The sequence below is a fragment of the Crinia signifera genome, chromosome 1, assembly GCF_055691185.1.
Source record: "Crinia signifera chromosome 1, ASM5569118v1, whole genome shotgun sequence".
In the NCBI taxonomy this organism is placed as follows: Eukaryota; Metazoa; Chordata; class Amphibia; order Anura; family Myobatrachidae; genus Crinia; species Crinia signifera.
In genome coordinates, this window is record NC_139217.1 from 407091643 (window position 1) to 407163731 (window position 72089).

Here is a 72089-nt window from a genome sequence, read left to right on the forward strand (position 1 = left end):
AGTCGGGGTGGGGGCGCCCCGGTGCCGGGGGGGGGGGGTTGGTACCTGTGTAAAAAAAACTTCTGGCCCCGGCTTCCCTGCTGAGTGCTGGTGCGTGCAGGGGTGTCCGTGCCGCCGGGGGAGCCTGCGGCGCTGTTATTGTGTATAAGCTTGTCGCACCCGGCGGGGTCCCTACAGTGAATAGAAAATAACTAGCGCTTCCCGCGCGCATAGCGCTAGTTATTTTCTATTCACTGTAGGGACCCCGCCGGGTGCGACAAGCTTATACACAATAACAGCGCCGCAGGCTCCCCCGGCGGCACGGACACCCATGCACGCACCAGCACTCAGCAGGGACGCCGGGGACGGAAGTTTTTTTTACACAGGTACCACAGTGCTGGGGGTGAGGGGCGAACTGCCGCCCTCCAGGTGCCGGCGCCCTAGGCAAATGCCTAGAGCAGCCTAGTGGTGGCGCCGGCCCTGGTGACCATAGACTTACTCAAGGAGCCTATGTTTGTGAATGCCAATGTTTATGAATGGGTAGTTTCACTTGATATTGGTTAGATTGTGATGAGGTTACATGATGCATAGAATTTATAGCTACAGGCAGGGGAAACATTGAAGGGAAGGGTAGAGCTGAGGTTTTATATGGAAGAGATGTGGAGGTACAGATGTAGCCGCATTATTGTTTCTGGATCACCACTGCTTGTTCCCATTTGGCACACCATACTGTAGTTGCACCTGCATCACGGAATCACCACCCTGTGATATCGACACTCAATGCATTCCTATGAGCCACGGGAGTGAATTAGACACTGGCCTATGGTGATTGGTGCAGCAATAATGAGCGTGGATACAGAGGAGGAAATTTACTAAGATGTGTATTTACTAAGATGTGCATCCACAGAGAGCCGTGCAGCGCTCTCTAACAGTAACTAGTAAGGTTGATGGTAAAGTCGCAATCAGAAACAAAAATATGGTACAGTGTATATACTGTACATTGCAATACAGTTTTTGTAGAATATAGTTTTTGTAGAATATAGTTTTAGTAGAAATGGGGACTTACTGTGATAAGCAAAGTAAAAAACACAAACCATACTGCACTGCCTGTGGGGCAGATGTAACATGTGCAAAGAGAGTTAGATACAAATCTAAATTACAATGCAATAATAAAGCTGTCCAACATTTGGAGACTACAAGCAGAAGTTTCCAAAAGCAATAAAAAGGTTGTTGAGCTATTGTAATGTATTTAAAATATTGTACAACCACAGTTGTGTAATGCAAAATTCAAAACCTCTTAACACATGTGTAATGCTTTATTAAAAATAAAATATATAAATAAAGAAGTCAGCAAATGCCCCGCTACCACATGCAGCAATTTAGCTGCACAGTAAAATAAGCTATTGCTCTTATTAAAGATCCTACTGAGGACAAGCAAAAATGTAATTAAAGTTTTCAAATATACTGTAACTGAACTTTACAATTTCTTTTTTTTTTTTAAATATCAGCTTTATTGAAAAATTTTCATATTATTAACACACAACTATGACAAACATACTTTGAGCTGTGAAGGACATATTTGCAATAATATAAAAATACATACACATACAAGTACCCACATTAACAAACAAACACATAGACACCTGCAACCTTCCCTCATAATCATCGTATGACTATCACGTGTTATTCTCTCGCCTTCAGGGGAGATATTCCAAGCACATTCCATATCTAAACCGTCAGTTCAAGGTTATACGGTCCAGTCACTCAAACAACATTCTATAATTTTTTAACCTTTTCATATTATAGTTCCTCAGTGTATACCTAATATTCACGCTTTTACCTTAATTAAGTGAACCTAAAACATTAAACATTGTCAATTGTGCTTTTTACATAAGTGACTAAAAAACAATGACACACTGTTTTGTTTTTTGTTTTTTTGTGATAACACACTATCATTGGATACATAAAGTTTACCTAGTGTGGGCTATTTGAGATGTGCTGTGTTGTGCCAAACAAGTGCTCTCAACAAAATTCCATATTTATATAGTTTAGAAAAATTAAGAATTGTGAAATAAAAATATAAACGTGGCAACAATATCTTAGTGTTCATACGTAACGGTATTCCTTTATAATACACTGAAATATACCAGCACCCCCAAATTTTATAGAATTTATCGGTACTTGTTTCCTAGCACGGCCACCATCGGGGGTAATCGTGTACCTTAACTTAAGGTACACGATTACCCCCGATGGACCCGATTTCCTTTGAAATCAGGTCCATTTTGCCGGCAAAGGCAAAATCGGGTCCATCGCGACACGACCGACGCAATGCACCCTATTTTCCCATAGGGTTCAATGTTAAAATATTTTTAACATTGTAATCGCGTTCATCGCGTCGGTCTTGTGCCATTATAATGGCACAAGATGCGATGGACGCGATTAAGCACATTTTACATAGCTAACAATGGGAAATGGGCCAATATGGCCCATTTCTCATTGTATATGCCCCCCCCCCCATTGTGAACGTCACCCCATGATTGACGCCAACCCGAAGCGTGGCGAGCGTAGCGAGCCCGCGAGGGGCGGCGGTACGCGTCCTCTGACCTTTTCATACCCCTACTATCCACAACGGCGTGGAGTTGAGAATATAAAGTGTGGCGAGCGCAGCGAGCCACCGAGCCCGAAGCGTGGCGAGTGGCCGCGTATACCTGTGAAGTTATACGCGTCCCCTCGCGGGGCACGCTGCGCTCGCCACGCTTCGGGCTCGGTAGCTCGCTGCGCTCGCCACACTTTATATTCTCAACTCCACGCCGATGTGGATAGTAGGGGTATGAAAAGGTTGGAGGAGGCGTACCGCCGCCCCTCGCGGGCTCGCTACGCTCGCCACGCTTCGGGTTGGCGTCAATCGTGGGGTGCCGTTGAGGGGGTTAAAATTGGGGTCTGGGGAGACTTTTACATTGAATCCAATGTAAAATAGGGTCCCAGGGACCCTTTTCACAATTCAATCAATGTAAAAATCGGGACCATTGCGTCGGTCGCATCGCATGCGATATGGTCGCATGCGATGCGATCGATGCGACCGACCCGATCAACATCTGTGTGGCCGTTCTAGGAAACAAGTACTAATTTATCAATTGAATTCCTGGAGAAGTAAATATATCGCTTGTGTTCAAAAGTATAATTAACCATATTGATCCACTCGGTTATTACCGGAGCCTTTTTCGCCATCCAGGATCTAGCGATAATAACCTTGGCAATCGAGCCTAAATTAGTAGCGGTTTGCCTTAGCTTGGTTGATATTAATTCGTATGACCATACCTCTAAAATAAGTGCCAATGGCCTAATCACCCGGTGGGGAATTCCAAGACTCTCCAAAATGCCCCCAATTCCCTGCCAAAACTTCTGCACCTCCTTGCACTGCCAAATCAGATGCCAGAAGTTACAACCCACTGCATTGCATTTTGGGCTGTTCTCCTTGCTATTTCCTGAAAATTTACTAATCCTCTCGGGTGTAACATACGTTCTATGTACTATATTGAACTGTATCTGTTGAATCCTTAAGGAATTAGTAGAGACCCTTATATTTGAGAGCGCCTGTACCCATTCATCCATTGTGAGTTCAGGGACATCACTGATCCATTTGGATACAAGATCTTCTAACTCATCTCTCTGCCTCAAATCAGTCAGATATTTATAACATTTTGATGATCGTTTGTTATTACCTAATTTTTTGATGAACGATTTTATTGGCGCCTCTTTGATATTAATAGGTATGATCTTAGAATATTGATTAAATGTGCTACGTAGCTGTAGATAACGATAAAACATATTCTTGGGAAGAATATGCGAAAATGATTTCAAGATATTGTTCTCGTATAATTGCCCAATTACTTTCACTCCATATAGATGCCATGCCTCCCCCCCTTGCTGTTTAGCCAGTTTGTTAAAGGAGCACATGGAGGAGAAAAAAGTATCAGGGTCTAATCCCTCATATTCTGACTCTCTGCCTACCCACTTCCAAATTTTTATGGCCTGGTTAAGGAGTGGAGGGTATTTTTTACAGCTTGTCATTGGTAAGATTGCCTGTAATGGAGTGTGCCCTGGCACAACCAGGTCTACCAACTTAGCCAGTTCAGACGAATAACCACTAGCTTTTATCCAATCTTGTAGATGTGCTAGCTGGGCTGCAAAATAATATACCTTGAAATCCGACAAGGCAACTCCCCCCTGCTCTCTTGTTCTAGTCAGGATGGACATCCTAATTCTAGGGGCTTTGTTTCTCCAAATAAATTATAGGATTACACTATTAAGAGTCCTAAATACTTCATCCCTGATGTAAATGGGGGAATGCTGAAAGGCATAAATAAGTTTTGGTAATAATACCATTTTTACCAGGTTCATCCGACCCATTAATGTTAAAGGTAATTTCGTCCACCCTTACATTTCGTTTTAATTTCTTTAATCAGAGGAAGAACATTATGTAGAACGTAATCAGTTGGCTCACTGGTGATGATAATTTCGAGATATTTGAATTGATCTACTATAGGGATATTTATCTTGCTATTTGTCCCTACAGGCACTGCCCATTCTCTACCATCCTTGTTGTTTATCATCAGATGGGATTTATCCCTGTTAATTATTAACCCAAGAATTCAAATTCTTGAAGTGTTGCCATAACCTTTGGTAGATCCTTCGTATGGTCCACCATACCCACTATTAAGTCGTTTGCGCATAGGGACAACAGGTTGTCAATCTCCTCTCTCCCACTGGAGGCCCCTTCTTGAAGTTGTTGCCGCAGTTTGCAGGCTAATGGCTCAATGGCCACAGCGAATAGGAGAGGGGAGAGTGGACTACCTTGGCACATTCCACAAGAAAGGGGAAAAGGGTTGGATACAAATCCATTAATGGAGACTCTGGCACCTGGGTTTTGATATATAAGAAACACCCATTCCATAAAACGAGGTCGGAAGCCCCTACGTATACCTCAAATAGAGCCATTTGACCGAGTTGCATTGCTACCTCCGCATGCTTATTATTTCCAGTTTGAAGGTAAGTAAATACTCTACGCAAATTTATTGCGGTAGACTTACCCCTCATAATACCGGTCTGATCCGGGTGCATCATTTCCCCAATTACCTTGTTTAACCTGTTGGTAAGGATCATCGCGAATATCTTGGTGTCTACCGATAATAAGGATATTGGTCGGTAAGACTCCACTGACGATGGATCCTTACCACTCTTAGGGATTACGCAATGATTGCCTCAGTCATAGTTTGCGATAACGTTCCCTCTGAACCATCTCTTGAAAGAAATATAGCATCCGCTGTGCCAGAGTTCTATACATTTTTTATAGAGCCATCTATCCCTAAGGCCTTACCCAATGCTAGTGATTTTATTGCATATTCAATCTCTTCAAGTACAAAGGGTTGATCCCAGGGCCGGTGGTGTCCGGCGCCCTCCTGCAAACTGTACATTTTGCACCCTTTCACATTGCCATTGCAACAAGCTGCAGACCGATTGTGGGAACGTATGCAACATGCGATCCTATGGAGGATCTCGGGTGCGTGTACATGTATGCATACACCATCTCAGTGCTGTGTCTGCAAAATGTTGCAGGTACTAAAGGTACCCATACACGCTGCGATAATCGCATACCTTATGGGCTAGATCACATCACAAGGCAAGAATGCAATGTCTGTGCGATGTGATCCGAAACAGTACAAAAAGTATGTGCAGCACATTTTGTACTCTGCGATGCGATGCCCGCGGGAGCGCACATCACATCGCATGCTGCTATTGCAGTGTGTATGGCCACCTTTAGGCACATAACTAAGCCCATTATTTAAAAAGTGTCTAAATATAAAAAATCTACAATTATAAAAAAAATTTTTTATAAACACGTATAATAAAAGACTCACTGTTCTTTTGCTGTTTAACTCTTGTGCAGTCCCTCCTCTTCTATCTGCGTGCTATTATACCCCTCTCGTGACTGAGGGGGAAAGAAGGGGAGAGAAGGAGCAGATGGAAGAAGAGGGGAGGAGATAGAGGGGCCGGAGTGTTGAGGACTGGCAGTGGCACTGGCACAGCACATTGAGAAGAGGGAAGGAAGAGGAGGCGGCGCTGCTGCCTGTTCGTCATTTGATTGACAGCTGACAGGCGCAAGGAGCAATGGGTAGGGGGCGGATCCAGACATGGCATGTCATCCAGGCATTCACAGACAGCTCTACATGCCTCAGCACAAGTGTCCGCGAGGAAGAGGGGGCAGGTCGCAGGAGGAGGACAGTGTGTGCGCGGTGCAGGGAGCTGCTCAGCTTCTCCATACTGCCGCCCGCTGTCAGACAGGCACTGTGGGCGGCATGCAGGCTGTGTGCACTTGCAGTGCAGGGAGCAAATCTTTATACTGCCGCCCGCCCAAGGGCGGCATGCAGGAGGCAGTGACCGTGAAGGCTGAGGCAGCTTTAGCAGAGCAGGGAGGGAGACAGCGCCTTTTCAGCATGGCGCCTCCCTGCTTTGCAGGAGCTGCTGAGTGGGTAGCGCCGGCCCTGGTTGATCCAACAACTCCGTGGACTCTGGAGACAAAACTGGCAAACCAATGGTATTCAAATAGTTAATAATTTCACTACCCCCCAACTCTAGTTTAGACTTATATATCTCCATAAAATGATTCACGAATACCTCTACTATTTTTGGGGTAGCTGTCAGTGTTTCCCCCCGAGGATAAACATATCTTAGAAACGACATTAGGGTGATTATCCACTTTTGCTAAATAGGCCATAAGTTTACCAGCTTTATCTGAGTTGAGATACATTTTATGTGAATCTATTAATAACTTACATTTAGCCATTTCTTGTAAATGTATCACCCAGGCTAGCTGGGCCACTAACCATTCCTGCTTAGACTGTTCTAGCTGATATATATACTTCTGCTCTAATGTAAACATTTTGTCTTCTAACGTCATTGCTATTTCCCGACAGCTACCCCTCTCAAACGCTATTTTCTTGATCATTATACCCCTAAGAAAGGCCTTAAAGGAATCCCAGACAATACAAGGCCTAGTAGAATCAATATTAGACCCGAAAAAAACATCAATCTCAACTTCAACATCGTCTAAATTTCTGATCTGAGATAACCATGCTGGGTGAAATCTCCAGAATTGAAATCCATGACAGGGTTCAAGATCAAGTTGAATCAACACCGGGGAATGATCAGAAATACCACGTGCTTTATATTCAATTGATATAATGTTGTTAAACAAACCCTTAGTAATGAAGATCATATCTATTCTAGAAAAATTATTATTAATCACTTTATCAATACATTTCTTACACAATTTATTTGTGCTATGCCTCCCCACTACAGACTGCTCTCTCAACAATGTTAAGATGATTATTTTATGCATAAGTGACTCCCTACCTTCCCCAATGAGATGCCAACCTTATCTTAGTGACTGCTGAATCCATCAAAGGGATGGAATCCTAGTCTGAGTGATACTTACCTTACCCAATAGAAAATGGTTGTATAAGAGGTTTGGATGGTGTCTGGGGAATTAGGTAGAATAGGAGGGGAGGAACAACATAAAGCCCACAACCATGAAACCATCTGTGCTACAGTTTGCCTTCATACCAAGGGCATTGTTGGCACTGTGGGGCATTGCTGGCACTGTGGGGTATACTTGTTGCTGGCACTGTGGGGCATTGCTGGCACTGTGGGGCATACTTGTTACTGGCACTGTGGGGCAATGCTGGCACTGTGGGGCAATGCTGGCACTGTGGGGCATACTTGTTGCTGGCACTGTGGGGCATTGCTGGCACTGTGGGGCATACTTGTTGCTGGCACTGTGGGGCATTGCTGGCACTGTGGGGCATACTTGTTACTGGCACTGTGGGGCATTGCTGGCACTGTGGGGCATACTTGTTACTGGCACTGTGGGGCAATGCTGGCACTGTGGGGCATACTTGTTGCTGGCACTGTGGGGCATTGCAGGCACTGTGGGGCATACTTGTTGCTGGCACTGTGGGGCATACTTGTTGCTGGCACTGTGGGGCATACTTGTTGCTGGCACTGTGGGGCATACTTGTTACTGGCACTGTGGGGCATACTTGTTGCTGGCACTATGGGGGTATACTTGTTGCTGGCACTGTAGGGGCATTGTTGGCACTGTGGGTGCATACCCAGTACCATGGGGGTCATACCTGCCACTGGTGGCATTCCCGTTTCTGGCACTGTGCGGGCATACCTGGCACCATTGGAGCATATGTGTATCTGGCACTTTTGGGGGCATATGTGTATCTGGCACTATTGGAAGGCTAATGTGATCCATTGGAATGTCTGTTGCTTCAGTAATAGAGATTTGACAGTGTTCTGTTATTTTATATGCTGTCCGCAGAATGGGCTGAGCTTATATTGTGGCCAAGTGGTTGCACTTTTTTTTTTCTCGTCATTGCCAGTATGACTTGCCCCTGTTAAGCCACACCCCTTTTTAGGCCACGCCCCCTTAAATTTCACGAGGGGGTACTCATAAATGAAAAGCCTAATCAAGGGGTACGGGAGACAAAAAAGGTTGGGAACCGCTGGCATAGGTTGATAGACTCTCAATAACACAGCAGTAGAAATTTACAAGTATTGGCCTGGATAACCCCGCTGCCCTAAGTCTCCGCAGAAAAAAAGGCATTGCTGAGCCTTTCTGACCGCTATGGTGGTGTGCGCAGACCATGTCAGTAAACGTGATACCTAGAAATTTTGTATCACTAACCCTCTCAACCTCTTCCCCATTCAAAGACAGCGGTCTAATGGTGGATTTCCTAGATCTTCTAAAATCTATAACCACCTCTTTTGTTTTTTTATTATTCAAGAGCAAGTTATTAGCCTCTCCACATTTTATCAGTTGCTGCACCTCCGCTCTATAACCGTCCTCATCCCCTTCACTAATCAATCCCACTACCGTAGTATCATCCGTGAATTTATCAATGAGGTTGGAATTTCATTCCGAAAAACAATCCAAGTTATTCAATGAATATTAAAAGGGACTCAAAACACATCCCTGGGGACACCTACCTTTAAGAAAAGCTCAGATGAGAGAGTTGAACCCATCCTGACTGACTGCGGGCGATCAGTCAAGAAGTCCAACAGTCAGTCACATAGGAGCATTGTAACCAATCTCCCTAAGCTTTGCAATCAACACCGCAACAACGACGGTGTTAAAAGCAGAGCTATAGTCTACAAATAACAGTCTAACATAAGAGTCTCTCTTCTCCAGATGACAGAAAGTTTTATGGAGAACAGAAAGGGCCGCATCTTCAGTGGATCTATTTGACCTATATGCAAATTGATAAGGGTCGAACCCCACCGGGATAACACCCTTAAGATGATCTAAAACCACTCTCTCAAAACACTTCATAATAAGTGAAGTAAAGGCGATTGGACAGTAGTCATTTAACCCGAATACTACTGCGGATTTGGGAATAGGAACAATTGTAAAAACTTTAAAACATTGTGGAACAACACAATAAAATAATGATAGGTTAAAAATCGTTGTAAAAATTCCTGCTAATTGATCAGCACAGGTACGTAAAACCCTACCTGGAATACCGTCTGGACCGGAGGCCTTCCTGACATTAATTTGCCGAATGCAGTCGGACTGTGGACTCAGATAATTCCAGTGGGGAATCTGACTGCTCACAAAATTTTACTGCAGGAATCATAATTCCCTCCTCAAACCTAGCAGAGAATGTATTAAACTCATCTACAGAAGGCCCGCCAATCTTATATAGACCAAAACTTGAACCACTGTGGTTTGTTGATATTTGATCCCATGCCACATTGATCTTGCATCACCAGATTCCTTAAAATGACCTTTGCCATGACATCATCATCTTGCAAGTCTGTGCACTAGGTGGCTTGGGGATTGGGCGCACATTGGTAGTCACTAGTCCAGTGGTAGCCAACCCTAGCCCTCGAGAGCTACCAACAGTTCACATTTTCCAGACAACCTAGCTGCTGCACAGCTGCAATCATTAATCACTGACACATTTTAAAAGATCCACAGATGGAGCTAATTAGCTCACTTGTGATTCTGTGAGGAGACCTGCAAAACATGCACTGTTGGTAGCTCTCGAGGACTAGGGTTGGCTACCCCAGCACTAGTCTATACTCACTGGTACTCCTCCCCCCTTTCTACCCAAAATCCTAGAGTGGGGCAATAAAAAAAATGGATAAAGCAACCAGAAAATAAGTTAGGAGGCAAGAGATTACCTGCTGGTCCTTGGGGCCTCCTCAAGCCCCATAGCAGTTGCATCTCCTACACCCTCTATAGTTACATAGTTAGTCTATAGAGAAACGAAAAAAGATTTGCTAATAAGACAGCAGATATAAGCTCGTTATATATTACTAGTAAGCCAACTCGAAGCAAATGTTTCCAAAGCTAGTAGATATGTTTTCACTTGCTGCCAACAGATGGCAGGGTAAGCCCACTCGAAGCAAATGCTTCCAAATCTAGTAGATGTAAATGTAGTTTCACTTGCTGCCAACATATGGCAGTGTTTCAGAGATACATGGACACTAGACTGCCTACTTTTGAAAAAGCAGGGAGAAAAGTAAAGGCCAGGGGGCGGGCCTTGCATTGCCAGGGGGCAGACTAAATGGTGAGGCAGACTGGACCTGAGTGCAATGCTCTGCAGATAGCATACGTGGTAAGGAGGACTGGGCTACAAACTGAGCGAATGTAAGACTGAATATTATGCAAATGAATGGTTCAGCACAGGGACCACTGGCTGCAAAAGATGAATGTTTCTATCAAGAGGTTTTACACATCAGACGGTCATGCCAAACTCTGCAGACGCACAGGGCACCCATGGGCATGGCATACAAGGGAACATGCTCAGTGTGCGAGCTGATGTGCTAAATACTAAGGTAGGCGATAGAGGGAAGCTGGGAGTGGGTGAGGTAACAGTAGCACTTTGCCTTCCCCACCACCAGGGGCGGATCCAGGATAAAATGACAGGGGGGGCACCATGATAAAAGAGGGTTTAGGTGGGGGAGGGCCAGTGTTAGTGGTGCCAGTGTACATGCTAAGAGAGCGGCAGAGAGAGGGTGGCAATGGGATTAAAAATAGGCCCTGGCATTCAAAGTATGCAGACCCACCATGGCAACAAAAGTGTAGGATGTAGTTGTGCGCGCGCCGAAGGCGCGCTCTGGAAAAGGGGGTGTGGACACTCAACAGGGGGCATGTCCTTGAGTGTAGTGTACAACACCATATACAACTTCTACACATTATGCAACAAAATACTAGACCCCATTATACTTGCCCCTTACACATGATGCCAAATGGAATGAGCCAAAATTCACATAATGCCACACGGATTGAGCCAAAATTCACATAATAACACACGGATTGAGCCAAAATTCACATAATAACACACGGATTGAGACAAAATTCACATAATGCCACATGGTTTGAGACAAAATTCACATAATGCCACACGAATTGAGCCAGAATTCACATAATGCCACACAGATTAAGACAAAATTCACAATACGCTTCATAAACAGGGACATTGTCCACCAAAGGCGCGCATTAAACATTTACACCAGACATGTCCAACGTTGGCCCTCCAGATGTTGTGAAACTACACATCCCAGCATGCTTTGCAATAGTTTTAGCATTCTCTAATAGCAAAACTGTGGCAAAGCATGCTGGGATATGTAGTTTCACAACATCTGGAGGGCCAATGTTGGACATGCCTGATTTACACCATAATGTCCATTGCACGTTAAGTTACACGGCATGATGTCCATTATGTATTATGCCAAACACCATAATGCCTATTAAAAATGATGCTACATACAGTAAGTGCTGCTTATCTACATGCTCATTGCCATGGGTTCCATGCTCATTGCCAGAGGTTCCATGCTTGTTGCCATGTGGGATTACATGCTCATTGCCAACGGGGAATACATGCTCGTGGTAAATGGGGGACAGCCGCCGCCAGGCAGAAGTGATAGCCACTGACAGTGGCAGAGCCTGGCTGTATTCCGAGCACTGCAGGTCCCAGCTATTTGAAATAATACCCATTTCACACCAGAAAATGCATTCCCAGGTTGGCCCCTTTTACACCAGCCTAGTCCCTGCATTTTCTGGTGTGAGGGGGAGAGAAAACCACCCCTCCCCCCCTTTAACCATTTATCTCATTTAACCGGCTATATCTTCGGAACTAACTGACCCATTTACATGAGACAAGTATCATATTGAAGAACTTTTGAGTGGGCTTTGAATGATTTTGGTCCAGTGAAACTGGAACGTTTGGTTTCAGAGTAATCTGCCCTCAAAGAACATGAACAGCCATGAAATTACATTTCAAAAAGAAAAAAATCGATTTACACGCTATATCTCTGGAACCGATTGACCGATATGGACCATCCTGGTATCATATTGAAGGCCCAGCGATTTGGAATTGAATGACATCAACCACAAGCTCCTATGATGCCAGGGGGGAACTGGCAGCCGTCGGAACTGGATGGGGGTCCCATATTATCCTATGGGGAAAAATGTTACAGCTTTGCCAGGCGATATCTCTGGTTCCCGGGGGGCTAGAGACACGGGGCTGGGCTCGTTGGAAAGCTCTGGTCCTCATCTACAAATTGAATGACAGGGGGGGCACGTGCCAGGGTGCCCCCCCCTGAATCCGCCACTGCCCACCACAGCTGTCAGGCCCCATAGGTGCAATAATACAGAAGAGCTGGCGGACCCACAGAGCATTAGGGCTTACTCCCCTCTGCCTCAGCCATTACTTGTCACCAGTCACTCCATGTCTCTGACACCGGACATGTCCCAAGGTTCCTGGGAGAGTCAGAAACCCTGATCTTAAACCTTTTGCCCAGAGTGGGGACTTGTGGGGGACTTGTGGGAGGTTGGAAGTAGGCCTTTTACTCCTTTTGAGGATGTGTCTGGCTTCTGCATGTTCATGGCATTTTCACTCAAGAAGTTTTAAATTCCTGAGCATTATTTCCAATGCTTCTTACATTTACTGTGTGTTGGGAATGGGCACTATACTGTAGATTGAATTTCATCAGGACTGGTAACTCTCTGAGTTACTACATAATAAAAACTCAATTTAAACTCAATTTAAACTAAATTTAAGGTCCTTTCTTGGTGGTACTCCTGCCCCCGGGCTTTGGCTAAATTACTTCACACTGTTTCTAATAGATGTTGGAGATATAATTGGGAAATAGGCTCCCCACTAAATATGTGGTACTGTTACACTGCCCTAAGAAAGTTGTTTATAGTACATATGAATAATCTATTTCCTTAATGTTAAGTATAACATTAATATGTTGTCAGCAGTTTGGCAATACTAGCTTAGCTGGGTTTTTTACTCTACTGAATTCATAACCATGATGTAGATACAATTAAATGTACATACAGTATTATACATACACTGCTGGATAGAACTGAAACTTTGAGAAATAACTCATTCTTAGTAGGCTTTTTTATGCAGTTAGAGCATTCCAAAACAGTGGCGGCTCTTACCTCATTGGAGGAGAGGGGCTGCCGTGATGCTAGGGCCCGCCCTCTCCGGTGCGGCTGCTGCTGGTCCCTGACGCCGCCACCTGAGTGTTCCGATCAGCGTCACGGGAACGGCACATGTGCAGTAGCCTCTTTGGTATTGCACATGCCCTGGCCCCTGCCTCTATGGGGCTGCTTCAGGAGCAGACCCATATAAGTGTATTGACAGTCCCGGGTCCAGCGCATGCACAGTACCGTTCGGGTGCATGGAGAGGCACCCCGGAGGGAGGGAACACCTCCCAATGGGACTGCCTTGGTGACTGGCAGGTCAGTTTCCAATAAAAAGTCACTGCCAGTCACAGTGAAGCCAGAGCAGTCTCACAGACTGCATCTGGATTTGCACAGTGGCAGAATTTACCGGGGGGGAGCTGCAGCCCATAGGTAAAAACCTCCACTGGTCTTAACATATGTAGCACTTTGGGTCTGATTCAGAGATGGATTCGAAAGGTTCTACTGCAATGTTCTGTACATAGTAGCTGTGAAAAAATGTGCAAAAGTGCTGGCAGATTCTGTGATATGGTGCTGCATCCAAAGACACAGCATCGGATCAACATAGTAGAATTCTTCTAAAATAGACTAAAGACTCTCCTGTTCTCTCAAGCATTTCACTAATATCGACTGTGAAGCTTGTTTTGCTTAATAGTGAAGGGGGATTTCTGGAGGGAGCAAGAGCGGGAGACTGGGGGAGCGCTAGAATAACCCAGTAATGACCCTGGACATTAATTTAAGCATTGATATTTTTATACACTGGATATTGTATGGAACACAGTATTAATATTTAACACTATATATGTCTATACTATATTATAGGCTGTACCAAACTTTTATATTATATAAATAAGTTGTCAGAAAAAAGGTTAAACATACCATAATAAATCAATCAAACATAAGAGAACCAGTACCACATTTTCTAAGCTCTCATTCTCCCACCTCATGGTAAGGCACCTGTCCCTTCTTCCTTGTAGCTACTCTCTGGTCAAGTGCAATGATTGAGGACTCTGATCCATACACTCAGCAGACTTAGTAGAAGATGCTACCACTGGGCATTTGCAGAATCTATGCTCTGTCCCTTACACTGCATGATGTTGCGGCAGCACTAGTAATCATATTCTATACCATTGTTATTGTCATAGTTTGAACCATTGCCAAGAGGATGGGGGTTTCTGAGCAACCAGAACGTCCCCTTGAGTTTGTCTATGTGTAAACTTAAATGTAAAGTAGGGTCGTATTGGGAGAAAAGTGCTATATAAATATAATTATTATTATTATCATCATCATTATTATAACATTGTGAGTATCGGGCACAGCTTTGACCATCTAATAATCCTCTGCTTACTTAGAATGTTCACTAAAACTGTTTTACTGGGGTCAGTGAAGCTGCGTCCGATGACTGACCCCAGTCTGATGACGCAGCCAGTGGCTTCAGAATGCCCCCAAAACAGAGACGGCACTCCTCTTCTAAATGCCTGCAGCATGACAATCATGCTGCGACATTCTGGGCAGTGCGGCCATAGTGGTAATAACATGGCAGCACTGCAGTGTTGGGGCATGAGTAGTCTTGAAAACATCAGTCAATGTTGTTAACTAATTTGGTACAGGTTAAAAGGCAGCATGCAAACTGGGTCCTCCTTATTTTATAAGAGAAACCCAGATCAAAACTGGGGAGTCCCAATAAAAGAAAAATCCTACTGTATAACAAGTAGAAGACCATGAGCGTTTTCTAAATGTGCCAAAACTATAATTAAGATACAGTATTATATTGAAGGCTGTACATAAAGACAACTATGGAATGTCAGTGGCAACAACAGGAACATGTATAAAAGTGTATGGTTTAAATGACCATAGTACTCTTAGCTCTACTTTCATTTAATAAACTACACGTTATTTTCGATTAACTGTGACAATTGTGCCTCTGTGCTAAATCTACTACCAGCATGTTCAAAGGAAACCAATTTTCTTTCCAATTAAAACAGACAAGTATTTTCAAAATCAAAGTTACAATTTAAGTCTGCATTTGATCACAACAGAATGCTCATCATTTACCGTCTTACCAAACCCTTCATTTAAGAATCTTTTCTAACAAACTCAGCAGCTACTTATCGGCTTCCGCTTGTATTTAAAAAATAAGGTACCAGATTTTTACTTGAGACAATACTGTTCTGTATCAAATAAAACAATGTACACTGTAGATCTTTTCATATAGATATAACATAGAAAAATAAAAATATAGGACAATCCACAAAAAAAATTGAGAACATTTCTTGTAGCAAAAAAATAAAATTTTGGTTCATTAATTGACTTGGGGTCAATGTCACTGTGGCCCTTATTCTGATTGAGTCGGATTGCTTCGAATGTGGCCGGCCGATGGATGGTGTTTGCGCATGTGCGGAGACGTATTTGTGCATGTGCGAACGCCTCACACGTACGAACACGGCGTGAGTTCCGTCCAGAAAATGATTGTACGGAACCATCTGAGCAGGGGGTGGAGAGGGGTGTGAAGGGCTGTTTGGGCTCATTACCATATACGTACGCCCTGTGTTTCATGGGCGTTCCCATGAAAACGCTGGGCGTATGTATGGTAATGTGGCCATGACGCACGTGTGGGGGGCAGATAGCTGACATAGCCGGATGTCAGCTGGCCTCCCATATCCCTGCTTTCATTCGGAAAAATGTCCGAGTGGTCTGGAGCACTCGGTGCTGCCTCACCACTCGGTCCATCATTCGATGGTCGGCAACCATTGGAGGATGGGGGAGGTTCCCACAGATGGAGGAGGTGTTCACATGAAACATCCACTCTCGGTCCGTTCGGTAGGCGTCTTACTGCATTCGTACGGTGTGAGTGATTCGTACGGTAGGTGGGGCTAAGAACACTCGGTTCCTGTCCGAAATACGCATCAGTCCAATTCAATTAGAATAAGGGCCTGTGCCCTGAAAAGCTTAAGCACTTGCAGAGATGCGCACGACTAGAAAGGGTACATTAATTTATAGGAAGGGGTATGGTCTTGCAGTCCACCTTTTTAGAGTGACCCCCAGGTGCGGTCAGCACCCCCACACCAAAATAGTTATGCCACTGCTTCTATGGCAAAGGTCTTATTTATTTATTACCATTTACTTATATAGCGCACACATATTCCGCAGTTCTTTACAGAGAATATGTGAACATTCACATCAGTCCCTTCCCCAGTAGAGCTTACAATCTATATTCCCTACCACATGTACACGCACACACACACACACACACATTCTAGGGTTAATTTGTTGGGAGCTAATTAACCTACAAGTATATTTTTGGATTGTGGGAGGAAACCGGAGTACCCGAACCCATAACATGTATTAGGGACCCCCAGTGACACAGAGATGCCTTGTTGTACAGCCTGGGGGCTTAGCCCTATATCTGCAGATATATGCAACCAAGATCTCTGTATTAGCTGATTATTATGTAGTGTTATTTCTCACTCAACAGTGATAAGGGAGAAGTGATAAAGTGCTTTGTACTTTAACACCGGACAATCAGATGCTAACTGTCACTTTTTAAACCGTGTAATGTAACAGTAAGGAGCTAATTGGCCAGTGATAAAGTACTAGCCACTTTATCACGTCTCCTCCCTTATCACTGATTCATACATTTACCCCTCAGTGTGCAATTGGTATGGCAAAATGTTCTTACCTAACCAGAATTACCCCTCCCTTTAAGCACCTGAGTGACATCACAATCTCTCTCTTCCCACCTTCCCTGCCATCTCATCTTTACCTAACTGCCCCTCCTTCCCTATATCTTACTCTCTCTGATTCAATGACATCTCTCTCTCTCTCTCTCTCTCTTCCCTCTGACTTCTAAGATAATGGGTTGAATGCATCAAGCATTTGATTTAAGAGCTGTCCCTTTGATGATCGGACTTCTAGGTTTATGACCTTGGCCCTTATTCTGGTCGGTGCGATATATCCGCGTGCGTTCGGCCCGCCGATGTTTTGTGTCTGCGCATGTGCAGAGGCGTCTCTGCGCATGTGCGAGCGGGGCGTACGGCCAAATCCTGCATGATATGTGAACACTCCGAACAGGGGATGGAGAGGGGCGTGAAGGGCTATTTAGGCTCATTACCATATGCATACGCCTTGCGTTTCATGGGCGTTCCCATGCAAACGCTGGGCGTACGTATGGTAATGCGGCCGTGACGCACGTGTAGGGGGCGGACATATGACATGGCCGGATGTCAGCTGCCCGCCCAGATCCCGGCTTTTGCACGGAAAAATGTCCATGTGGTCTGAGGTTGCGGGAGCTGGTGGAGCACTCGGTCCTGCATTCTATGGTCTGCGACCATCGAATGATGGGGGAGGTTCCCTTAGAGGGAGGAGGCGTATTCCGTGAAAAATACACATGCGGTCCGTTCGGCCAGCTTCTTACCGCGTACGGACGGAGTTGGCGATCCGTATGGAAGGCGGAGTTTCGCACGCACGGTCCTGGCCGCATAATCGGATCCGGCCGCACCGATCAGAATAAGGCCCCTAGTGTCCTATCTATGCATGTGTCATTTGACACACACACCGCGGATGGTAGGTGTGGTAGAAGCCTATAGGCTTTTATAGGACATCACCATCTAAAGATTGGGTTGCCTATCACATCTAAGCCCATCTCATTTCAGGGCTTGGTGCATATGTGGCACATGTCTAGACCTCCAGAAAATGGCATTTTGGAGGATTGGCCACATATTAAAGTAGAGTAGTGGCACAGGATTGATGCACACATAGGCCTAGATACATATGGAGGATGCCAGCAGTCTGAATACTGATGTTGTCATCTCAATGGGGGAAACCTGACAGTGCTTAGGAAAGTACAGATAGCGCCGGCCTTATTATTGCCGCCTGGACGCCATGGCGGAGGTTCTGGCGCATCGATATTTTTATGGCGCTGGCGTCCGCCAAGCGACATGGTTGCTCGCCATGTAATACAATCTGCCACCACTGGGTGGCTAATGCTCCATCAAGATACAGTCGGAGTGATTCCTCCATTCGCCGTATTACTATACTGTATGAGAAGCTCGTGCGCGATTAGACGCTCATGCACGATGAGGTGCTCGTGGGAAATGATAAAGTACAGTACAGTACAGTAAAGTAAATTAAAATGAGACACTAGTGAACGTACAATACAGTACAAGTGAGCAAATGGAGGAGGCGCTGAAGTCAAAGTGCCTCCTGCCTTTCCAGAGTTGGACAGTATCGACTTGCGCTAAAATAAAGTACAGTACTACAGTACATGACAGCACTAATCTATGAAAGGACAAACTCAGACAATCCATGAAAGAACTACAGGTATCAGACGCTGGCGGGCCGTCCTCGGGGTTCTCGCCAGGGGGGCGTCTCAGAGGCTGCAGGGGTACTGGTTTTGCCATCACATCCTGCCACGGGTTACATGACCGTACAGTAGTCTAGTGGTTAGCTGCGCGGCAAACCAAGCAGGAGGCCCGAGTTCGATTACGGAGGGGAGGGGGTTGTAAGATAATTTTGATGTTTATTTATTTATTCATTCATTCATTCATTTATTTATTTATTTATTTATAAATGCACAGTAATCAATAAAGCTAGCGTAGACCACTAAATGTGTACTGAAGGATTCACAAGCCGAGTCCTGACAGACCAGACTTCATGGAGGTTCAGGCGCATCTGCGGCCGAATCTAGATAGTACACTCGGGAGATTTAGCCGCTAATGCGACTGAACCTCCGCGAGGACCAAGAGTTACAGTATGAGTTGAAGCGTCCAGTGCGAGGTTTGCCGGGGGTGACTGGTTTAAGAAAGCCCTATTTCACACGCTGCAATACTGTATTGTCTCTTGCAAGGAGTAATGAAGTCAAGCGCCTCCTCCCCTCCCCCCAGGGGTGGAGGGGGTCGGCTAATACAGGTCATTACACTTCAACATCTCCTGCAGAGCAAAGAATCCACGAAGGGGCGGGCCGTGCCGTCCTCGGGGTTCTCGCCAGGGGGGCGTCTCAGAGGCTGCAGGGGTACTGGTTTTGCCATCACATCCTGCCACGGGTTACATGACCGTACAGTAGTCTAGTGGTTAGCTGCGCGGCAATCCAAGCAGGAGGCCCGAGTTCGATTACGGAGGGGAGGGGGTTGTAAGATAATTTTGATGTTTATTTATTTATTCATTCATTCATTCATTTATTTATTTATTTATTTATAAATGCACAGTAATCAATAAAGCTAGCGTAGACCACTAAATGTGTACTGAAGGATTCACAAGCCGAGTCCTGACAGACCAGACTTCACGGAGGTTCAGGCGCATCTGCGGCCGAATCTAGATAGTACACTCGGGAGATTTAGCCGCTAATGCGACTGAACCTCCGCGAGGACCAAGAGTTACAGTATGAGTTGAAGCGTCCAGTGCGAGGTTTGCCGGGGGTGACTGGTTTAAGAAAGCCCTATTTCACACGCTGCAATACTGTATTGTCTCTTGCAAGGAGTAATGAAGTCAAGCGCCTCCTCCCCTCCCCCCAGGGGTGGAGGGGGTCGGCTAATACAGGTCATTACACTTCAACATCTCCTGCAGAGCAAAGAATCCACGAAGGGGCGGGCCGTGCCGTCCTCGGGGTTCTCGCCAGGGGGGCGTCTCAGAGGCTGCAGGGGTACTGGTTTTGCCATCACATCCTGCCACGGGTTACATGACCGTACAGTAGTCTAGTGGTTAGCTGCGCGGCAATCCAAGCAGGAGGCCCGAGTTCGATTACGGAGGGGAGGGGGTTGTAAGATAATTTTGATGTTTATTTATTTATTCATTCATTCATTCATTTATTTATTTATTTATTTATAAATGCACAGTAATCAATAAAGCTAGCGTAGACCACTAAATGTGTACTGAAGGATTCACAAGCCGAGTCCTGACAGACCAGACTTCACGGAGGTTCAGGCGCATCTGCGGCCGAATCTAGATAGTACACTCGGGAGATTTAGCCGCTAATGCGACTGAACCTCCGCGAGGACCAAGAGTTACAGTATGAGTTGAAGCGTCCAGTGCGAGGTTTGCCGGGGGTGACTGGTTTAAGAAAGCCCTATTTCACACGCTGCAATACTGTATTGTCTCTTGCAAGGAGTAATGAAGTCAAGCGCCTCCTCCCCTCCCCCCAGGGGTGGAGGGGGTCGGCTAATACAGGTCATTACACTTCAACATCTCCTGCAGAGCAAAGAATCCACGAAGGGGCGGGCCGTGCCGTCCTCGGGGTTCTCGCCAGGGGGGCGTCTCAGAGGCTGCAGGGGTACTGGTTTTGCCATCACATCCTGCCACGGGTTACATGACCGTACAGTAGTCTAGTGGTTAGCTGCGCGGCAATCCAAGCAGGAGGCCCGAGTTCGATTACGGAGGGGAGGGGGTTGTAAGATAATTTTGATGTTTATTTATTTATTCATTCATTCATTCATTTATTTATTTATTTATTTATAAATGCACAGTAATCAATAAAGCTAGCGTAGACCACTAAATGTGTACTGAAGGATTCACAAGCCGAGTCCTGACAGACCAGACTTCACGGAGGTTCAGGCGCATCTGCGGCCGAATCTAGATAGTACACTCGGGAGATTTAGCCGCTAATGCGACTGAACCTCCGCGAGGACCAAGAGTTACAGTATGAGTTGAAGCGTCCAGTGCGAGGTTTGCCGGGGGTGACTGGTTTAAGAAAGCCCTATTTCACACGCTGCAATACTGTATTGTCTCTTGCAAGGAGTAATGAAGTCAAGCGCCTCCTCCCCTCCCCCCAGGGGTGGAGGGGGTCGGCTAATACAGGTCATTACACTTCAACATCTCCTGCAGAGCAAAGAATCCACGAAGGGGCGGGCCGTGCCAGACGTGCTTCCAGAGCTGGCGGGCCATCCTCAGGGTTTTTTCTATTGGAATACAGTGTGTACAGTATTTTGTAGAATGATATTTAATAAAACTATACAGTACAGTATGTCCTAGCGATTTAGTATCTCCAAACTCTTTTAAATAAAGTTTTGGGCGCATGATGAAAGTCATGTGTCTAGGACCCCCGCGCCGAAATTTTGCGTCACCTGTGCTTTATTGTACTGTATGCTGTGCACCACTGCATTGTACAGTACAATGGCGGAGCGCAGAGAGGGCCCGTACAGCACCCGGGAGCTGAGGCACCTTGTGCGCTGGAGAGACAGGACTCTCTCCAGCAACAAGGAGAAAATGAAGGCCTACAGAAAGACCCGCAGGGCTATCCTTAGGGACACTGGCCGTCAGCGGTCTATCGGCTCCTTAGAGCGGCGCTGGAGTGACCTGGTCAGGAGGGATCCTGAGAGACTTCAGGCCATCAGGCGCTGTAAGCACAGTACTGTACCGAGGGGGGTACAGGGAGGGGGGGTTGGCGGCTCTAGAGAGCACTGTCGATATGGTCTGTGTGGGCCCTGGGCAGCAGACCATATCAACGGCGCACTTTCACAGTACGGGATGCGGTCATAATGTCGAATGACATAATGTCGAATGTCAAAATGTCGACACCACAATGTCAAATGTGTAAAAATGCCCTAAGCATCGCGAGCGAAGCGAGCGATGCGAGGGTCCGATTCACTATGTCAACAGTGTCCATGTCGACACTGTTGACATTTCGGGCCAAAAAAACCCCAAAAGAGCAATTCGACATAACCCCAGTCGACATTATGGCAGTCGACATTTTTGAAATGTCGACATTAACCCATGTCGACATTTTTACACATTTGACATTGTGGTGTCGACATTTTGACATTCGACATTATGTCATTCGACATTTCAATCCACACCCTACAGTACATGTACTGTACAGTACACCATAAACAATTGGGGCTGTGTGTGAATAGGGATCAACAATGCGGTGTACTGTAGGAAGGAAGAGGAGGAGGAGGTGGAGCAGCAGGAGGACCAGGAGCCAGGCAGTGAGTACAGTGGTCCGGTGGAGGGGGTGCTTTGTGGGATGCGGAGGTGGGGGTTGGCTGTTGAAGTGGTTGGAAGTGCAGGTGGTTCTGGAGGAACTGAAGATGCCGTTCAGCGAAGGCATTCACTTTGGGGTGCACTGCATTGAGTGTCACGCAGCCTTTGGGCCTTTGCTGGTTGTACAGTACATATGTACACATCCCAGCATGCCACTTTTTGTATACAGTACAGTATGATGGATTGTTAAAACTGTGGCATGGCATGCTGGGTGGGATGTGTACAGTACTTCCACAACAATTGGAGGGCCATGACTTTGACACAACCGTTCTATGGAGTTCTAAAAGTAGAAGGGAATTTACTGTACAGTACAGTACGTTTACAATGTTTTTTTTTTTTTTTTTTAATGCAGCATTACTAGGCCACACCCGGGAAGAAGAGGCGGTTCCCCTCGACACCGAGGAGGAAGAGGAGGAGGAGGTGGAGCAGCAGGAGGACCAGGAGCCAGGCAGTGAGTACAGTGGTCCGGTGGAGGGGGTGCTTTGTGGGATGCGGAGGTGGGGGTTGGCTGTTGAAGTGGTTGGAAGTGCAGGTGGTTCTGGAGGAACTGAAGATGCCGTTCAGCGAAGGCATTCACTTTGGGGTGCACTGCATTGAGTGTCACGCAGCCTTTGGGCCTTTGCTGGTTGTACAGTACATATGTACACATCCCAGCATGCCACTTTTTGTATACAGTACAGTATGATGGATTGTTAAAACTGTGGCATGGCATGCTGGGTGGGATGTGTACAGTACTTCCACAACAATTGGAGGGCCATGACTTTGACACAACCGTTCTATGGAGTTCTAAAAGTAGAAGGGAATTTACTGTACAGTACAGTACGTTTACAATGTTTTTTTTTTTTTTTTTTTTAATGCAGCATTACTAGGCCACACCCGGGAAGAAGAGGCGGTTCCCCTCGACACCGAGGAGGAAGAGGAGGAGGAGGTGGAGCAGCAGGAGGACCAGGAGCCAGGCAGTGAGTACAGTGGTCCGGTGGAGGGGGTGCTTTGTGGGATGCGGAGGTGGGGGTTGGCTGTTGAAGTGGTTGGAAGTGCAGGTGGTTCTGGAGGAACTGAAGATGCCGTTCAGCGAAGGCATTCACTTTGGGGTGCACTGCATTGAGTGTCACGCAGCCTTTGGGCCTTTGCTGGTTGTACAGTACATATGTACACATCCCAGCATGCCACTTTTTGTATACAGTACAGTATGATGGATTGTTAAAACTGTGGCATGGCATGCTGGGTGGGATGTGTACAGTACTTCCACAACAATTGGAGGGCCATGACTTTGACACAACCGTTCTATGGAGTTCTAAAAGTAGAAGGGAATTTACTTTACAGTACAGTACGTTTACAATGTTTTTATTTTTTTTTATTTTTAATGCAGCATCACTAGGCCACACCCGGGAAGAAGAGGCGGTTCTCCTCGACACCGAGGAATAAGAGGAGGAGGAGGTGGAGCAGCAGGAGGACCAGGAGCCAGGCAGTGAGTACAGTGGTCCGGTGGAGGGGGTGCTTTGTGGGATGCGGAGGTGGGGGTTGGCTGTTGAAGTGGTTGGAAGTGCAGGTGGTTCTGGAGGAACTGAAGATGCCGTTCAGCGAAGGCATTCACTTTGGGGTGCACTGCATTGAGTGTCACGCAGCCTTTGGGCCTTTGCTGGTTGTACAGTACATATGTACACATCCCAGCATGCCACTTTTTGTATACAGTACAGTATGATGGATTGTTAAAACTGTGGCATGGCATGCTGGGTGGGATGTGTACAGTACTTCCACAACAATTGGAGGGCCATGACTTTGACACAACCGTTCTATGGAGTTCTAAAAGTAGAAGGGAATTTACTGTACAGTACAGTACGTTTACAATGTTTTTTTTTTTTTTTTTAATGCAGCATCACTAGGCCACACCCGGGAAGAAGAGGCGGTTCTCCTCGACACCGAGGAGGAAGAGGAGGAGGAGGTGGAGCAGCAGGAGGACCAGGAGCCAGGCAGTGAGTACAGTGGTCCGGTGGAGGGGGTGCTTTGTGGGATGCGGAGGTGGGGGTTGGCTGTTGAAGTGGTTGGAAGTGCAGGTGGTTCTGGAGGAACTGACAATGCCTTTGGTGTAGGACTTCACTTTGGGGGGGCTCTGCGCTGGGTGTCACACAGACTTTGGGCCTTGCCTGTTTGTACAGTACACTACTGTAGGTGGGTGGTGCCCGCTTGGAGATGGTGTGTAGACATTTCAATCTACACCATTAGGACCTTCTTCTATGGAGTTGTACTGTACAGTACATGTTCAGTACAGTACCTGTAAGTAGGCAAATGATGTTTTTTTTCCTGTACTACTGTATTTTCCTTTCTCCACTCAGACATCATTGAGGTGGAGGCCATGGAGCTGGAGGAAGATGAGGAGGAGGACGATGAAAGTGGTAAGAATTACTGTAGTACTGCACTGTAACCAGAGGTGTAAAAGTGATGGGCAACTGGTTTCCAATGGTAGAGGGAACTGAGTTCCGCCTCTGACACAGTCCTGAACAGTAATTCCAATAGAAAAGCCTGTCCCACCCACCAGCTTCTTCTTTTGGCATGGCATGCTTTATTTGATGGCATACTGTACAGTACAGTACGACCACCACCGTTGAAGTGAAGAAGGGCCACTAAGTGGAACAGGTTCTGTACATGCTGTATTGTAATGCTCACTTTTTCTCCCACTACAGTGCCAATCGTCCATGGGGGCCCAAGACACCAACTGTGGATAAGCCAGCACAGGCCAGGATCAGACTCGCAGGGGCCTGGCCCGGGTACCGGCCCCAATTATAGAGGTACAGTTACAGTACAGTATGTCAGTGGTTGGGATTGCTTTTGTAGAATAATAATACAGTACAGTACAGTACTTACCGTACAGTACACTATAGTAACGTTAACATTTTACTTCCCCACCACAGAACAACAACAGAGGGCTCAGCGGCTCAGGGCGCTTGAGGCGGCGCGGGTGCTGATGCACCAGTTCATTGATTTCATTTTCCAATTTTTAGTTCGTTTAATTTAATTGTTATTCTGGCGTTGTTTCTTTTTTTTTCATACTGTATTTATAAATATTTTATTGTTACTCCAATGTATCCTTGTCTTTTTTCCAGCGTGAGACGATACTGTACAGTAACTTATTGTATGCTACTGCAAATACTGAATACTGTAGTAAACACTTTTATTGACAGCAGATGGATGATATGGCATACAGTACAATCAGTGGGGAAAAGGTAGCAAGGTACAGTACAGTACAGAATAGAAAAAAAAAAAAAAATCACACACAGATTATTTTTTTTTTTAATTTGTTTGGGGTGGGGGTTCAGCAAGACACACAAATACAGTAAAACAGACTGTCTACAGTACAGTACATCGCACCGAATCAACATTTTTCTACTTGTTATCCACATGTACAGTAAAATACTTTTATTGACAACAGATGGATAATATGGCATACAGTACAATCAGAGGGGACAAGGTACAGTTCAGTAGCAAGGTGCATTACAGGACAGAATAATAAACAAAAGGTACTGTACAGCAGTGGTGCAGGTAGAATTTTTTTCTTGGTGGTACAGTACTCATGGGCTCTACCAAATACTGTATGGGTGTGGCCATGTGTCATGAGTGTTCGTGGTCACACAAAGCTAGAAGAGTGACTAAGGGCCTTATTCGAATTTACTCTTTCTGACAAAATTCTTCTTAGATGGACAAAACCATGTGCACTGCAGGTGGGGTAGATTTTACTATTGCAGAGAGAATTAGATTTGGGTGGGGTTTTTACTGTACTGTACTTCAAAGTACAGTACAGTAAGCTCTATATTGCAGTGTAACAATAAAGCAGTCAGTATTTTTCCTGCACAGAAACAAAATACTGTAACTCACCCAAATCTAATTCTCTCTGCTCATTATACTGTACATCTGCCCCACCTGCAGTTTTGTCCATCTAAGAAGAATTGTGACAGAAAGAGTGAATGCGAATAAGGCCCTAAATGACAATAGTGGCGTGGCATCAGGAGACAGGGAATGAGAAGCAGGAAATGACTGGGGGTCGGTTGGCTCTTGCTTGGCGGAGAGCTGGGCAGATTGTGCTTACAATTGTGGAGCCTGCTCTTCATGCTATCGCCACTGAAGATGCCTGTCAGTGTGACAGGCTAAATCAGCAGTAGCGGTAGCTACGCCAATCATAACGCTGAGTGGGCGGGCTGCGGATGCATTATATTTAGACTTAAATTAAAAATAGAATTGACAGTGGGTCAGGGAGTAAGTGGTACTGCGTACCTGCAACATACTGTATTTCTTACAGGTACAGTACTCTGTACCACACCGTACCCCCTTGCTTGCAACACTGCTGTACAGTACTGTAACATCTCACACACACAACTTTTATTTTTATTATACAGTATTTTGGGGTGGGGGTTCATAGAGAAACACACAGAAAACAGACTGATTAAGTACTTCTATACTATTTTAATACAGTACTACATACCACTGGGTTGTCCATTTATTTTGACTATAACAGGCAATACTTTATATAGATGATTTATGCAATTATTACAAATGTCCGGTGTCAGCACTTCTTGCCAAAATTTACGGATCCCATCCAACAGCTGCTGTTTTGTTGTCGGCTTCGCAGTGTTCCTGATGTAATACTTCATTTGAGCCCATACCAATTCAATTGGATTCATGTCCGGGGATCTAAAGTAAACAGTATGATACAATAAAGGTATTTCAATAATGTTTCTTTTAGAACAGAAAAGCATACAATCTTGATAAAACCATAAAAGTACAGTACAATATTAAAGCAATACTCACTCTGGTGGTGTGCGTTCCCAATTGATGCCTTTCTCTTCCATGAATTTTGCAGAGGCAGAGTGTTTAGGATCATTGTCCTGGAATAGTCTATGATGCGATGGGAAACGTTTCCGCACATATGGCACCATACATCCCTCTACTATTCTTTCTTGAAAGAATTGTTTATCCATGATCCCTAGAGAAAAAAGCAGTATTGTTTATTAATAACCACTGCATTCAATTTTAATTATTGTAGTGTACAGTATAGTACATTATTTCTTACAAACACAGACAACGCATGGTACTGTATACTGTACACAGTAGTACTGTACTATACTGTACCTTCGAACATTAACAATGGGCCAGCTCCCAATCGTGATATGGCTCCCCATACGTGGACTTTCAGTGGATGCTTTGGCCGTGGCTTCAATGAGATATGGTCCTTCTTACGGAATGACATTCGCGAGAACCTCTCGAGTGCAATTGAGGATTCATCGGTGAAAAGGACATCCTGAAAAGTTTCACCGCTCTCAATCCAACGACGTGCCTGTTCCACTCTCTTCTCTTTGTTGACATCTCTAACCATGGGAGTTATCCTGTCAACAGCACAAAAATATACAGGTAATTTAATACAGTACTGTATTATAGACATCATTAAACAACCGTGCAGTACTGTATGCAAATAATGTAGGTATTAACCACTTGAGTGGTACTGTACTGAATGCCTGGAGATTTTCCGGATTCAGCTGTGCTGGTGCAGTGGGCTGTCCCGGAAAATCTCAAGGCATGCCACTATACAGTAGGTGTACGCCAGTGGTGTCCTTGTGTGCACCACTGGTGCAGCACCTCCAGTCAATTCCCCCACCCCTCCCCCACTGCCGGGTATGGTTGGTGCGGCTTGTGGGGGCTGGCGAGTGCTCAGGCCGAGTCCTCCAGAGCTGCCACGAAAATCCCTCATCATGACGCCATTGTCACTATGAGGAACAGTAGCATCAAGCTCTGCCGCCGCTGCCCTGGTACTGTAGGTTTGTACTGTCCCAGCAAAACCCACCACTCAAGGGGTTAATGTGAAATGGCGCGCATTACTGCTCTATACAAAACTCTTACTGTACCTTGTAGCACAATATTTCCATCCCATTTTCCGACGCATTTTTCGAATGCTGGTGAGTGATATGTCAAAATCATACTCTGTTTTGAAGATGTTTTTAATTTGTCGAGCAGAGATTTCATCATTCTCACGAGTTAATTTCTCCACAATTTTTTCAGCTCTCCTACAGTGCACACAGTAAATAAGAGTTAATGTACAGTACAGTACAGTACAAGGCAATGACTGAAACGTTTCATGTTCTATATTACTGTAGTACAGCAAAGGTTAATACTACTGGACATACTGTACAGTACAGTAGTTTATACAGTACCAGTTTAACAAACAATACAGTACAGTACATTACAGGTAATTTACTACACAACACTGATCTTACCAAGAGCACTTTGGAGCAAATATTTCCTTTCTGGCCGTTGTTCTCTCGAAAGCATGATAGCGCACTGTTTGTAAAGTGACTACAATCCCACTTTCCCTCAGCCAAGCCTGGATCTCTTTGGTAGTTTTATTTTCTTTTTTCATGTTTGCAATTATTTTGCTCATCGCCTTGTTGATCTTAACTGGCATTTTGGACAGCTGTACTAGAGACTTCCCTGTATGAAGAGAAGACAGTACATTTAGAAATACAGTACATGGACTTTTTCGCAATACAAATTACTATAGTACATTAAACATTTTTTTTAAAAAATGTTACAGTACCTTTACCCACCCCCCTCCCCCCCCAAAAAAAAAAACAACGTTGGTGGTAATAATTGACAATGATGTACTGTACAGCACTCAGTTGCTAATGCGTCAACTTCTCGTTAGCTCGAGCGTCTCATTAGCTCAAGCGTCCCAGGCTCCGGGGAGGAGGGGTCGGTGTGCTATACGGGCAAGCGTCGGTCGCTCGATATACCGCCAAACGCCTAGGGGCCTCGTGGAAGGGGGGGGGAGGGAACACTGGGAGAGGTTGGAAGCACGGCTGCACGGAGAAAAGACAGGGAAGGCAGGGCCGAGCGACGGGGAGCGGATACCGTCGTTGCTGCTCAAGCGTCTCATTAGCTCGAGCGTGTCATTAGCTCGAGCGTCCCAGGCTCCGGGGAGGAGGGGTCGGTGTGCTATACGGGCAAGCGTCGGTCGCTCGATATACCGCCAAACGCCTAGGGGCCTCGTGGAAGCGGGGGGGAGGGAACACTGGGAGAGGTTTGGGAAAGGTTGGAAGCACAGAGAAAGGACGGGGAAACCAGGGCCGTGCGACGGGGAGCGGGCATACAGTAGCCCCGGGGAGGAGGGGCAGCGTCGCTCGAGAGCGATCGAGGCAGTTTCGCTCGGAGGCAGGGTTACACAAAATGGCCGCCAAATGTCTACGGGCCTCATGGAAGCGGGGGGGAGGGAACACTGGGAGAGGTTGGAAGCATGGCTGCACGGAGAAAAGACGGGGAAAGCAGGGCCGAGCGACGGGGAGCGGATACCGTCGTTGCTGCTCGAGCGTCTCATTAGCTCGAGCGTCTCATTAGCTCGAGCGTCCCGTTAGCTCGAGCGTCCCAGGCTCCGGGGAGGAGGGGTCGGTGTGCTATACGGGCAAGCGTCGGTCGCTCGATATACCGCCAAACGCCTAGGGGCCTCGTGGAAGCGGGGGGGAGGGAACACTGGGAGAGGTTTGGGAAAGGTTGGAAGCACAGAGAAAGGACGGGGAAACCAGGGCCGTGCGACGGGGAGCGGGCATACAGTAGCCCCGGGGAGGAGGGGCAGCGTCGCTCGAGAGCGCTCGAGGCAGTTTCGCTCGGAGGCAGGGTTACACAAAATGGCCGCCAAATGTCTACGGGCCTCGTGGAAGCGGGGGGGAGGGAACACTGGGAGAGGTTGGAAGCATGGCTGCACGGAGAAAAGACGGGGAAAGCAGGGCCGAGCGACGGGGAGCGGATACCGTCGTTGCTGCTCGAGCGTCTCATTAGCTCGAGCGTCTCATTAGCTCGAGCGTCCCATTAGCTCGAGCGTCCCAGGCTCCGGGGAGGAGGGGTCGGTGTGCTATACGGGCAAGCGTCGGTCGCTCGATATACCGCCAAACGCCTAGGGGCCTCGTGGAAGCGGGGGGGAGGGAACACTGGGAGAGGTTTGGGAAAGGTTGGAAGCACAGAGAAAGGACGGGGAAACCAGGGCCGTGCGACGGGGAGCGGGCATACAGTAGCCCCGGGGAGGAGGGGCAGCGTCGCTCGAGAGCGCTCGAGGCAGTTTCGCTCGGAGGCAGGGTTACACAAAATGGCCGCCAAACGCCTAGGGGCCTCGTGGAAGCGGGGGGGAGGGAACACTGGGAGAGGTTTGGGAAAGGTTGGAAGCACAGAGAAAGGACGGGGAAACCAGGGCCGTGCGACGGGGAGCGGGCATACAGTAGCCCCGGGGAGGAGGGGCAGCGTCGCTCGAGAGCGCTCGAGGCAGTTTCGCTCGGAGGCAGGGTTACACAAAATGGCCACCAAATGTCTACGGGCCTCGTGGAAGCGGGGGGGAGGGAACACTGGGAGTGGTTGGAAGCATGGCTGCACGGAGAAAAGACGGGGAAAGCAGGGCCGAGCGACGGGGAGCGGATACCGTCGTTGCTGCTCGAGCGTCTCATTAGCTCGAGCGTCTCATTAGCTCGAGCGTCCCGTTAGCTCGAGCGTCCCAGGCTCCGGGGAGGAGGGGTCGGTGTGCTATACGGGCAAGCGTCGGTCGCTCGATATACCGCCAAACGCCTAGGGGCCTCGTGGAAGCGGGGGGGAGGGAACACTGGGAGAGGTTTGGGAAAGGTTGGAAGCACAGCGAAAGGACGGGGAAACCAGGGCCGTGCGACGGGGAGCGGGCATACAGTAGCCCCGGGGAGGAGGGGCAGCGTCGCTCGAGAGCGCTCGAGGCAGTTTCGCTCGGAGGCAGGGTTACACAAAATGGCCGCCAAATGTCTACGGGCCTCGTGGAAGCGGGGGGGAGGGAACACTGGGAGAGGTTGGAAGCATGGCTGCACGGAGAAAAGACGGGGAAAGCAGGGCCGAGCGACGGGGAGCGGATACCGTCGTTGCTGCTCGAGCGTCTCATTAGCTCGAGCGTCTCATTAGCTCGAGCGTCCCGTTAGCTCGAGCGTCCCAGGCTCCGGGGAGGAGGGGTCGGTGTGCTATACGGGCAAGCGTCGGTCGCTCGATATACCGCCAAACGCCTAGGGGCCTCGTGGAAGCGGGGGGGAGGGAACACTGGGAGAGGTTTGGGAAAGGTTGGAAGCACAGCGAAAGGACGGGGAAACCAGGGCCGTGCGACGGGGAGCGGGCATACAGTAGCCCCGGGGAGGAGGGGCAGCGTCGCTCGAGAGCGCTCGAGGCAGTTTCGCTCGGAGGCAGGGTTACACAAAATGGCCGCCAAATGTCTACGGGCCTCGTGGAAGCGGGGGGGAGGGAACACTGGGAGAGGTTTGGGAAAGGTTGGAAGCACAGAGAAAGGACGGGGAAACCAGGGCCGTGCGACGGGGAGCGGGCATACAGTAGCCCCGGGGAGGAGGGGCAGCGTCGCTCGAGAGCGCTCGAGGCAGTTTCGCTCGGAGGCAGGGTTACACAAAATGGCCGCCAAACGCCTAGGGGCCTCGTGGAAGCGGGGGGGAGGGAACACTGGGAGAGGTTTGGGAAAGGTTGGAAGCACAGAGAAAGGACGGGGAAACCAGGGCCGTGCGACGGGGAGCGGGCATACAGTAGCCCCGGGGAGGAGGGGCAGCGTCGCTCGAGAGCGCTCGAGGCAGTTTCGCTCGGAGGCAGGGTTACACAAAATGGCCGCCAAATGTCTACGGGCCTCGTGGAAGCGGGGGGGAGGGAACACTGGGAGAGGTTGGAAGCATGGCTGCACGGAGAAAAGACGGGGAAAGCAGGGCCGAGCGACGGGGAGCGGATACCGTCGTTGCTGCTCGAGCGTCTCATTAGCTCGAGCGTCTCATTAGCTCGAGCGTCCCGTTAGCTCGAGCGTCCCAGGCTCCGGGGAGGAGGGGTCGGTGTGCTATACGGGCAAGCGTCGGTCGCTCGATATACCGCCAAACGCCTAGGGGCCTCGTGGAAGCGGGGGGGAGGGAACACTGGGAGAGGTTTGGGAAAGGTTGGAAGCACAGCGAAAGGACGGGGAAACCAGGGCCGTGCGACGGGGAGCGGGCATACAGTAGCCCCGGGGAGGAGGGGCAGCGTCGCTCGAGAGCGCTCGAGGCAGTTTCGCTCGGAGGCAGGGTTACACAAAATGGCCGCCAAATGTCTACGGGCCTCGTGGAAGCGGGGGGGAGGGAACACTGGGAGAGGTTTGGGAAAGGTTGGAAGCACAGAGAAAGGACGGGGAAACCAGGGCCGTGCGACGGGGAGCGGGCATACAGTAGCCCCGGGGAGGAGGGGCAGCGTCGCTCGAGAGCGCTCGAGGCAGTTTCGCTCGGAGGCAGGGTTACACAAAATGGCCGCCAAATGTCTACGGGCCTCGTGGAAGCGGGGGGGAGGGAACACTGGGAGAGGTTGGAAGCATGGCTGCACGGAGAAAAGACGGGGAAAGCAGGGCCGAGCGACGGGGAGCGGATACCGTCGTTGCTGCTCGAGCGTCTCATTAGCTCGAGCGTCCCGTTAGCTCGAGCGTCCCGTTAGCTCGAGCGTCCCAGGCTCCGGGGAGGAGGGGTCGGTGTGCTATACGGGCAAGCGTCGGTCGCTCGATATACCGCCAAACGCCTAGGGGCCTCGTGGAAGCGGGGGGGGGAGGGAACACTGGGTGCAATGAGCGTTTACATACAGAATACAGTTTAAAAATAAGGTATATTTATATCGAAATACTGATAGAAAAAGATTTACCGTTCAGGAACTTTTGCTAGTAGCACTTGAAACCAGCCGAGTTCCGTGAGGCCAGCAAAGATTTCAAATGCAAGCAGAAGTACAGGAACGGTATCAGGAAACTTCAAGAAGTCTTGAGAGGAGAGGAGCCGAACAGCAAGTCTGCTTACGAGGAAACAGGTTTGCCGAGTGGTAGCTGGAGTGCCTGGGGACGCCCTTTTTATGTGAAACAAACAAAAGGTTTTTTCCACGCCCAAAGCAGGTCCTGTGATTGTATTATGGAAATTGTTCACGCCCCAAACATATCTGCAGAGACCAATCTCAGGGTCTGGATCTTGGGCTGGAAAAACCTTTTGTTTGTTTCACATAAAAAGGGCGTCCCCAGGCACTCCAGCTACCACTCGGCAAACCTGTTTCTTCGTAAGCTGACTTGCTGTTCGGCTCCTCTCCTCTCAAGACTTCTTGAAGTTTCCTGATACCGTTCCTGTACTTCCGAATACCGTTCCTGTACTTCTGCTTGCATTTGAAATCTTTGCTGGCCTCACGGAACTCGGCTGGTTTCAAGTGCTACTAGCAAAAGTTCCTGAACGGTAAATCTTTTTCTATCAGTATTTCGATATAAATATACCTTATTTTTAAACTGTATTCTGTATGTAAACGCTCATTGCACCCAGTGTTCCCTCCCCCCCCCCCGCTTCCACGAGGCCCCTAGGCGTTTGGCGGTATATCGAGCGACCGACGCTTGCCCGTATAGCACACCGACCCCTCCTCCCCGGAGCCTGGGACGCTCGAGCTAATGGGACGCTCGAGCTAATGAGACGCTCGAGCTACAGATGGCGCCGGGCTCATCTTTCCAGGGGATGGCGATGGCGACGCCATTCGCCATTCCCTGCTCCGGCGCCATCTGTGTGTCGGAAGGGGACGCGCGCGCACGAGGTGTGCGCGCGTCCCCTTCCGACGGTGCTGCCGTCCTCGTCCGACGGGCGCCCGGTGCCCACACCGGGCGCCCGCACCCCCCCACAGCCGCTTCGGGTCCCCCCAGCCCCCCTCGAGCGGGAGGCGGACAGTATTGCGTCCGCCTCGCCCGCCGGCCGCCCGGATACTGAGACGCACGTGCGTGGGGGACGCACGCGCGTCTCAGTCAGATGGCGCGCCGTGCTGCTGGCGGATCGCCAGCGGCATGCTGCTGGCGATTCGCCAGCAAGCATAAGGCCTGCCCCATCTGTAATGAGACGCTCGAGCAGCAACGACGGTATCCGCTCCACGTCGCTCTGCCCTGCTTTCCCCGTCTTTTCTCCGTGCAGCCATGCTTCCAGCCTCTCCCAGTGTTCCCTCCCCCCCGCTTCCACGAGGCCCGTAGACATTTGGCGGCCATTTTGTGTAACCCTGCCTCCGAGCGAAACTGCCTCGAGCGCTCTCGAGCGACGCTGCCCCTCCTCCCCGGGGCTACTGTATGCCCGCTCCCCGTCGCACGGCCCTGGTTTCCCCGTCCTTTCTCTGTGCTTCCAACCTTTCCCAAACCTCTCCCAGTGTTCCCTCCCCCCCGCTTCCACGAGGCCCCTAGGCGTTTGGCGGTATATCAAGCGACCGACGCTTGCCCGTATAGCACACCGACCCCTCCTCCCCGGAGCCTGGGACGCTCGAGCTAACGGGACGCTCGAGCTAATGAGACGCTCGAGCTAATGAGACGCTCGAGCAGCAACGACGGTATCCGCTCCCCGTCGCTCGGCCCTGCTTTCCCCGTCTTTTCTCCGTGCAGCCATGCTTCCAACCTCTCCCAGTGTTTCCTCCCCCCCGCTTCCACGAGGCCCGTAGACATTTGGCGGCCATTTTGTGTAACCCTGCCTCCGAGCGAAACTGCCTCGAGCGCTCTCGAGCGACGCTGCCCCTCCTCCCCGGGGCTACTGTATGCCCGCTCCCCGTCGCACGGCCCTGGTTTCCCCGTCCTTTCTCTGTGCTTCCAACCTTTCCCAAACCTCTCCCAGTGTTCCCTCCCCCCCGCTTCCACGAGGCCCCTAGGCGTTTGGCGGCCATTTTGTGTAACCCTGCCTCCGAGCGAAACTGCCTCGAGCGCTCTCAAACGACGCTGCCCCTCCTCCCCGGGGCTACTGTATGCCCGCTCCCCGTCGCACGGCCCTGGTTTCCCCGTCCTTTCTCTGTGCTTCCAACCTTTCCCAAACCTCTCCCAGTGTTCCCTCCCCCCCGCTTCCACGAGGCCCCTAGGCGTTTGGCGGTATATCGAGCGACCGACGCTTGCCCGTATAGCACACCGACCCCTCCTCCCCGGAGCCTGGGACGCTCGAGCTAATGGGACGCTCGAGCTAATGAGACGCTCGAGCTAATGAGACGCTCGAGCAGCAACGACGGTATCCACTCCCCGTCGCTCGGCCCTGCTTTCCCCGTCTTTTCTCCGTGCAGCCATGCTTCCAACCTCTCCCAGTGTTCCCTCCCCCCCGCTTCCACGAGGCCCGTAGACATTTGGCGGCCATTTTGTGTAACCCTGCCTCCGAGCGAAACTGCCTCGAGCGCTCTCGAGCGACGCTGCCCCTCCTCCCCGGGGCTACTGTATGCCCGCTCCCCGTCGCACGGCCCTGGTTTCCCCGTCCTTTCTCTGTGCTTCCAACCTTTCCCAAACCTCTCCCAGTGTTCCCTCCCCCCCGCTTCCACGAGGCCCCTAGGCGTTTGGCGGCATATCGAGCGACCGACGCTTGCCCGTATAGCACACCGACCCCTCCTCCCCGGAGCCTGGGACGCTCGAGCTAATGGGACGCTCGAGCTAATGAGACGCTCGAGCTAATGAGACGCTCGAGCAGCAACGACGGTATCCGCTCCCCGTTGCTCGGTCCTGCTTTCCCCGTCTTTTCTACGTGCAGCCGTGCTTCCAACTTTTCCCAAACCTCTCCCAGTGTTCCCTCCCCCCCGCTTCCACGAGGCCCCTAGACATTTGGCGGCCATTTTGTGTAACTCTATTAACATATTACTTAAACAGTAAAGATGGGCCCCCTGCAGCTCTGGGCCCCATAGCAGCTGCACCCCTTGCACCTACTGTATGGTACAGTAGTTACGGCCATGACAGTACAGTACATACAGTACTGTACAGTCATGTACTGTACTGTAATCTACTGGACATTATTGTGCTACTGTAAAACTGCTTTACTGGATAGTGGAACACAATTTCATGTGTAATTATTTTTTTGTAGACAAACAACAATGAATGTATCAAGTGCAACATTCTATGGAAAACGCAGTGCACGTTCCAACAAGAGACAATTGGCCTTGGCTGCATTGGTTCCACAGTGTGCACCCAAAAAGGCAAAGAAGACTACTGCCAAAAAAGAGAACATTCCAGTCACAGTAAAGCCAAGGAAAAATGCCAAGGCAAAGAATGGTGTTTTAGAGCAGATTGTAGGTAACGATAACAAAGTCCCTTTCTCTATTACAGATATTGAAGCTGGTCCTTCATACAAGGAGACTGTGTTGGCTAAAGATGTACCTGTACCAGTGGTCAGCATTGATCAAACACTGGTACAGGCAGTAAGTATTGATCCAAATGAGGAGTTTGTTGTTTTGGATTTTGTTTCGACCCCAGGTCTACAAGGACATTCTTCACCAAGAAGAAAGCTGGATTTTGGAAATCTTTCAGGAACAAAAGAATTGATGGACAACCTGCAAGACGACCATGGTGCACAGGAGCTTCAAGAAAAGGTACATCGGCTGGAGATCGAAAATGCTGTATTAAAAGATACATTGAAGAACACCGTTGAATCAATGAAGGAGGTCCTCATTGAATCAGTGAAAGAAGACCTCATCAAATCGGTAAGTAATACCATCATGACATCAGTCAATACCCTCATCGAATCAGCGACTCACACCATCACAACATCAGTGAATGACCGGATCATCTGCGCAATGGAAGACATCATCGTTAACACAGTGAAAAAAGCAACACCACAAACCCATGAAGTAGCTGTGCAGATGTGTCGAATTGAAGATGGACCTGGCAGAATAGATGCACTCTGCGAATTGGATGAACCGGGTGAAGTGAATTCATTTGGCGAACTGGGTGCACTCGGTGGATTGGATGGCCCGGGCGAAGTGTCTACATTCAGCGAACTGGGTGCACTCTGTGAAGTGGATTTTGGCGGCGAAGTGAATGCACCCAGTGAAGTGGACACCACAATAGTCGTGAATAGACACGTAGAACTGCCTTCTACAGCACACCAAGTGCTGGACTTTGGTGAAGTGACTCTGCAGCTTCCTCGAGCACCCACTCAGTGCAGCACCCCTGCAGAGCCAGACAACGAGACAGACTGTGGACCTGTTCTGCCCAATATTCCACTGTGCGACATCACAGATGCAACGGACGACCTGCTTTATGGAAAGGCACATGAACAACTGAACAGATATGCACAATTTATTTTTCAAGAACATGTGCCACATGACCTTTATTTGTCATGGGCAAACCATGTGAATTACAATGGGAAGAATGGGAAATCTGCACTGCCAAAAAATGTAAGAAAAGACATCATGAGAAGATGTGGCAAACGGATTGTACTTCAGAAGCACCATAGAACTTCCATCATCAATACCATCAATGGACTACTACGAATGAAGAGGAGAACAGCATGGAGACGCCTCGATCATGTAAGGCAACCGTTACCACCGTTGTCAACAGTTTGCCCTCCCTTGTGCACAACTCGGTGATGAAGCAGTGGTGTTACTGTACTGTACTTTTAACCGAATACTGAATTTTCCGTGAGTTTGTCTCAGTTCCTTCAAAAGTAAACCTACAGTAAAACAAAACATACTGTACAGTACAAATATACATTACTACTGTATACAGGAATAACAACAAAACATGATATCATTAAAAAAAAAATAAAAAAAAATAATAATAATAATAATAATAATAATAAAAAAGTTGCAAAGTGTTTCTCTTCACCGGTCGGTTTTCCGAGTGTGTGTGCTGCTGTTCCTACACCCCACCCCAAAGACAGTAAATCTAAAAAAAAAAATTACCCAAAACAAAAATTAATAATAATAATAAAAAAATAAAAAAAAATACCTGTACAAAATTCCAAAAAGCAAAAAAAAAGTTGTGTGTTTTGTTAACATGGTTTTTCTTGTTCTGTGTCGTGGTTACCTTTTTCCCCACTGCATCCAATATTTTCCTTCAGCAGGCTTACTGTACAGTACCTCTGTGTGTGTCAGTGTTCCAAAGTAATGGTAACCCCCTCCATCCCTCCAAAAAAAGGAAACAAAAAAAATACAAAATTCCAAAAAGCAAAAAAAATAGTTGTGTGTTTTGTTATCATGGTTTTCATCGTTCTGTGTCGTGGTTACCTTTTTCCCCACTGCGTCCGATATTTTCCTTCAGCAGGCTTACTGTATAGTACCTCGGTGTGTGTCAGTGTTCCAAAGTAATGGTAACCCCCTCCATCCCTCCAAAAAAGGGAAAAAAAACCAAAAAAATACAAAATTCCAAAAAGCAAAAAAAAAGTTGTGTGTTTTGTTAACATGGTTTTTCTTGTTCTGTGTCGTGGTTACCTTTTTCCCCACTGCATCCAATATTTTCCTTCAGCAGGCTTACCTCGGTGTGTGTCAGTGTTACAAAGTAATGGTAACCCCCTCCATCCCTCCAAAAAAGGGAAAAAAACCCCAAAAATACAAAATTCCAAAAAGCAAAAAAAAGTTGTGTGTTTTGTTAACATGGTTTTTCTTGTTCTGTGTCGTGGTTACCTTTTTCCCCACTGCATCCAATATTTTCCTTCAGCAGGCTTACTGTACAGTACCTCTGTGTGTGTCAGTGTTCCAAAGTAATGGTAACCCCCTCCATCCCTCCAAAAAAAGGAAAAAAAAAAACAAAAAAAATACAAAATTCCAAAAAGCAAAAAAAATAGTTGTGTGTTTTGTTATCATGGTTTTCATCGTTCTGTGTCGTGGTTACCTTTTTCCCCACTGCGTCCGATATTTTCCTTCAGCAGGCTTACTGTATAGTACCTCGGTGTGTGTCAGTGTTCCAAAGTAATGGTAACCCCCTCCATCCCTCCAAAAAAGGGAAAAAAAAACCAAAAAATACAAAATTCCAAAAAGCAAAAAAAAAGTTGTGTGTTTTGTTAACATGGTTTTTCTTGTTCTGTGTCGTGGTTACCTTTTTCCCCACTGCATCCAATATTTTCCTTCAGCAGGCTTACCTCGGTGTGTGTCAGTGTTCCAAAGTAATGGTAACCCCCTCCATCCCTCCAAAAAAGGGAAAAAAAACCCAAAAAATACAAAATTCCAAAAAGCAAAAAAAAAGTTGTGTGTTTTGTTAACATGGTTTTTCTTGTTCTGTGTCGTGGTTACCTTTTTCCCCACTGCATCCAATATTTTCCTTCAGCAGGCTTACTGTACAGTACCTCTGTGTGTGTCAGTGTTCCAAAGTAATGGTAACCCCCTCCATCCCTCCAAAAAAAGGAAAAAAAAAAACAAAAAAAATACAAAATTCCAAAAAGCAAAAAAAATAGTTGTGTGTTTTGTTATCATGGTTTTCATCGTTCTGTGTCGTGGTTACCTTTTTCCCCACTGCGTCCGATATTTTCCTTCAGCAGGCTTACTGTATAGTACCTCGGTGTGTGTCAGTGTTCCAAAGTAATGGTAACCCCCTCCATCCCTCCAAAAAAGGGAAAAAAACCCAAAAAAATACAAAATTCCAAAAAGCAAAAAAAAAGTTGTGTGTTTTGTTAACATGGTTTTTCTTGTTCTGTGTCGTGGTTACCTTTTTCCCCACTGCATCCAATATTTTCCTTCAGCAGGCTTACCTCGGTGTGTGTCAGTGTTCCAAAGTAATGGTAACCCCCTCCATCCCTCCAAAAAAGGGAAAAAAAAACCAAAAAATACAAAATTCCAAAAAGCAAAAAAAAAGTTGTGTGTTTTGTTAACATGGTTTTTCTTGTTCTGTGTCGTGGTTACCTTTTTCCCCACTGCATCCAATATTTTCCTTCAGCAGGCTTACTGTACAGTACCTCTGTGTGTGTCAGTGTTCCAAAGTAATGGTAACCCCCTCCATCCCTCCAACCCAAAAAAATAAAAAATTCCAAAAAAAAAAATTTGTGTCTTCCTCACCTTGTAACCTTTTCCCCACTGATTGGACTACTGTACTGTACAGTATATCCCTTGTCGCACATGTGCTGTCAATAAAGAGACAATACTACAGTAGTGAACATACAGTAAACCCTTTTATGTACAGCATACTGTAAATTAAAAATAAAAAATTACAGCCGTTGGAAGGTCACCGTAAAAGCATGGTCCACGAGCTGGTGCATGGTGGCTTCTACGTTGGCCATGGTGCGATGGAAGTTTTCTGTTGGGGAATAAAAAGGATACTGTAGTATTACTGTACGATACAGTAAGCAAAAAACTACTGTACTTTAAGAAACATACAGTACAGTACTGTACTGTAACTACAGTACAGTATAGAAACATAGGGGAAAAAGGGACCTTTTCATTTCCCTACTATCCAATTACAGTACACATGGAGTTGGATATACTGTACTGTAAACCCGAAGCGTGGCGAGCACACGCGGATTCGTTAAAAAGTACAGTATTCCACGCTCTATCGTGGGGCGCCACGCTTCGGGCTTGGCCAGGTTTACAGTACAGTATATCCAACTCCGTGCGTAGTTCGATAGTAGGGAAATGAACAGGTCCCTTTTTTCCGATAAAATTCTACGTACTGTATGTTAAAATGGACTCAGTCCATTTTAACATTGCATCCTATGTAAAAATAGGGACGATCGCGTTGGTTGCATCACATGCGATTTGGTCGGATGTGATGTGATCGACGAGATTATCGTGTCTGCCTAAATTTAAGGTCACTAAAATCTAGAGGTCACAAAAATCAGCATTCCAGTTACTACTGTACCTACAGTACAGTGCAATATGATTTACCTCTGGATACTGGGTCCTCGGGGAGAGGATGGCTGTTTGCCACAGCTCTGCAGACAAACCGAATCATCCTATGGAAAAGTGGCCAGAGAAGCCGCAGCCTCTCACGGTTGTCTGTGAAAATGCAAAGTACAGTACAGTGAAAAACTGTAGGTTTGTTTGCAGAGGTCACGCTGCGCAGAGCCAAGGACGCCGCCCCCGCCCCCCGCAGGACGCCGGACATCCCTCCCGACGCCCACCTCTCACCGCCACAGCCCGCCCGCCCCCCCCGACAGGCTCCCCGGCCGCACCGCAATGTACAGTACAGTAAGTACAGTAGATATGCGGGGCGGCCGGGGAGTTTTGTTTTTTTTTTAATGGGGAGCCAATCCCGGGATCCCGGGAATCCCGGGATCTGGCATTTTTCAATCCCGAATCATGGGATTGAAAAAATGCCCCGGGATTGGCCACCCTAGTCGCCATGCTGGGAGGAGAGGGGAAGTCGTATGGACAGTATAATCCATGTACAGTAGCCCCTTTTTCAGTGACTCCATGCTGTCTCTGTCCCAGATGAAATCAGAGTAATGTACAGTACTGTACAGTACTTACCAGCTGCCACTGGCCTGGGGTGGGATGGTTCGGTTGGTCTGCGGGGGCGGGGGCGGAGGGTCATGTGTATGGGTGGGACTGCAGAAAAGAACAGAAAAAGAGGTTAGTTTGCAACATATTGTAATTTACTGTACAGTGTTATGGTCACCAAAATCTATTTTGGCTGAGGCATCCAGATGTGCCACATGGTTGGACCCCAGATACAGTACAGTAGGTACCGTATAAGGTACACACAATGACATGGACCCTTTTTCCCATACAATTCTACTGTATGTTGAATCGTATGGAAAATCGCATCGCATACAATTTGGGCGCATGCGATGCGATAATCACATTGAATCGGATTGTACTGTATGCCTTAAATTAAGGCATACAGTACAATCGTACAATAATATCGGGCGTGCAGATGCAGCATTACACCAGTACTGTACAGTACCTACAATACTGTACTTACCGACCGCGCTTGGACTAGGCTCCGGCAGGGTGGCGGCGAGGGTGGCCCTCTCCTCGAGGTGGGGGGGGAAGCTTTCAGATGCTGCAAATGTACAAAAAAGACGAAATAAAGACACTGTACAGTATAATCTCAAGCAGGGGTGTTTTTCAACAGGCTCCAGCAGGAACTGATGCCCTTATTCTGCCTCCTACAGTAGATGGACAAACCCATGTGCACTGCAGGGGAGGCAGTGCAAAATGACACACCCAAATCTAACTGCACAAGTACTGTATAGTAACACTGCCTCACCAGGGGCCAGATTCTATAAGCTTTAAAAGTGATAAGTTTCACAGTGATAAACAGCCAGCCAATCAGCTCCTACCTGCCATGTCACAGACTGTGTTTGAAAAAGTACTGTAAGTACAGTAGATATGCGGGGCGGCCGGGGAGTTTTTTTTTTTTTTTTTAATGGGGAGCCAATCCCGGGAATCCCGGGATCTGGCATTTTTCAATCCCGAATCATGGGATTGAAAAAATGCCCCGGGATTGGCCACCCTAGTCGCCATGCTGGGAGGAGAGGGGAAGTCGTATGGACAGTATAATCCATGTACAGTAGCCCCTTTTTCAGTGACTCCATGCTGTCTCTGTCCCAGATGAAATCAGAGTAATGTACAGTACTGTACAGTACTTACCAGCTGCCACTGGCCTGGGGTGGGATGGTTCGGTTGGTCTGCGGGGGCGGGGGCGGAGGGTCATGTGGATGGGTGGGACTGCAGAAAAGAACAGAAAAAGAGGTTAGTTTGCAACATATTGTAATTTACTGTACAGTGTTATGGTCACCAAAATCTATTTTGGCTGAGGCATCCAGATGTGCCACATGGTTGGACCCCAGATACAGTACAGTAGGTACCGTATAAGGTACACACAATGACATGGACCCTTTTTCCCATACAATTCTACTGTATGTTGAATCGTATGGAAAATCGCATCGCATACAATTTGGGCGCATGTGATGCGATGCGATAATCACATTGAATCGGATTGTACTGTATGCCTTAAATTAAGGCATACAGTACAATCCTACAATAATATCGGGCGTGCAGATAATGCATTACACCAGTACTGTACAGTACCTACAATACTGTACTTACCGACCGCGCTTGGACTAGGCTCCGGCAGGGTGGCGGCGAGGGTGGCCCTCTCCTCGAGGTGGGGGGGGAAGCTTTCAGATGCTGCAAATGTACAAAAAAGACGAAATAAAGACACTGTACAGTATAATCTCAAGCAGGGGTGTTTTTCAACAGGCTCCAGCAGGAACTGATGCCCTTATTCTGCCTCCTACAGTAGATGGACAAACCCATGTGCACTGCAGGGGAGGCAGTGCAAAATGACACACCCAAATCTAACTGCACAAGTACTGTATAGTAACACTGCCTCACCAGGGGCCAGATTCTATAAGCTTTAAAAGTGATAAGTTTCACAGTGATAAACAGCCAGCCAATCAGCTCCTACCTGCCATGTCACAGACTGTGTTTGAAAAATAACAGGCAGGAGCTGATTGGCTGGCTGTTTATCACTGTGAAACTTATCTCTTTTGAAGCTTATAGAATCTGGCCCCTGATGAGCACATGGGTTTGTCCATCTACAGTAAGAAGGATTTTGCCAGAGAGTGAAGCAGGTGTTACACAGTACACATGTCGGTCCCACAGATACTGTACTGTACTATACAGTATTTTCCGTTGCACAAGGTGGACCCACAGTTACAGTACTGTGCAGTATATGGCACACATGTGGGCACCACAAGTACTGTACTGTACTTTGCTGTACAGCAGGGGCGGACAAACCGGTCCTCAAGATCTACCAACGGTCCAGGTTTTCCATATCACCAAGCTGGAGCACAGCTGCAGTCATTACTACAGTACAGTAACTTGTCACATTTTCAAACCTGCTGCATTCATTCCTACTATACAGATCCACGGGTTGCCTGAAAAACATGAACTGTTGGTACTGTAGATCTTGAGGAAAGGTTTGGCCACCCCTGCTGTACAGTATGTACAGTACTGTACAGTATTAGAGGGTTCACATGGTGGGCCCACAGATGTGATTAAGTACACATGTTGGGCCCACAATTACTGTAATATCCGGTACATGCGGTGTGCTGTTGTACAGTACAATACTGTACTTACCATCTGCACTGGGCAACTCCTGCTCCTCCTCCTCCTCACTGGTATCAATCACCAGGCGTCCTGTGTGTAAAAGATGGAGTACGTATCAAGTATCGTCATACAGTATACAGTTAAATAATAGTAGAAAATAGTGACCATAACAATGATTACCACTATCAGAGCTGTCTGGGCTCTGCTGCGACTCCTCCAGCTGGGTGGGGGCAGAGGTGGCCCTCTCCTCCTGGGTGGCGGCAGGGAGGCTTTCTGGAGCTGCAAATGTCAAAAAAAAAGGACAAAATAAAGAGGCTGTATCGTGCAAGCAGGGGTATTTTTGAACAGGCTCCAGCAGGAACTGATGCCCTTACTCTGCTTCACTCTCTGACAAAATCCTCCCCACAGTAAATGGACAAACCCATGTGCACAGCAGGCGAGGCAGTGCAAAATGACACACCCAAATCTACTGTACAGTACATACTGTAATTCTCTCTGCGCAAGTCCAGTAACACCTGCCTCACCTGCAGTGCACATGGGTTTGTCCATCCAAGAAGGATTTTGTCAGAGAGTGAAGAAGAACAAGGGCCTCAGTACATGCTGGAGCCTGTTCAAAAATACTTTTCCGGTACAGATGGTGAGAGCCCTGGTGTTATACTGTACAATACTTACCAACCGCGCTCAGAGACTCCTCCTCCAGCTGGGTGGGGGCAGAGGTGGCCCTCTCCTCCTGGGTGGCGGCAGGGAGGCTTTCTGGAGCTGCAAATGTAAAAAAAAAAAAGGACAAAATAAAGAGGCTGTATCGTGCAAGCAGGGGTATTTTTGAACAGGCTCCAGCAGGAACTGATGCCCTTACTCTGCTTCACTCTCTGACAAAATCCTCCCCACAGTAGATGGACAAACCCATGTGCACAGCAGGTGAGGCAGTGCAAAATGACACACCCAAATCTACTGTACAGTACATACTGTAATTCTCTCTGCGCAAGTCCAGTAACACCTGCCTCACCTGCAGTGCACATGGGTTTGTCCATCCAAGAAGGATTTTGTCAGAGAGTGAAGAAGAACAAGGGCCTCAGTACATGCTGGAGCCTGTTCAAAAATACTTTTCCGGTACAGATGGTGAGAGCCCTGGTGTTATACTGTACAATACTTACCAACCGCGCTCAGAGACTCCTCCTCCAGCTGGGTGGGGGCAGAGGTGGCCCTCTCCTCCTGGGTGGCGGCAGGGAGGCTTTCTGGAGCTGCAAATGTAAAAAAAAAAAGGACAAAATAAAGAGGCTGTATCGTGCAAGCAGGGGTATTTTTGAACAGGCTCCAGCAGGAACTGATGCCCTTACTCTGCTTCACTCTCTGACAAAATCCTCCCCACAGTAGATGGACAAACCCATGTGCACAGCAGGCGAGGCAGTGCAAAATGACACACCCAAATCTACTGTACAGTACATACTGTAATTCTCTCTGCGCAAGTCCAGTAACACCTGCCTCACCTGCAGTGCACATGGGTTTGTCCATCCAAGAAGGATTTTGTCAGAGAGTGAAGAAGAACAAGGGCCTCAGTACATGCTGGAGCCTGTTCAAAAATACTTTTCCGGTACAGATGGTGAGAGCCCTGGTGTTATACTGTACAATACTTACCAACCGCGCTCAGAGAATCCTCCTCCAGCTGGGTGGGGGCAGAGGTGGCCCTCTCCTCCTGGGTGGCGGCAGGGAGGCTTTCTGGAGCTGCAAATGTCAAAAAAAAAAAGGACAAAATAAAGAGGCTGTATCGTGCAAGCAGGGGTATTTTTGAACAGGCTCCAGCAGGAACTGATGCCCTTACTCTGCTTCACTCTCTGACAAAATCCTCCCCACAGTAGATGGACAAACCCATGTGCACAGCAGGCGAGGCAGTGCAAAATGACACACCCAAATCTACTGTACAGTACATACTGTAATTCTCTCTGCGCAAGTCCAGTAACACCTGCCTCACCTGCAGTGCACATGGGTTTGTCCATCCAAGAAGGATTTTGTCAGAGAGTGAAGAAGAACAAGGGCCTCAGTACATGCTGGAGCCTGTTCAAAAATACTTTTCCGGTACAGATGGTGAGAGCCCTGGTGTTATACTGTACAATACTTACCAACCGCGCTCAGAGACTCCTCCTCCAGCTGGGTGGGGGCAGAGGTGGCCCTCTCCTCCTGGGTGGCGGCAGGGAGGCTTTCTGGAGCTGCAAATGTCAAAAAAAAAAAGGACAAAATAAAGAGGCTGTATCGTGCAAGCAGGGGTATTTTTGAACAGGCTCCAGCAGGAACTGATGCCCTTACTCTGCTTCACTCTCTGACAAAATCCTCCCCACAGTAGATGGACAAACCCATGTGCACAGCAGGCGAGGCAGTGCAAAATGACACACCCAAATCTACTGTACAGTACATACTGTAATTCTCTCTGCGCAAGTCCAGTAACACCTGCCTCACCTGCAGTGCACATGGGTTTGTCCATCCAAGAAGGATTTTGTCAGAGAGTGAAGAAGAACAAGGGCCTCAGTACATGCTGGAGCCTGTTCAAAAATACTTTTCCGGTACAGATGGTGAGAGCCCTGGTGTTATACTGTACAATACTTACCAACCGCGCTCAGAGACTCCTCCTCCAGCTGGGTGGGGGCAGAGGTGGCCCTCTCCTCCTGGGTGGCGGCAGGGAGGCTTTCTGGAGCTGCAAATGTCAAAAAAAAAAGGACAAAATAAAGAGGCTGTATCGTGCAAGCAGGGGTATTTTTGAACAGGCTCCAGCAGGAACTGATGCCCTTACTCTGCTTCACTCTCTGACAAAATCCTCCCCACAGTAGATGGACAAACTCATGTGCACAGCAGGCGAGGCAGTGCAAAATGACACACCCAAATCTACTGTACAGTACATACTGTAATTCTCTCTGCGCAAGTCCAGTAACACCTGCCTCACCTGCAGTGCACATGGGTTTGTCCATCCAAGAAGGATTTTGTCAGAGAGTGAAGAAGAACAAGGGCCTCAGTACATGCTGGAGCCTGTTCAAAAATACTTTTCCGGTACAGATGGTGAGAGCCCTGGTGTTATACTGTACAATACTTACCAACCGCGCTCAGAGACTCCTCCTCCAGCTGGGTGGGGGCAGAGGTGGCCCTCTCCTCCTGGGTGGCGGCAGGGAGGCTTTCTGGAGCTGCAAATGTAAAAAAAAAAAGGACAAAATAAAGAGGCTGTATCGTGCAAGCAGGGGTATTTTTGAACAGGCTCCAGCAGGAACTGATGCCCTTACTCTGCTTCACTCTCTGACAAAATCCTCCCCACAGTAGATGGACAAACCCATGTGCACAGCAGGCGAGGCAGTGCAAAATGACACACCCAAATCTACTGTACAGTACATACTGTAATTCTCTCTGCGCAAGTCCAGTAACACCTGCCTCACCTGCAGTGCACATGGGTTTGTCCATCCAAGAAGGATTTTGTCAGAGAGTGAAGAAGAACAAGGGCCTCAGTACATGCTGGAGCCTGTTCAAAAATACTTTTCCGGTACAGATGGTGAGAGCCCTGGTGTTATACTGTACAATACTTACCAACCGCGCTCAGAGACTCCTCCTCCAGCTGGGTGGGGGCAGAGGTGGCCCTCTCCTCCTGGGTGGCGGCAGGGAGGCTTTCTGGAGCTGCAAATGTAAAAAAAAAAGGACAAAATAAAGAGGCTGTATCGTGCAAGCAGGGGTATTTTTGAACAGGCTCCAGCAGGAACTGATGCCCTTACTCTGCTTCACTCTCTGACAAAATCCTCCCCACAGTAGATGGACAAACCCATGTGCACAGCAGGCGAGGCAGTGCAAAATGACACACCCAAATCTACTGTACAGTACATACTGTAATTCTCTCTGCGCAAGTCCAGTAACACCTGCCTCACCTGCAGTGCACATGGGTTTGTCCATCCAAGAAGGATTTTGTCAGAGAGTGAAGAAGAACAAGGGCCTCAGTACATGCTGGAGCCTGTTCAAAAATACTTTTCCGGTACAGATGGTGAGAGCCCTGGTGTTATACTGTACAATACTTACCAACCGCGCTCAGAGACTCCTCCTCCAGCTGGGTGGGGGCAGAGGTGGCCCTCTCCTCCTGGGTGGCGGCAGGGAGGCCTTCTGGAGCTGCGACATCCACTGGGACTGCGGAAAAGCACACAAAAAAACTACTGTGCTGTACAGTACTGTATATTCTCTAACACGAACATACTGTACTATAAAGTACAATGTGTTAAGGTACTGTATCAACACTACAGTACATACTGTACTGTGCAGTACATAACAGTACAGTACAGTACAGTACCTGCCAAAATGACCCATTCCAGGAGGGATGAAATGCTGTGGTCCTGTACAGTATCCCACATGTTTGAAAGTCAATATGCAATGTTCCGCTCTGTACTGTATACAGTATACTGTACTGTACTTACAGTGGCGGTGCTGTCTCTCCCGCAGCGTCATCCTGCTGATACCTGGAAAAATAAGAAATACAGTGCGTAAGGCATACTGTAATTACTGCAGATACAGTATTTGTAGGCCCCATATCAAAAGTTTGTAAGGGCCCACAATTTACTGTACAGTACTGTACAGTATGTCATGAAAACCAATGCTGTAGGAAATCACCCATGGCAACAAGCATGTACTGTACAGCATACAGTAGTTGCCTTCCCTCTTCAGCAGGAGACTCCCTGAAATACTGCACAGTACTGTAGCAGCAATCTCCATCTCTCTCTCATTAGTCCTACACATTATGCCATACTGTACACCAAAATACTGTACAGTACCTACTGTATTACAGTACAGTATGTACAGTATTTTACCACATTCCATAATGTCCATTACCCATTACTACACACACTATAATGCTCATTGCATATTAGGGGGTTAACATGCTCGTTGCCATGGGATGAACCTGGTCTTCCAGGTGTTGCACACTCTGGAAGGGATTAACATGCTCATTGCAAAGAATTTACTGTACAGTACATGATCTGCCATGGATTCCGGGGGTTAACATGTTGACATCACCCCAACCATGGGCTGGAAACCAGGTCTGGTGGCTGCAGGAATGGGAATGTAAGAAGTGGGGTCCAGGCCCTGGAGTTGGAGAGCGGAACAATGCTCAGAAGGACCTGTCTAATACTGCTCCCCCCAAATCTGTATCAATACCACTGCTGAACAGCTGACTCTGGCGCTCTCAGACCCGGTCCAAAAAACCTCTCTGTCCAGGTCAGCGCCCCCCCCACACACAATACAGTATCTCCATGTACAGTACAGTAGTGTACTGTATGGAAGTACTGTAGACACACCCTTCAGGTGGAGAATGACACACCCCCTAATTCCAAATTCTAATTCTAATAGCAAGTTCTGTAAAATCTACCTGAACAGTTGTACAGCAATCAGCACATTAAAAAAAAATACAGGTACAGTATACTGTAAAATCCCCCATGGCAACAAGTAAAAAAATACTGTATACAATAGCACTCAACATTGTACAGGTATGTACAGTACTTACTTTGCCTGAGGGAGTCCAGCAGTTGAGGGTCCCGACGGACCAGGTCGGACCATCTCCTCTGGAGGCTCCTAACTGGCCTGTCTCTATGGAACCTCACCCTGATGGCTTGACGGGCCCCCTGGTAGGCCTCCACAATCTCCCGATTAGAGACCAGGAGCCTGTCCCGCCAAGCCACCAGGGTGAGGAGCTCCCCTCTGCCAAAGGGCCTTGCCCTCCTGACTCTGCCAGTGTCCGACATACTGAACAGGTCCAGGTACAGTACTAGCGATACTGATAATGGCGCCTACAGTATACTGCAATAGCGTGTGCGCCGTGCGTCCTATGCGCCGTGCGTCCTATGCGCCATGCGTCCTATGCGCCGTGCGTCCTGTGCGGAACAGCGTCCCATTCTGTGCGCCCGCCGCTGAGTAGTGGGTACAGTAGTTTATCAGTAGTTTATCAGTAGTTTTTATATACTGTAATACATTACTTATACAATATACTGTAAAATGTAATACTATACTGTAAATATAAATAATTATATTTTAATCACACAGTATATTGTCAATAATTATATCTTAGTTAAAACTGTAAAATTTGATACTATAATATTAAAGGTTTAACGCCGTAATCGAACACGGGTCTCCGGCGTGAAACACCATGCAGATAACCACTACACTACAGCCAAGAACTGTACAGTGTAATGACTACTATACTACCATGACTGATTCTACACCCAGCCTGTAGCTTAACAGTCAGGAGCTGATTGGACGGCATTTTCCACTTCTCCTCCCTTATCACCGCTTCATACTGTAAATCTACCCATCAGTAACTTACCGCACAATACTGTGAATGTAATGCTGCAAAACCATATTGTGACCAAGTTTCCAATATTGTGACCGCCTTTAGAACAATACTGTACTGTATACTGAGACGCATAGCGTCCGTGTCGTACAACCTTTAGAACTACAGTACGGTGTTTGATGTTACGCATTAGCGTCTGTGCGGCTACATCTCCTAACTGTCACTGTGTCTATAGACGCAGTGACAGTTAGAAGCCATGACGTACATGTACGTCATGTGTCGGGAAGTACCTCCCGGCCATGACGTACATGTACGACACTCTCTGTCCGCATCAGCATGATGCACTCTCGGCTGAAGAGACTGGATCACGCTCGTGCCAGCGGCATTAGAGAGGTGCTCATCGTATAATAAAGTTCATGTAATTCCTGCGCATCATGCACGCGCTGAAGCACAAATCTTACGCATGCGCAAATGAGGTTTTTAAAAGTGACATCTGGTGGTTGGTCTGTGATATTGCACTCGTCGTGAAGCGCCACGGCGATTCGCTACATGTATGCGCCATGGCGTGTGTCGGAAACATCGCCATAGGCGGCAATAATAAGACCCGCGCCATCTGTATACTTATTCTCCTCCTCCCCAACCCTAAACCTCCCTTCTCTAGCCTGTCTCCATCCACAGCCTGACCGTAACCTTCCCCACTATTACCTAATGCTAACTCCTGCACCCTGCCGCCTAAACACACACTCCCCTTTCGGCAGCCAAAACTTAACCCTCCTCTTCTAAGTGCTTAACCTTCCCTGCAGCCTAACCCTCTCCATCTCCAGCAGCCTAATTCTGAGTCCCCCATACAGCTTAAACTTAAACAACCCCTTCCCTAGCCTGATACTACCGCTCCCCAGTTACCCACCATTGAGCATCTCGGCAGCCGAGATTCCAGCACTGGCATCCTCATTGGTGTTGGTATTCTGGTGGAGGTCTGCTGGTGGTACTTGGGATGTCCTAATGGGTATTATGAATGCCAACATAGTTATGGTATAGCAGTATTGAGTAGTTAGACACCGGGACTAAGCATAGGTTTTTAGCAGACAGCAGAACAGGTTATCACAAACTGCATTGCAGAGTAGTGACACACAGGGAGGAATATAGCAGCACAGGAAGAGCAACACAGGTTATTAACAGATGCATTGCAGCACAGGTAATAACCACAGTGAGTAGGGCAGCACAGATAAGTAGTACATAAGTTATAGCAGCACAGGTTAGTAACATATATGGAACACAGCAGCACAAGTTAGTAACACACAGGATGCATAGCAGCACATATAAGTAAAAACAGGTGGCACAGCAGCGTACTACAGGTTAATAACACACAGGTAGAACAGTAGTACAAGTTAGTAACACACAGGAGGCCCAGCAACAAGTTAGGAATGCAGAGGTGCATATCAGCATAGGTTTATATATTTTATGCTGGTAATTAGACTATGGTTTATTTTGTAGGTCATTCACATAAATTATATGGTTGAAGCATTAAAGTAAACATGGTGACACTATGGGTGAAATTCAATTGTTATTTTCGTTGTGATGATCCTGCCCAGACAAGCCGGGTTTAGCCACCTTAAGTGGATAAACTTAACCAAAGTAACAGGAGCAACCTGAAAAGTGTCATTTGGGCATTCAAACAATTCTCTTTTCGTACATTTCAGCTTGCCAGCACAGGGGGCTGCGAGCTGAAATGTGTCTCCCCTAGGCTCAGCGCACCCTAATGGAGCAAAACTGAATTGATCCATTGGGCGCCATCTAGTGGTGGCCGCAAAGAAAAACAAGGGAATTCCCCCGTGAGTCTCTTAACCTAGAGTAGACAGAACCCCTAAATCAGGGCCTTCTTAAGTTGCAGATATTGCATGTTGTGAGGGTTTTCTTATATACTATTTTGTTGTAGTTTATTTCTTACGTTAGCCAATGTTTATAGATGGCTTCATCAGAAGCAGAAAAAAAAACCTTATCGTGTGGAGTGATTTCAGCTCTTTCCTCTTGCCAGGATTCCTTTTATTCACTGAATCTTTTATAAAGGCAACCTCTTAGTCATTAGACATTATTTAGCACAAGCACTTGCATTAAAGGAGATTAGTCTGCCAAGGAAGACATATTGGTTTATAATGTACGAGCCAAATGTTTGTTTTTGTTCTTAATTCTTCTACTGTTTTTGTCTTGGGAGTAATTGGCAATTAATTATCAACTGCTAATAAATAACACTGCGCAATTAGAAAATTATTATACATTAGACTTTACAGAGTGAGTTTCTTTGTTCAAGCAGCAACAGGCAGCGACAACGTGAAATAAGCTGCAATTTAACTAAAACGTGTAAAGTTTTATAGCATAACATACTATAACACAGAGGAGTAACAAACAAGGGCTAGGAGACACAAGTAATATCTGAGCAGTTGCACAGTAATATCTTAAGACTTAGTGGCAACTACTGTCAATTCAGTTTAGCATCTCATGTCATACTTAGCCTGTAGCTATTGTTAAGCTCCAACTCCCCTTCTCAACAGGTGAGGATTTGAAATGTGAAGCCTATGGCATACCTCCATGCTCCAAGTGAGTATCCATATTTGGTAGCGGAACATGTACTTTATTTGCTCATCAGTAGATTTTGGCTTTAATCTCTGAAAGATGAGGTTGTGGGTCCACATATATTAATTACAGATGTGTGGTTTGGTTCTATAGAAATTTACACCTACCTACCTTGTCTTCCCAAGAACAGACTCTCACCACTGCAATCCATTTTAAATGCTGCTGCTAGGCTGATCTTCCTTGCAAGACACTCATCGTCTGCTGATCCGCTCTGCCAGTCCCTTCATTGGTTGCCTGTATCTTACCGTATTCAATATAAAACACTTCTACTCGCATATAATGCTATTAACCATACTGCACCAGCATATATCTCTTTACTTATCACAAAATACAGTATCTCCCATCTCGGCCACTCCGCTCTGCACAAGATCTGCATCTGTCTTCTGCACGGATCACTAGCTCCCATTCACTATTACAGGACTTTCATAGGGCTGCTGCCATCCCATGGAATGCCCTTCCACGCACAATAAGACTCTCCACTAGCCTCCAAACTTTCAGGCGTTCCCTGAAAACTCACCTCTTTAGGCAAGCCTATCATATTTAAGTTATACACGCATAACCCTCTGAGGCACTTATGTATTATATAGCTTCCCTTCTGGACTTGTAACTTGGTGGGACTTCCATGCTATTACTGATACCTGTCCTTGTGTTTCCCTCCTATATCCCTATAGATTGTAAGCTTGCAGCAGGGCCCTCCTACCTCCAAGTCTGTCTGTTGTTACCCAGTTTGTTTTATCACTGTCTACAATTGTAAAGCGCAATGGAATCTGCTGCGCTATATAAGAAACTGTAAATAAATAAATAAACATTATATTTGCTAAAGTAATGTTTTCACACCTTTTCTGCATTATTTTATAATGGGAGAAGCGATCTGGATGGTTTTACTAAAAAAAAGGTCAAAGAAAATCCCAGAGATTTCTGGGATGTCAGCTTCAACACGTGAATGACAGGGCTCCCACTCAAATTCTGCCTTCTGCTGAGTTTTCTCTGACCCTATAAGTGAGAGCGTCAGTGTATGTATGTATGTATGTATGTATGAATAAGAGTGTCAGTGTATGTATGTATGAATGATAGCGGCAGTGCATGTATGTATGTATATATGAATGAGAGTGTCAGTGTATGTATGTATGAATGAGATTGTCAGTGTATGTATGTATGTATAAGAGCGTCAGTGCATGTATGTATATATGAATGAGAGCGTTAGTGTATGTATGTATGTATGTATGTATGTTTGAATAAGATCGTCAGTGCATATATGTATATATAAATGAGAGCGTCAGTGTATGTATGTATGAATAAGATCGTCAGTGTATGTATGTATGTATGAATGATAGCGGCAGTGCATGTATGTATGTATATATGAATGTGAGTGTCAGTGTATGTATGTATGAATGAGAGTGTCAGTGTATGTATGTATGAATTAGAGTGTCAGTGTATGTATGTAAAAGAGCGTCAGTGCATGTATGTATATATGAATGAGAGCGTCAGTGTATGTACAGTATGTATGTATGTATGTATGTATGTATGTATGTATGTATGAATAGAGCGTCAGTGTATGTATGTATGTATGTATGAATAAGAGCGTCAGTGTATGTATGTATGAATAAGAGTGTCAGTGTATGTATGAATGATAGCGGCAGTGCATGTATTAAGAATGTCAGTGTATGTATATGTAAATAACAGCATATATGTAGTATGTATATGGAGGTTGTCAGCTCCGCACTCAATGGGCTTAAGGGGTTCTTTCCTGTATATGTGCAGAATAATAAATCAGTTACTGAGAAAGCATGGAGAGAGAAAGAGAGGAGATCTTCTCTGGGGAGCTGGATTTGACCTGGAGCCCCAAACCATCACTGCAGGCCGGCTCTTATATGGCATTGCGACACTGCATTTTTTGGGGACCTCCCTTGACTCCCGCCACATTATCTGTGTGTGCTGGGCTGTCCACTGCTGGAAGCTGCTACAGGTTGGGCATATGCTGGCCAGCGATGGTGCGGACACTCGGCCATAGGAAAGCAGGGGGTGCAGTGCACACGAAGTAGAACAAGGCTGAGAGGAATCCCAGGAACCAAAGGTCCCCGATGGTGTGCACTAATACAGAGCATCCTGCAGACAAACAGCCTATTTAAAGCCACAGGATGATCAGGTTAGTAGTGACTACAGTGGGGTTAATGTGTTCAAACCTTCAGTATCATCAGGAGCCACCTCCCTCCACCCCCCAACTAACCCTACCCATACACCTTCCTCACCCCATACCCTAACTATACATCCCCTTAGCCTAATCCTGACAATACCCTCATCACCTAACCCTAACTATACATGCCCCGTAGCCTAACCTTAACTACACATCCCCCATAGACTAACACTATCTATACACCCCCTACAGCCCAACCATTCACATTGCACCTGCAGTATAACCCCACCTATCCCCCTCCCCACAGCCTAGACCTAACCATACACTCCCCGCAGCCTATAACCCTTCATGTCCCTAATGTTCTGGAAATGCCAATTCCTGACCTGTAACAGAGGATCTAGGTTAGGACAACTTGTGAAGTCTCCTCCCTCTCCTGATCTCTTCCTTTGACCTGAGATGGACCCCAGAACATATCTGCCCTGGCAGATTCCAGATCATCTTGTAATTTAATCTCTAAGAATCTCGTTATTGAGTTGATTCCGTGGGTTCCTTTGACACCCACATCCGTATCTCATGTGGTTAATGGAATTAAGATCCCAGGTAGTGACATTACATCAATAGGAAATGGAATGCCTAATCATACCCAAAGCATCTTATGATATTGTCCTTGGTAGACTAATACAACCCTCGGATTAACTGGTCTTCACTTCAGATTGAGCAGTGGAGTGCTCAATGCCATGAGCACTATATTTATCTGGTGATTCCTCTCCAATCCTCAGAGACCAAGATGTTGCCTGAGTTACCCAAATTATACATAGAGTTTACTGATTTATTTAGTGAACAAGCGGCCGATGTCCTTCCACACATCGAGAGTTTGTCCCGTTGATTTACTGCTAGGGAAATTAACACCTAAGGGTTGGACATTCCTGTTATAAGTTCCTGAAACTTGAATGTCCTCATACATCCAAGAAAATTTACAAAAATAACGGCCTTGGATTGGCTATCATGACCTGAACGATATTACAGTCTGGAATAGCTACTCACTCCCATTGATTACAGAACTCCTCGACCGAGTGAAGGGCATCAAACACTTCGACCTTCATGGTGAATATTTAGTGATGCCCTTCAGGTACTGCATTGTACCTGCAGTTTTTGAACAATTCGTAAACAAGATTTTCCTTGATGTCTTACATAAGTTCCTTATCATATATTTAGATTACATTTTGATTTTTTCCAAAGATATTGAATCCCATCATTCTCTCACGTAAAATAAGTTCTTTCCTGGCTCAGACAGAACAAACTCTACAGCAAGCTGTCCAAATGTAGACTACCGTTCGAATGTTTGGGGTCACCCAGACAATTTCATGTTTTACATGAAAACTGACTTTTATTTATCAAATGAGTTGCAAAATAATCAGAACATATACAGATGGAGCTGCCCTCAATACTAGTGTAATGATCAATCAACAAAAGCGGTGCAAAGTAAATGTGAAAATTGGTCATAATCCGCATTGAACAAATGCTTGCGCTGTAAATGATAAATGCATAGATGAAAAATGAACTTTCAATTTGACAGACCTATTTAGTGTATGGAATTACACATTTGGGAAAGAAATAAAAATGTATAAGCAGGTACATTAAAATGTGTTTAGGTCAGTTTTTAAAAAATGTGAAATTAGCACTGCGAAAGCGTGAATAATAACATGTATACCCGTTCCACTTGTCTCTCCACAGAGCTACCCAATCTGCTGAGGAAGTAAGCTATATATTTCTGGGTATAAATGCCATAATATATGCACCAAAGTAAACTTACTGTGCAAATTCTCCCCCACACAGACTCCATTCATACAACACCAGACGCATGCAATCAACACTCATGCTGCACACAATAATCTGCCAAACAAAGTGTAGCTAGATGTCAGATACAAATACACAATGACCATGATCTACAATACATACAGTACTAATTATGATGACATTCACCCAGTTATTCTCTTCTTCTAATTACATTTTAATTTGACACTGTGGAGCATAATCTGTTTATTTTCATTTATATCCATTTCCTTGCTATGATTTTCTAAAGGGTCTAATTTAGGAAGATTTAATAACCGACCAAATACAGAGATCAAAAGGGTTTGTTAATTAACACGCATCTTTATAGCCTAATGAAACGTACATCAAAAAATAGTTACCATAGAAACACAAAGCGTAAAAGCAATAATCTCCCCCCCTTGAATCAACTTTAATATCAAAACATTGTACTTAACTATATTGCTAATTGAGTGCTTGTTGGCTGAATATAGATTAGATTTTATACCATGTGTATATAAATCGTTTTTTATTTTTTTCTGCTATTACTATTATTATTGTGGGAAAATGCTCCTGATGAGTCTCCTCTTTGCTTACTTTGATGCAGAGTCTTAAATCTTTATGTATACTCCAGAGTACTCTAACGATTACTCTTATGATGTCATTCCTACAGGGACTATCCTAGGCATTTTTCTATCTGTATTGCAGACACTGTTGCAAAGCTGAAGCCAATTTCCTTTCCATTACAGCTGTAAATGTGAAATGTCTAGGAGCCTGCTTTTTGAAGGAGTTATTTGAAAGTGTTATCAAGATGTTATTCAAAATTTCCAAATGAAAATCTTACAAATACATTGTGTAAATGTGGCATTAGAAAAGAAGACAATTTATTTTGTGTTAAGATAAAAGAAAGTTCCCCCTTTTGATAAATGTTACGTATTAATAAAACCTTTTTTTTTTTCAAGTAAATATTACAAAATAATTTGACAGTTATATTGTAAAAATTCTCAAAGTGTTAAATCGCTGCTCGGCATATTAAGGATAGGGAGTAACTGAGCTCTATGGAATACCTTAAATAACTATAGTCAGGGCCGCCGAGAGGAGGGGGAGCAGATACTAATTACCCGGGCTTGCTGGAGGGGCCTGGCGGGGGCCCTGGTCTGCCCCCCCCCCCCTTCCCCCTCAGTCCCTCCCAGGAAGCAGCAGCACACACCTACAGCATGTGCTGTGTTGACAGCATGCTCAGCATGAGCGTTTCACTGACAGCGTGAGACCTCATGCTGAGCCTGCCGTCAGCACAGCACATGCTGTAGGTGTGCTGCTTCTGCTGAGGGGGGGAATAGGACAATAACACTCCCCCATCAACTGTTTTTTCACTCCATAAACATTTTGGGAGGCGTGGCCTAATCGTGGAAGGTGGCCACACCTCCTGCAATAGGGCCATCCCCCAAAATTTTACCGGGGTCCATCATACCTCTCGGCTGCACTGACTATAGTAGTTGTACCTTGTGACGGTGGTAGGGCTATTACCAGAGCCAGATTAAGGGCCTAATGTTCAAGAGCCAATTATGAGAAGTGGAGGAGGTGAGGTCAATGCCATGTAGGCATACAAAACCCATACACTATATATCCCAATGTCTCCCTAATTATATAAACGTACAGAAATTGCATAAATGTGTAAAATAGGAATGCAATTATAATACTTAGGATTTATGGGAAACCATATGCATACCTCCCAACTTTGAGAAGGGAGGAGGAGGGACGCTCTAAAAATTTTGGAGGCATGGCCTAGTGGGAATGGGGCATGGCCTATGCTCGTGACTCTCCCATGAGGCCACACCCCCGGGTTGGCCGCTGTGGGTGCATGAATAGACTTTGTGCGCATGCGCACAGCATCTATTCACTGTTGACAGGGGGGACTCCCAACTGCCCGTGGAAAGTGGGACAGTTGGGAGGTATGCATATAGTCAGCAGCTGTCAGTCTGGTGTTCATCATGCTGTGATGATGGGCATATTATTCTTAAGCTTCTCTTAAAGAACTCTGAAAATAGTAGCAGGAGGGAGGAATGTGTAATGTTGGTGAGAGGGTTGGTAATGGTAGGGGTGTTGATAAGGCGACAGTTATTAGGAGAGACAGGATTATATGCAACATAAAAAGCTTGAAATATGCATGCAAATATGCATGAAAAATGCTTAAAATATGCATGAAAAGTATTAACATATGCTACATTAAATAATAAAAAAAGTACTTTTTAACTTATTTATTTAAAAATCAGCATACAATTAGTTGCAAATAAACCTCAAAAATAGGCCCACAGCATCTGCAGATGTCTAGTGCTGTACACAGGATTTTTTTCTTCCTCGCTGCTACAGCATAGTGCAGCGTCCAAAGCTCTTCTTGCACCAACTACACGGACCCTCATCTCCAGCACCGATGGATCAAATGTCAACATAGCGTGTGATTGCGGCGCAGTGGAAGGCTTCCTCCCTGCGCAGCATACTCACTGTGACACGGCATTTCCTCCGCGCCGCGTGATTTCACAAGCCTTCCGCCCGCCTCCTCTGCTGCAGAAGTCTGTCTCTTTGTGTAAAGTCCCAGGCCAGGGGCAGGCAAAGGTTCAGGAGCTTCATAATGGCATCCGCCCCGACTGACTTTTATCAACATGGATTGGCAGCTAGAACAGTGCCATCCAAAGTTCCCCACACTGCGCACATATTGCCCCAGCCTGCACACTCTACCACTACCTGGCCAGCAGCAGCAGGGCAAAGCAGTGCTGTGACTCGCGGGTGGAAAGGTGGCGGGGCCTAAAATATGCACCATCACTAGATTTTAGGTAAAATATGCAGTAACCAGTGAGAATGGGCAAAATATGCAAATGCATATGCAAATATGCAAATGCATATAATCCTGTCTCTAGTTATTAGGTTGCATGAGAATGTTGTCATTTACAAACTGTCAACAGTCAGCATGTCGACAGGTACCATGCAGACATTTATCATGTGCATGATATGTAGACATGATTAATTGTCCTTGGTGGTCTCATACCTTCCATCTGATGCAAAATCCTATCCTCCCTCTCCCCTCGCAGCCTAACAATAACCCTCTCAGCCAGAGGCAGGACTAAGATTGACACAGCAGGTGCAGTGCACTGAGGACTAAGGGGCCCACTGCTGCCCCCATCACTCTCTGTTTTTTCCTGTCACCCTCTGCCTCTCCCTGTCACCCACTGCTGTTTTGCATACTGTGAACTTGGGTTGTGGTGGAGGAGGGGGCCCAAATTATATTTTTGCACCTGGGCTCACCACCTGTAAGGTTCACCACTGCTCTCAGTGGTACTGCTCTCAGTGGTACCTGACGTTTTCAAGCTGTTAACTTTTCACATGACAACAGCAATAATTGCAAACCTGGCAACATTTTAATGTCGAAATTGTGGTGTCGACATTATAATTTAACTTAATGGTTACTAACTTACTGCTGACCTTCTGTCTGGATACCATTGATAGATTATAAGTACTGTTGTGAGTAGGGCAACAGTAATGTTGACACTCCTGAGATTGTATGGGGTGTTTGGATTAGAGATGAGCGGGTCCGGATCGCCGGGATCCGACAGATCCGAATATGGTGATCCGAGTCAGGATCCGAGTCGGCTCGGGAGTTCCTGCCTGAATTCCGGACCGAAAAAGAGGCAAAACGTCATCATCGCGCTGTCAGATTCTCGCGGGATCTGGATTCTATATAAGACGCACGCGTGCCCCGCCATCTTTACTCCAGCATAGGAGAGGGAAGAGGGTGGTTGTGCTCTGTGCTGTGTGCTGTCCTATAATAATAATGTATTATTTTGCTGCTGCTCACTCGATTAGGGTCTGCAGGGGCTGCTGTACACAAGTCCAGTGTACAGGGGCTGCAGTGGCCAGTGTACAAGGGGCTGTACAGGGGCTGTGTTCAGTGTGACAGGGCTTGTGTCCAGTGTGACAGGGCCTGTGTACAGTGTGACAGGGTCTGTGTCCAGTGTACAGGGTTTGTGTCCAGTGTACAGGGGTTGTGTCCAGTGTACAGGGGCTGTGTCCAGTGTACAGGGCTGTGTCCAGTGTACAGGGCTTTGTCCAGTGTACAGGGGCTGTGTACAGGGGCTGTGTCCAGTGTACAGGGGTTGTGTCCAGTGTACAGGGGCTGTGTACAGGGGTTGTGTCCAGTGTACAGGGGCTGTGTCCAGTGTACAGAGGCTGTGTCCAGTGTACAGGGGCTGTGTACAGGGGCTGTGTCCAGTGTACAGGGGTTGTGTCCAGTGTACAGGGGTTGTGTCCAGTGTACAGGGGTTGTGTCCAGTGTGACAGGGCCTGTGTCCAGTGTGACAGGGGCTGTGTCCAGTGTACAGGGGTTGTGTCCAGTGTACAGGGGTTGTGTCCAGTGTACAGGGGCTGTGTCCAGTGTACAGGGGCTGTGTACAGGGGCTGTGTCCAGTGTACAGGGGCTGTGTACAGGGGTTGTGTCAAGTGTGACAGGGCCTGTGTCCAGTGTGACAGGGGCTGTGACCAGTGTACAGGGGTTGTGTCCAGTGTACAGGGGTTGTGTACAGTGTACAGGGGCTGTGTACAGGGGCTGTGTACAGGGGTTGTGTCCAGTGTCCAGGGGCTGTGTCCAGAGGCAGTGTCCAGTGTGACGGCTGTGTCCAGTGTACAGGAGCTGTGTCCAGAGGCTGTGTCCATTGTCCAGGGGCTGTGTCCAGGGGCTGTGTCCAGGGTGACGGGCTGTGTCCAGTGTCCAGGGGCAGTGTCCAGGGGCTGTGTCCAGGGGCAGTGTCCAGTGTCCAAGGGGCTGTGTCCAGTGTGACAGGCTGTGTCCAGTGTAAAGTAAAAAAATAAATAAAAGTAATAAATAAAATAAAAACACATTTTTGGAAGATGATGGAGGAGGAAATAGTGGGAGATCAGCAACCTGATAGAAGTGCTGAAGCTTCTACCACCAGTCATGAAAAGGCCGATACCTCTTTGTATTTTTTGCTCTTTGGAGCATTTCTCTTTTTTGGGGGTAGTTTATTAAACTGCCACCCTGTCTGCCCCTGGAGTGCCGCTCTGCTTCCAAGATGTGCCAGGTGGAAGTGTAAGGTCCACATGTATGTGATGCCCACTGCTGTCGCTTAGCTCAGTCATCCAGCTACCTCGGTATAACCTTATAGCCCAACTACAGTAAATTAAAACAATTTTGTGAGCTGTGAAGTGATCAAAATTGACTAGAAATGAGTGGAAACTAATGTTATTGAGGTCAATAATACTTTAGGGGCAAAAACAGGCCCAAATTCTGTTATTTTAGCAATTTTTTGCCAAGGGTGGTTTTGCCAAAACCAATCCAGATCCAAAACACGAAGGGAGATCCAGATCCAAAACCAAAACCCGAAAAAGTGGCCGCCGCACATCTCTAGTTTGGATGAGGATCCACAAACGGGTCTGCGCTAATGTTTGAGCGGCCCGATAAAAGATTTGGAATTCTGTGGGGGTTGCTGGGATGCAAGGTTTATCAGGCGCTTGTTGGGAAATAAAGAAAATTTGACAAATGCAGCAAAAATGTAGGTTTCTGCGGCGGGAGGTGGTAATGTTGGGAAAGATAAAGTATGAAATGTAGAATCAATAAGTGGGATAGTAGAGAATAGACGAAAAAATAATGAGGATGGATAAACTAATGAAGATAAATGAAAAGCTAAAAATTAAAATAACAAAAAAATAAAATATAAAAATAAAAAATAAAAATAAATAAAATAAATAAATGAATGCGGCATGTTTACAATTCCTATGAAGGAATAAACGAGGAAGGTATAAGTCCACAGAATCTAGCTCACCCTATCTATTCCTACCTGGAGTCTGTTTCTATAGATACTCCAAGCGGCAGTGGGCGACACGGGTCTTTGCGCTTCTGTGCGCCGGGCGTCTGTCGGGTTCTTGGTAATGGCAGAGGGGCGGCTTGCGAACCTTGGCAGTGGCTGTTTCTCTTGATACCTTCCTGGGTTCCAATCCAACGCGTTTCACATCGGGCAGAGTGTATATAGTGTATATTGCCTAAATTGTCTATGGATGTATGGTTCTAATCGGTCATGAAATGCAATGGGGTTTTTTTTTACTTGTTTTTTAATAGCAATACACTTATTGAATTAAGTAACAAAAGAACTATAGTGTTTATAAATACTTAGTGCCATGGACCTCCGACCTGTAAGAACAATAATTAATGTAAGCTGGCAACGGATGGTTAGAACTTACTCTAAGTAAGATGCAGGACAGGGATCCTAGGTATATATCAAGGACTATGGGGCACTGTGACAATTCCAGCCTGCACTCAGAGACCACAATCTAGGTTGGGAGGTGATGATGTGCACTGATAAATGCACAATTTCATTGTCACGTCAAAATAAGTTACTAGAGTCTTTGCGTTCACCAAACAAAGGTGAATATTTCACACTTAATTACACATAGTTACATAGCATTGGGCCTCACAGGCTCTCAGGTTCAATAAGAATCTCAGAGAATACGTTAAATTGACAACTCTGAAGAATAAAATATGGGTTTTAATTGCAAAATAATTTCAGAAATAAAAAGACAAATCTTAGAAATCCAGAATTTACATCAAAGACATTTGAGTCTTCTGTTGTGGAGGGCAGGGCGGGGGGATTAATACAGGGATAAGTGGTATGGGAGCAATGCACACCTTTTGATCAGGGTCATTAGGGTAGTTTCTGTTGTAATTATTATTTAAAAAGAGTAAACACAGTTGTTTGCCAATAAATGGCTTCACCCAACCACCAACCATGAGTGAAAGAAAAGTTTGTGAGTTATCATTCATATTCTCTGACAAATGGCCAGAAAATCACAAATTCTGCTAGGGTATGTAAAGTTATGAGCACAACTGTATGTCACATTTAAGCAATTTAGTCTGTTCTAGACAATGCTGTGACTCACATTAAATTTTATAGTAAACCTCTAAAACATTGATACTACAGTGAAGCTTGAGTTTTGCTATAAACACGGGTCATCAGTGATAGTGATGAGAGTGTGTGGACTTATGTGAAGATGATAGGCTTAAAAAACATCTAAAGAATCTTTTCAAATACTGTTTGGGTTTTCCATATGATTTTTTTTATTTCTTGTTAATAAAACCACTCCAGAAAATCAGGTTGTTTTTAAACTGTGTATATAGCCATTCGATTTTATTCATTCACAATCATTTTGTTGATGTGCTGAGCAAGCTGGACAGACCCAAATTGATAAAAGATTGCTTATCAAGTTCTCACCTGTATTCTGGCACCAGTTCATGAAAACATTATTGCTCTGTACGGCTGTAAATCCAAAACACGTCTGGGTGGCATAAACCAAGCGGCGAATGTAAAGGTCGGGTCATTTTGAAGCATGGAAGTATTAATCCATTCTGTCTGATCATAAGTAACAAAGATACATTTTAGCAGACAAGACACAGGTTTTTCTTTATTCTTTGTACTTTGATCTGTTTTAACAGTAAATATGTAATGCATAATAAAACAGAAAAGGGATTTCTTTATAAAGCCACCGGTTTTATAGCTTGAACAGATGTTGACTGTTAAAAGATGTTCAGGAAAGACAGTGGAGGTCATTTATGAACTATGCAATTAATGCAGCGCGGTGTATCTTTCTTTGCTGAATTATATATAAATAGATAAGTGAGACTGGTGTGCCTCTTGCATCATCTCTAGTGATCCTGCTAGCAGGACAAGGCGCAGGGATGCGGGGGAGTTAGTGTTAGTGGAGATTTTTTTATTGACCTACTGAGGCACATAAGAAAAAAATCCCTGTTAACTGGGTAGCACATAGGAACAGTTAGCACCCCTTCACCCCCCAATTGCTGTATACAATCTATTGACATCCTTTGTTATTTGTTATTATTGCATTATTTTTACATTTTAAGCAATCAGCATTTTTCATAGATTTTTATTTTTTCGGTACTTGTTTCCTAGCATGGCCACAATCGCGGGCATCGTGTACCTTTAAGTTAAGGTACACGATGCCCGCGATGGACCCGATTTCCTTTGAAATCAGGTCCATTTTGCCGGCAAAGGGAAAATCGCGGGCATCACGTCGGTCACGACCATTAACATTGGCCCTGAAGCGACCGACGTGATGCCCGCGATTTTGCCATAGGCTTCAATGTTAAAAAAAAATTAACATTGAAATCGGGAGCATCGCGTCGGTCTTGTGCCATTATAATGGCACAAGATGAGATGGAGTTGATTAAGTCCATCTCACATAGGAAACAATGTGAAATGGGGCAACATGACCCATTTCACATTGTATATGGCCCCGTCGTCACCCCACAATTGACGTGAACCCGAAGCATGGCGAGCGCAGCGAGCCCACGAGGGGCGGCGGTGCGCTTCCTCCGACCTTTTCATTCCCCCACTATCCACGTCGGCGTGGAGTTGAGAATATAAAGTGTGGCGAGTGCAGCGAGCCACCAAGCCCGAAGCGTGGCGAGCGCAGCGCGCCCCGCGAGGGGACGCGTATACCTGTGAAGTTAGACGCGTCCCCTCGCGGGGCTCGCTACGCTCGCCACACTTTATATTCTCAACTCCACGCCGACGTGGATAGTAGGGGAATGAAAAGGTCGGAGGACGCGCACCGCCGCCCCTCGCGGGCTCGCTGCACTCGCCACGCTTCGGGTTGGCGTCAATTGTGGGGTGGGGTTTACGGTGTAAAATTGGGGGTCTAGGGAATATTTTACATTGAATCCAATGTAAAATCAGGTCCCAGGGACCCTATTCACATTTGATTCAATTAAAAAATGCGATGCGACCCACGCAATTTTTCCGACACGACCACCCAGATGGAAATCGGTGTGGCCGTGCTAGGAAACAAGTACCATTTTTTCATTTGTATGTGTAATTAGTGTTCTGCTTTTCTAGCTTCATGTTTTATGTCAAAGAATTACTCATTCACAACTGTTATTTTAGGATTACGAAACTGTGTAACTTTTGTGTATAAGGGACGGATGATGTACTGTACTAAGCTTCAAAAAGTGATAAAGTGGAGAGTGATAAACTACCAGCCAACCAGTTTCTAACTGTCATTTTTATGAGTGTAACATAGTAGTTAGGGGCTTATTGGCTGATACTTTATCACTCTCCAATTTATCCCTTTTTGAAGCTTAATACATCTGACCTGTGATAAGAAAGACTAGTGTCGGACACAATAATAAAATTTCATTCCATTTTTTAACGACAGTACTCAGATGAAGACTCTGCATCTAGCATGCAGCAGGTGAGTGACATTGCGGGCGATGGTGCATATAAAGATGCAGGGCTGCCTTTCTCAAACCCCAGTGTGCCTGGTGAGACCTTTAGTGTCTGCAGCACTGGCCACACTACTCAACATCTTCCTAGCTTTCTCTCTGTGCCCGGGACTCGAGTCCCCACAGTACCCCCCTGATGGCTTCCCTGTAAAGATGCACTAAGTGGAAGTTAAACATCTAAATATTTTCAAAATGGATGTCTCAGTCCTTGCAATTTTGGACACACTGGGAAGACTGTTATAATGCCATTAGCATAAAGTCACGGTCTCAACTGCAGCAAAAGACACAGACACATCCTCCTCAGAATCAGGCCCTTATTAATATATGCTATTTTTACTTTTATTGAATTTAAATAAGACAAAGTCTGGATAACTGATCCTTTAAATTATACATTGTTTTAAAACTAAGTGTTGCAAAGGACGCAACATCAATTTGAAAGTTATTGCCTTTAATTGTTTCATTGGGACTACTTTGTTGAGCTTACAGCTGTTTTTAGCAGGAAAAAAGGCAAAGTCCGTGATACACCCTTCAATAATTGCTGAAATTGTAAAATCATTCCATGACTAATCTTCAACTGCTGAATCATTTTATGCTGCTTAAAGCTATGATTTGTACTATTCAGCAACCGAGAGACTTTTTATTGCAATGCCTCACTAGATATAATTGTTTTCTAAAAAGATATAAAGTACATAGAAATTTTAAAACCATAGCATTCTAAGTGATTGGAAGCACACCGAAAACTAATGTTACAGTACTATAGACTTTTATTCTATACCCTTCTTATGTTACTTACAATATGTTAAAGGGAAAGTACTGTTTTTTGAAAATATTCATAGGTTGGCTTAAAAAAAATCTAACCTTCACTTATGGTCCTGTGGGCAGAGACATATTAATCACTTTTTATATGTCCTATTTACAGGGATAGAGAAAAGGGGGGCGCAGATGGGCTGAAGGTGCAAGGCACCAGGGCCGGTGCAAGGTTCCCTAGCACCCTAAGCAAAATGTCATTTTACTGCCCCCCTGGGATGGAGAAGACCAGTTAAGCTGTAACACAAACTTGGAACACGTGAGCTACTACCTCTGGCCCTGTGTCCCTGTTTGCTGCTGCTGGACTCCTGCTCCGCCCCTCAGGTTCCAGCACCCATAAGCAGCTGCCTAAAGCTGCCTGATGGAAGCGCCGGCCCTGCATGGCACTAATCAAGGTAGCCACCATGCATACCCTGTCTATCTTTATTCTGGGTGGAAAAGGCATGGAATTCAGCTGATTGTATGTAGACATTCCAGCCAAACCCTAGCTACCAACACACAACTGCTCTCTAACTACCTTTGGGTTGGCCATACCTCCCTTTCCAGCAACCTACCTCAAATCTTCTCTGTTCCCACATTCTAGTCCTAACCCAACAGTAATCCTAATGTCTGCTAGACAACCGCACAATGTAAACCTAACACATCTTTGCAAGCTATAAAATAGTTACAATATGCTCTAATTTTATCATTCCCATAACCTCTAAAGAATGAATACCTAAAAAAGTATTAAAAACAAAATTAACACAAAAAAATCATCACTTTCTGATAAATGAGGTCTGCAGATCTTATCTATTTGCTTGCAATTTTATTCTAGAAAACATGCCAAATATCTGGCATCCGTTGGTTGCACCTTTGTCAAGTGCTTTCTTTGATATTAATGACATTTGGGAATGAGCGATTACCTACAATTTTATCTATGAAATGTTTTTCTGCATTGTATTTCTTTAGACATCTACAGAGCTCACTGCTATTTTCTGAAATATAAATGTATGCCTAGCACTACTGTGAAAAGAGCATGGTTGAAAGAGCATGGTTGGGACTGATTGAGATAAAAGGTCAGGTTCCCTAAGTATATCTACTTTTGCAAGTTGAATTGTAATTATAATTGTACTAATGTTACCCTGTTACCTTCTGACCCCACCTGGTGACCATTAACAGTTACATTTTAATAGTTTTCATTGTGTTCCGAATACCAAATAGGAAGCATGGTAGTACTGGAATTATTATTATTATTATTATTATTATTATTCACACAGTATGTTCTGCATAAGCTTGCATGAATTTTCACTTGGGCCTCTAGTTTCTTCTCACAGTCTTAAAAGCTGATGGTTTATGTGCGCAGATCTCTGTATTTTGTTTCAAAATAATTGTTGTGATTTGATTTTTTGTTTGTAAGACCACCCTCAAATGTTTTGGGTTTGGTTTTGGGAATGGTTTTCTGGGGTTCTTTACACATCAATAAAAATCATTTGAAACATAGACTGTTTTTTGTTCCAATAATATTAATGACATCAATAACTTTAAATTCCAATCATTTCCAGTAAATATTGCCCACCTCACTATACCTTCTCCTGAGGTAAATAGCATCTGATATCACAAGGGAGGGAATTATATGTAATTCAAAGCCTGATATTCACTTTATAAATCTGCATTCTGATCTCGAAGGAAGACCCAACTCAGGACTCAATCAACCAGGAGCCACAGGATTTCATAAATTTGTACCCTTTATTAATTTTATCTAACAATGTTGTTTGACTTAAGTCTGCATTTTCTTGTTTCTCTGTGATTCATCTATTCATCCGCTTTATATGTTAGCTGAAATTGTCATTTTATATATATATATATATATATATATATATATATATATATATATATATGTTTCCAATGAAGAAGGCACACAGACGAAAGGTACATATTCAACTATTAACTTGTAATGGGCATAGCTTATCAAGCACTTTCAGGGATGTCTGCCCTTCAGGACGAATGTGAACAACAAGTAATCCCCACACTATAATAGAAATAAATAGTAAGATTAGCTGATTACTCACCTGTCCAGTCAGGTGTCACCGGGAGCCGACGCTCTGTTCACCGGAAGTCACATCCCCGCACTTTCTGTTTCACGCCGGATAACAGGTCAGGAGTGCTGGTCCTGCTTTCCACTCCCCTACTTCCACGTGTCACAGGCAGATAGGGGGCGTATCTCATGGCTTCCTGTAGCCACAGTGACCCGGGACACCTGTAGAGAGACAGGGAAACCTCACTAGTGACAAATCAACATACATATACAACACAAAGAATAAACAAATATACAAGAGCCTGTCCCCAGCAACATACCCCAAATATAACTCAATTTAGACAGAACTCAAAATGGCAGAAATAAAAACAATAGTACTGTATACTACTAATAGCTGTCCTGTCGGGGATGGCAGTTTCAGGCAAGACTATTCCAATTGATCTTATCATTGAGGCCACACCAAGATCATGTCCCCCAAAATCTACAGGGAGACAGGGCAAAAAAAATGACTCATCAAAGAGACTTAGTGGATCTTGAGGTTGGGGACCACCAGACCCATCGGCGCTCTGGCACTCCTAAGACATCACACGGCTCCCAGCTCGAGCGTTGAGTTTCAAAGCACGGGGGGATGTCAGGCTATGTCTATTTATGTAAGTAATGTTGAAAGTGTTCTTGTTATGTCTTGATAAAGGGTTTCAACACAGAAACAGTCAGCAGCAGCAGCTGTCCCGACAGCTGTTTCAACTGAGAGTTTTCACCCCTGATGAAAACTGACACTGCTCAGTTGAAACAGCTGTCGGGACAGTTGCTGGTGCTACCTGTTTCTACCTTTATGGAATAAAAGGATTTCTTCATAAATGACGGTTCTGACTCCTTCCATGCCGTGGGGGTAAGTGTACTATACATATAGTTGAATATGGGTGGTCCGGCACTCCGCTCACCCTTTCAGCTGCTCCAGTGCCCTCTGCTTGAATAGAAGGAATTGAATGTTTGAATAGAAGGTGTGGGTATAGCCACGGCACTCCAGGGACTGCTCCTTCAATAAAACATTTCAATAAAACAAACAGTGGAAAACATCTCAAAGACCGACATTTCAGGGTCACATATGCCCCATTTTCAAGGTGAGGGAACAAGAACATGCTGTGGTGCTTACCTTATAAGACATGTGTGTAGAAATCCTTCACCAACCCGGTTGCTCCAACCGCCACGCGGAGGGTCACTTCCGCCTCAGACCCAGCCCCCCTGCGCTGCTCTGTTGGGTAACCATGGCAACCCAGCGGGTGTCCAAGCAGCGTCATCCTATGCTGCCAGTCACCCTGTGTGTATTGAAACAAACATAATGTGACAGCTAATAAAGTACAGAGATCACATAACAGCAGTGCATGTTACTGTATAGAGGAATAGTCGCCAGGCTGTTATATTATACTCAATGTGCCAGACGCACTAGAGAACGGAGGCAAGGGGAGCCATTCAAATGTTAACTGCCATAATCAAACATGTGGGTGTTCCCTGATGGCATACCTTAATGGAACTGTATGGTAACCAAACTATATCGCTCGCAGCATTTTAATAGATCTCAAATATTAAAATGAAGCAAGATCCACAGTTATGGACTAGTTGTCCTGTGAATAGACTGTGTGGTATGGGAATCTGCATGCTGAAAAAATGGTTGGTGAAATGAGTATGTAATAATAATAATAATAATAATAATAATAATAATATGATTGTGTGTAAGGGACGATTAAATTATTTTCTAACCGTGCTCTTCAATATAAATAAATGCTTGCATGTGCATAAAGTGTAAAAATAACAAAATGCTGCTAAAAACAACAAACACAAATAATGTGAAAAACTGTATAATCTACATTGTCTATAGTGATTGGTGTGGGTGGGTAAATATACAATGTATATGAACTGGATCTATGTAAGGGGTCAATGTGAGGGGTCAATGTGCATGATAGTGAATATACAGTAAAAAGCAGAGTAGCAGCGCTTAAATTACAATGAATGGAAACCAGTTTCAATTAATAATTATTTTATGTAAAAAATTGTAAGGCAGCAATACATAAAGAATACAAATAACATGTAATAAAAAATATATAGTTAAAAGAAAGAAATCTCACTGACAGCAAGGTTGATCAAGCCACAATGTTCTCAGTTTTATACCAACAATTAAGTTGGTGTACTTGGACGATATTTTATATCCAATGTCACTGATGTTTTTGTTAAAAGGTGAGAGGTTAGGTGGGAGTCACAGGTCCTCTCTATTTGCACAGAGTCCCAGTGGATGCCTCTGGAGGAATCTGTGTTTTGATTGTGCTAGACAGTTTGTCCTCTTAGGAGACCACTGGAGAATAAATTAGGGGCAACTGGATCCACAGTGTAAATGTCCTCCTTCTTGTACCTACTGTATATTGGGGTGGTACTTGAAAATGACAACAGTGGTCTTATTCTAAAGATGTATCAAGCAGCAATTGGACCTTTGGGATTGCCCACAGAGGGACACTCCTTCAACAAGTGGCTAAGATGGCAGAGCTCACCTGAAAGTTATGTGTCTTCTGGTGGTCCCGGGTGGGGTTGCACAAGTCCTGTAGGTGGAATCCCAAATTGGCATTGGATGGGAGTATAAATTAGTAAGTGGCTGGTGTTCCAATCCTGTAGATGAGGGAAAACGCTTGACGCGTTTCGCCACTTGCTGTGGCTTTTTCAAAGGCAATCTTTTTTGTTACCAATAGGGAGTGACTAACCCTATATTATAGCAGCAGCTTTGGGGAAATTTCTTATATTCAGGCGCCCATACAGTATATATTCTCTGGTAGAGTAGAATTG

General features: G+C 46.0%; 1 protein-coding gene across 1 annotated transcript; it reads right to left on the reverse strand.

Annotated features, from left to right (window-relative positions):
• Positions 1 to 28840: 28840 nt before the first annotated feature.
• Positions 28841 to 51589, reverse strand: LOC146012456 (uncharacterized). Its single transcript, XM_083151443.1, has 18 exons — positions 51472 to 51589; positions 48311 to 48415; positions 47831 to 47917; positions 47350 to 47436; positions 46869 to 46955; positions 46387 to 46473; positions 45905 to 45991; positions 45424 to 45510; positions 44942 to 45028; positions 44450 to 44548; positions 44300 to 44359; positions 43265 to 43345; positions 42806 to 42883; positions 42135 to 42215; positions 41681 to 41758; positions 41096 to 41206; positions 40441 to 40508; positions 28841 to 28975 (listed from the first exon to the last, which is right to left on the reverse strand). The coding sequence occupies exons 1-18, from the start codon at positions 51587 to 51589 to the stop codon at positions 28964 to 28966; spliced, it is 1500 nt and encodes a 499-aa protein (XP_083007569.1). The 3' UTR covers positions 28841 to 28963.
• Positions 51590 to 72089: the final 20500 nt, after the last annotated feature.

What these genes read in the sequence shown, in the direction of transcription:
- LOC146012456 (XM_083151443.1), bottom strand. Translation starts at nt 51,589, where the DNA reads ATGTTGGCATTCATAATACCCATTAGGACATCCCAAGTACCACCAGCA. An exon ending in CCCAGACAGCTCTGATAGTG is followed by an intron (nt 44,360 to 44,449) that starts GTAATCATTGTT and finishes TTTTACACACAG; the next exon opens with GACGCCTGGTGATTGATACC. An exon ending in GGAGTTGCCCAGTGCAGATG is followed by an intron (nt 43,346 to 44,299) that starts GTAAGTACAGTA and finishes GTACATTTGCAG; the next exon opens with CATCTGAAAGCTTCCCCCCC.